This window comes from Ruditapes philippinarum, unplaced genomic scaffold, assembly GCF_026571515.1.
Source record: "Ruditapes philippinarum isolate M1 unplaced genomic scaffold, ASM2657151v2 ctg1092_1_1_1_1, whole genome shotgun sequence".
NCBI lineage: Eukaryota > Metazoa > Mollusca > Bivalvia > Venerida > Veneridae > Ruditapes > Ruditapes philippinarum.
Genome location: NW_026863199.1, coordinates 2,251 through 74,339, shown reverse-complemented (window position 1 = coordinate 74,339; position 72,089 = coordinate 2,251). Strand labels below are relative to the sequence as shown.

The 72,089-nt window shown below is 32.3% G+C and overlaps 1 protein-coding gene across 2 annotated transcripts; it reads right to left on the bottom strand.

The window, feature by feature from the left end:
* Nucleotides 1-30,276: 30,276 nt before the first annotated feature.
* Nucleotides 30,277-57,088, bottom strand: LOC132721450 (putative mediator of RNA polymerase II transcription subunit 26). Of its 2 annotated transcripts, XM_060705757.1 has the most exons (13): nucleotides 56,677-57,086; nucleotides 52,754-52,953; nucleotides 46,157-49,907; nucleotides 45,774-45,863; nucleotides 44,328-44,379; nucleotides 41,350-41,457; nucleotides 39,538-40,061; nucleotides 38,877-39,023; nucleotides 37,017-37,183; nucleotides 36,491-36,636; nucleotides 34,999-35,079; nucleotides 34,670-34,805; nucleotides 30,277-34,334 (listed from the first exon to the last, which is right to left on the bottom strand). In XM_060705757.1, exons 2-13 carry the CDS (start codon nucleotides 52,951-52,953, stop codon nucleotides 34,052-34,054), a joined length of 5,685 nt encoding a protein of 1,894 aa, XP_060561740.1. In that variant the 5' UTR covers nucleotides 56,677-57,086; the 3' UTR covers nucleotides 30,277-34,051. The 2 variants fall into 2 exon arrangements, with proteins under 2 accessions (XP_060561740.1, XP_060561741.1); XM_060705758.1 differs by lacking the exon at nucleotides 41,350-41,457 and having other exon boundaries at nucleotides 56,677-57,088.
* Between the last annotated feature and the right edge of the window lie 15,001 nt (nucleotides 57,089-72,089).

Genomic DNA, 72,089 nt, shown 5'->3' with positions numbered 1-72,089 from the left:
TGTTTCAATCGGCGTAGAAACAGACAATCGAACATCTATTACTGTTTCAATCGGCGTAGAATCAGACAATCAAATAAGTATTACTAAAGGGGAGCGGTGGCCTAGTGGTTAAGGTATCTGCCTCTCAACCTGGAGATCGTGGGTTCGAGCCCTACTTGGGTCACGACCATGTTCTACATATGACACCAGTACTGATTGGTTCAAGGAAGCGGATTCGAAAGTGATTAATTTAAGTTGCAAGAACTTGTTTCACAATCGAGCTTAAATAAATATGTTTAAAACAAGATTACTGTTTCAATCAGTGTAGAAACAGACGATCAAACAACTAAAACTTATTCAATTGGCGTAGAAACAGACAATCAAACAAGTTTTACTATTTCAATCAGCGTAGAAACGGACAATCAAACAAGTATAACGGTTTCATTCAGCGTAGAAACAGACAATCAAACAAGTATAACGGTTTCAATCAGCGTAGAAACGGACAATCAAACAAGTATAACTGTTTCACTCAGCCTAGAAACAGACAATCAAACAAGTATAACTGTTTCAATCAGCGAATAAACAGAAGTCAAACAAGTATAACTGAGACTCAGAGATACAATATTTGCTTCAACTGAATCAACTACTTTTTCTTTCCGAACGTTTTTTTTATATTTATTCTTTCATTATTGTCTCTACCTTAAATGCTTTAAGTGCATGCATTCAGTACCTCTTGTCTATTATTTTTTTGGAACAATGAAAAGTGAACACTATAATTCCACATTATGATCATTTAAAAAGATGAAGAAATGTTTTTCATTTCTTTAATATTTAGACAAACAAAAAATAACCGAGAATCAGAATAAATTTGAAATGTTATTGGTTATTATGCTCCTTTTTTAAAAAAGCATATAAAGCTAAATATTTTCACTATTTTCTTGCAAGTAACTGATGCTTTTTTGTATGTTGTTTTGTATTGTAAATGCACACTGTTTCCGTTCGTTTTGATTTACTCCTGTACGTGAGGCACTTAAATGAAATAGAACAAATAGGGCGGAAATGTTGTGGTTACCTATAAACATTGTTTTAAAACAACTTAACAATTACCGTGATTAAACTAAATGTTGAACGTCGAGTTGCTAGAAAAAACATTGCGGTTAATTGGTTCGTCCTATTTTAATTCCTTCGACACAAACCATAGTTGAATTGCCCCCGATGACGTTTGCTCTGTGCAAGTATTTGCTAAGACTGCACTTTTTAATTTTCTTTACTATTATATGTTAAGCCTTCTAACTTTTTAAGTATGCTCCATAGCATTTTCGTATAAATTTCTATATAGTCACAAAATAACAACACAAAGAAGTTCGTCAACATACATCACTGCTTTAATACTCCTACCACGGTATTTTTTTTTTAGGAAAAAAAAAACTACAATATGTATTAACCGAAAATCCTATCTTATTGACCTCACAATTATAAATGCATATACGTTTCAGTGTCAATATTGTCTGTCTTGTTAACGAAATCTTATTTGGATTGATTGTTTGAAATATCTTAATGGATATTACATTTGATTCGTAATTCAGAGGAAACAGTTTCAAGTCCAGTAGTAGTATATAAATATTTATGGCGTTTTCTCCTTTATGTAATTATATTACGTTAAATCATAATATTGTGTAATTAAAGATTCGCGTGAATCTCTATCAATCACACATCAACCACTATAGACTATCGCTTCTCAACCGTCATGATCATGTAGTGTTTTTTTCATCAACCTGACACACAAGAGATACACATTCCTAACTTTTAACAAGTATCAAACTTGTTTTCTTCTAAGATTTAACTAAATGGTTTAGAAAATTTGTGTTTTTGGGAATTACATGTAACTTTGCTCGCTTAATGCACGAGAAATGTTTATATTTCGCTGCTGTTGCATTTTGGGAATTAGAACAGTTATAGTGATTTAATATTTTGTATGGAAGTCGAAATTCTACTTTGCTTATATTTGGCTTTTACAATAAATCATTTAAAATTCAACACTTCTCCCTTGTTTGGCAATGAGCCTCAAACATGCTTAAAACAACATTGTTTAAGCATTTTGTTTACACATGTTTTGCGTTCCCAAAGAAGGAATCTGTTTTTATTCGTTTCTGAGGCATGATGTGCCTTTTAGATGAATCGTTTTAAAATTCAACACAATATCACGTTAATGTACCCAAAAAATCCCAAACAGAATATTAAACGTACATGTTTTGGACACTTCCGAATATCTATACAAAATATGTATTTTTTATCAGTACATATACACTTGACAAGCTAATGAAGTATGGACAATCTTTACGAGCAAGTATGATTTTCACTAGAAGTTGTTGGCAAATATTGAATCTATAAAAGTTTCAATGCAAATTCACATTTGATTTTTCATTTCCGATTGTGATACTGAGAATGCATTGCTTGTGGCGGGCAAATAGAAAAATAACCACAATATACATGTGAAATCTATTTTGGGGCAACCACGTGGTAGATATTTTGTTTGTCGCATCCATGTTATACATGTATGAAGTGTCATAATTTATTTTGTTAAGAAGGTAAAAACGATATGTTTTGTCTCCCTACCACTTAAATTTACCTCTGACCATGATTCTTTTGAATGATTTATTGCTTGTCACAAAAGAGCAGCTATTCTTTGTAGTTTTGAGGGGATCCTGCCTGATTCTTGACGATTGACCTGTGAGCGCCGCCGTTCCTTGTAAATCTTGTTTTTCGTATTTAAAATTGTTGATTTTATCTAACCGATGAACAATATTCTAAGGTCTAAAAATTGATTTAAGCTGCTTATTTTATTTCGTGTCAGAAAAAAACCAAACTATATGCCAAACTGCAGGCCGTAGCTTTTAAGCCAGGACGTTTTGGCTTCAGTACATTTCTGGATGTAGTTTTGATATTTATCGTACTCCTTGCCAATATACAATCTTTGTTTAACTGGCGAAAGCAGGGTAAAATAAGCTTAAACTTAGCTTACTGCGTTTCAATAATTTAGCAAGATTCATACACCGCTAGACAAATATATTCTACGCATTATCAATATTTAAGTATTAAGTATTTACACTGTCTTATCTTAAAGACATGAACCAGTTTTGTCGTTTATGTAGCAAGAATGCCACATAACAATGGCAAAAACACATTAGTCTCAAAAGAACATAGTCAATATAAGCTGAACTTCCATCGACTGTTATATCCATGAATGACGCCGAGATTGGTATCCATAAAAGTCTTGGTATTATCATAATGATCGTTAACAATGCCTTAATGTCAACAATCATTCATTATTTGTAAAAGTATCTTTGTTGGAAAAGTCAAATGAAAAGAGTAAAAAACATTATTTGTTTCGAATGTTTAGCTGACCTCAACACCGACGAGTATATAGAAGTTATTTAAGCGGGTGCTTCAATCGAGACGCGATGCTAAGTTGGGCTTTTTACACAAAAATAGTGATATTAAGTAAAGTCCGCTTTTCTATTTGTTTCGGCTAACAAATCGTTATTTTTACATTTATCTAAAAGAGATAAAGAATAAGTTACAAACATAATTACTTACTTACTAACATTTTAGTAAAATTCAAAACGATTCAGATAATTAAGATTTGTAAAAAAGCGTGTCGGTTATCAAGAAAAAACTTACTGTCATTAATATCCTAATAAAATAAACAAATAAATCTTTCAGTAGTAAGAAAAGCTTTCAGAGCCAAAGAAATCTAATATAATATATTATTAGACCCATCAGTCTGGGGAATATCTAAACATCTCTAAATACTGACCTAATTTCTGTTTCTCCAACGTCATATAAGTTCATTGTACTTGAACAATTATTGTTTTCCAGGAGTCCAAATAAAACATGCTCTAAAAGCAGCGGAAAGTTCTCCTGCGAATGTTGGAATTGTTCGTGACAGGAAATACAAAAATCAATATGCGTCCTTATAACGTAATTGGAAGAAAACCTTATTCAAATCAGACAACATTTTGAATGTACCATATCTGATTTCATTACTGATAAAAGTTAAGTAAAGACATTTGATCAAAACTTTAAATTGGTCACATCTGCTTTACGATTACCAAAAAGCGCTTTCATTAAATGAAGAGTTTTCAGAGGATAATGTACATTTTTTTCTTTCATAGGAATTGAAATTTAATATGTATTTCCAATTGCTAGTATTTTACACTCACTGCATATTAAAATACTCTTGTTATGCTTGATAGTTTTGCTGTCACGATTTGCAGTTTTTCTGCAAAGAAATGGATTTTTTTCTAAATAGTTTATTTAAAATAGATAAAAAGAATTGCCGTTTTTCTGAAATATGATATTTGTCAGTTAAACAATTCTGGTTTCAGTGAGAGAAAAAAAAAACGACGAATAACATTTCGTCAAATGGAATACAAATGTTTCCGTACAAAATGTTTCGACTCATGGATCATAAGTGGCTTTAACGGCAAGATTAATTCGGTAAAAGATCTTGTTATAGAAACATTTAAATGACTGAGGCTTATCGTTTAACCTTTCTTTTATTTTTCGATCAAGCGCATTACCAAAGAATTAATTTGTTACGGGAATCAAAGATGTAAGATTTAAAGCGTGTTTCATTTGGCTTTTGAATGCTTCTTTCATTTGGATTGTGTATATTTCCATTTTATTGTCTAAGAGCGGTTATTGATTAAGAGTATTGCCTGGCACAAAAAACATCTGGTAGAGAATCAAAGTGCTACTCTGCCTTAAGGGCATGCGTGAAACGAATGCTGAAATTGAACAAAACATATTTTCATTACGAGCTCGTAAAAGTACATTGAACTTGCGTTCTATAGATAATGTAAGTTAGTATTTAATTTGTTGGATGTTTGACTTCTGGCTTTTACCATTTATTTATTTTGTTTCAGTATTGACTGGTTGACACTGAAACGTTTCGTTTTGAAAACACAATACGTTTTTTTTTAACATTTATATTAATACGTTGTTAAGTATAACAGTCGCCGGATAGATATATAATGTCATTATTATGTTATATCTGAAAGGTTTTAATAGTGAAAAAGAAAATAACAGTTGACTTACTTGTATTCAATTTTGGTAGTAATATAAAAAGAGCAGTTAGTGGTGACATACGCCCAACTAATATAATACTTGACCTTTTAAATAAAGACAAAAGAATATTGATAAAAGCTAGAGTTATGAACCTTGCCGTACATGACATACCCAATAAATAAAGGAACAACTTCTTTCTGACGTAGATATCTTTAGTTACAAAGAAGATATTGGGTAGGAAATAACAGTGTCAAAGTGAAGTTATCTCTCAAAATGTAGGTGCAGGAGTTATGACTTTTGTCGAGGATGGCTTGTTAAATACATGTTACGTGGGGAAAAACTAAGTTGAATATGAAACAATTTGTCAAATAATTTATCACTCCTTACTCGTTGCTTGAAACAAAATACATGAAATATGATACAGCTAAATGGCAATGAGTATAGTATATTGTAACAAAACACTGAACTTAAAATAGAAATAAAAGTTATAACATTTTGGGAGCTTAAATTAAATGTACCTTTACGTTCTTCAAAGTATAGATAATTTATAAAAAAATATAGATATTATAGATGTAAATCATTAAGAAAAATTCTCTACTCTAATATATCATTAAAAACGTATGTTTTTAAATGAAAGGGAAAACAGCACGCCAGTTTAATTAACCTTATCAGACACAATGTGTGTAATGATAAGGAGTGTATATTCGGCAATTGGAATTTAATCCCTTAGGACATAAAAAAAAAAAATAGAAAAGAATATCTGACTGCACAAAAACTTTAATTTAGAAATTTGAACGGTAATGCGGGATGGATAGGACAGTTATCCATAAACTTCGTAAGGAAATTTACAACTAAGATACAATCAAAATGCCATCGGGATATACTTGCATTACAAAGACGTCATAGGGTTGAATACGTAGACAACAAAACGGACGTAATTAATTATCTTTGTCTCGCAACGATATGCGGACTTTTAATGACGTAAATCGATTGTAAACTTATTATACAGGGTCAAATAAAAAACAATCTATATGTTAACTGTTTTTTATTTAAGGCAACCGCTGAATTTTGAATGACTGCATTAAACAAAAGTTTTGTATAGTGATTGAGACAACATAAAATGTTTAAAAATACAGAATGACATGCATTTACATTTGAATTATGAAAACAAGAAAAAAGTTTAACTTACTTCAAACAATTGCTCAAGAAATACATATTATTGTTATCATGTTTCATTTTCTTTAATTATTTTATCTTATTTATATTTTTGTTTTTTCTAGATGATAATTTTGAAAAGACACGAAATGAGGATTCTTGACATAAAGGGCAGGATTTTTAATTTTTCAAGACTAGTTGATCATTGGTTGTAGGTTTTGAGCAATAACTTGCATGCAAAATTTTTAATTCAAGACTAGTTGATCATTGGTTTGTAGGTCTTGAGCAATAATTTGCATGCAATCAATTAAATTATTCTCCATTTCTGAAGAATTGTTTTCTATTGACCAATATATTAAAAAAGCGTGCACCAGTCAGTCTAAGAGTCGCACAAAAAAATATTTTTTAGTTTTCTTTTGAGTGTATTTTTTCGGTTGATTCTTTTGTCAACATTTCGCATATTGTTTTAGGCTTTTAGACATAAGAGGTTTCTAAGCGCTAGAGCATAAAAACTCAAACCTGGCAATCACTTGCTTTATCGAAAAGGTCGATATTGTTTCTCATTAATCATTAAATTATATTTTAGATAGTCTATTGTAGACATGATGTCGACTGTGGGTAAACATTTTTTTAATGATTCTTTTGTCTTTTTTTCATAACACGGGGAAAATGAAATTAAATAAATTTTTTTGATGAAATACATTACCTGAAGGCTACTTAACCGAAAACTAATATAACTATATATAATGCTTCCCAATGTCCTCAAGACAGGTTATTTATCTTCTAGGTATTTAAATTTGAATGGTTGGCTAAGTTCTCTGAAAATAGCTTTTCCTTGTAAATACGGTTTTCCGGAACTCGCCTTTTGCATTTATATTGATCGAGGGTATTAAGATTCCAGTTTGTTATGAATGTCATTGCCATAGATCTTTGCTCTTACTCAACAACCTCGAAATTTTTATAAAATTCTTTTAAGTATCATGGGTTTATTAAGAAATTCCTATCAAACAAACTTTAGTGAGAATTAAAAAAATGCTTTATTGTGCTTAACGCTTTGACATTTCGAGGCCTAAAAGGGTTTAACGATTCTTAATGTACGTGTTAAACAAAATGTCCTTTTCAGTTGCACTAGTATCTACAATTTCCTATGTGAAAATTGGGATGTATTGCGAAACTAAATTTCAAAAAAGTAACGCAATGTAAATCTGCACAGATTCGCTGAAATTCGCCGGATGTGCTTCAGCCAATTCTGTTGCCATTGAAGAGAAAATATTTTTGGGAAAATCACCGGCGTGAAGTTGAGCATAGACTTTATCATATCTGGACGTTTCAATGTTCAGAATGTAAATATTTTCTTTTAATTATCTTTTTTGATGTTTGGGCCTTTCCCAAAAGAAGGAAATGCTTTTTTATTAGTTCCCTGAGGCATGATTGTGCCTAAGATGAATTCGTTTTAAAATTCAGCACAATATAAACAATATCTCGTTAATGTACCAAAAAATCCCAAACAGAATATTTAACGTATATGTTTTGGACACTGCCGAATACCTATAAAACTGGTTTTAACATACCTATACAAATGATCTATTTTTATCTGAATGTATATATATAATCAGTACATATACACTTGACGGGCAAATGCGTTTTGGACAATATTTACGAGCAAGTTTGGTTTTACTACTGTTTTACTAGTATCTTTTCATTAAAAGTTTCAGTGCAAATTCACATTTGATCTTTAATTTGCGGTTGTGATACTTAGAATGTATTGCTTAAGGCAGTCAAATAGAAAAATAAGCACAATATACACTTAAAATAAAATCTATTTTGAGGCAACCACATGATACGTTGATATTTTGTTGGTCGCATCCGTGTTATATGTAGTGCCATAATGTATTTTGTTAAGAGGGTAAAGAAGATTTATTTTGTCGTCTTCCCATGGCATTAATTTATCACGAACCATGAATTCTTCTGAATGCAGTGAGCAGCTATTCTTTGTACATTTTGATTTTTTTTTTTTTTTTTTTTTTTTAGGGTTGGGGGTCTTGCTGGGCTTCTTGTCGGTAGTCCTGTGTTGCTGGGTCGTTTGCGTGTTGCGTTCATTGAGCGCCGCCCTTCCTAGTTAATATTGTCTTTTCATATTTAAAATTTTCGATGTTATTAAATAGATCCTTAACCTATTAACAATATTCGAAGGTTTAGCAATTGATTAAAGCTGTTTATTTTGTTTCGTGTGTGAAAAAAAAACACAAGAATATGCCAAACTACAGGCTAAGACGTTTGAACTTGAAGCTTCAGTTCAATTTTGGATATATTGATATTTATCTTATTCCTTACCAATATGCATGAACAATCTTTCTTACGACGATAGCTGTGTAAAACAAGATTATGTTACTGCGTGTATTACTTTTACGTCAGCAATTTAGCAAAATTCCTACACCGCTAGACAAATTAATTCTAACTCATTATCAATAGTTCAGTATTAAATATTTTTACTTTCTTTTCTTAAAGACATTAAATTATATATTCGTTACAGTTTTGTCGTTTATTTAGCAAGACTGCCACATAACAATGGCAAACACGTAAGTTTTAAAAGAACATTGTCAATATCAGCCGAACTTTCACCGTCTGTGATATCCACATATAGGGCCGAGCTTATAATTATGCATAAAGGTCTTAGTATGTTAAGAATGTCCTTATGTAAAAAGCCATTCATAAAAAATATCTGTGTTTGAAAGTCAAATGAAAAGTTTGAAAGCATTTTAATGAATGTTTTGTTGACGTCGCTCCAAGGGGGCGCGGAGCGAGATTTAAGGAATAAAATTAATGGGCGCGCGGAGAGAAAACACGCTTATTAGCTGGGGCGCGGGGCGAAGTTTAATAAATATTACTTCTCCCTGCTGCCCCTCTAATTAACGTTTTTATGCTCCCCGAAAAATTTCGGGGGAGCATATAGTCGTCGGGTTGTCCGTCCGTCCGTCAGTCCGTCCGTCCGTCCTTCCGTCCGTCCGTACGTCCCAACTCGTGTCCGGCCCATAACTTAGTTATTTGAAGTCGGATTTTAAAACTATTTCACAGAAATGATCACCATATTGAGACGACGTGTCGCGCGCAACATTTGGGTCGCTACCTTGAAGGTCAAGGTCACAGCATGACCTTGCATCAAAATCGTGTCCGGTCCATAACTTAGTTATTTGAAGTCGGATTTTAAAACTATTTCACAGAAATGATCACCATATTGAGACGACGTGTCGCGCGCAACATTTGGGTCGCTACCTTGAAGGTCAAGGTCACAGCATGACCTTGCATCAAAATCGTGTCCGGTCCATAACTTAGTTATTTGAAGTCGGATTTTAATACTATTTCACAGAAATGATCACCATATTGAGACGACGTGTCACGCGCAACATTTGGGTCGCTACCTTGAAGGTCAAGGTCACAGCATGACCTTGCATCAAAATTGTGTCCGGTCCATAACTTCTTTATTTGAAGTCGGATTTTAATACTATTTCACAGAAATGATCACCATATTGAGACGACGTGTCGCGCACAACATTTGGGTCGCTACCTTGAAGGTCAAGGTCACAGCATGACCTTGCATCAAAATCGTGTCCGGTCCATAACTTCTTTATTTGAAGTCGGATTTTAAAACTATTTCTCACAGAAATGATCACCATATTGAGACGACGTGTTGCGCGCAACATTTGGGTCACTACCTTAAAGGTCAAGGTCACAGCATGACCTTGCATCAAAATCGTGTCCGGTCCATAACTTAGTTATTTGAAGTCGGATTTTAAAACTATTTCACAGAAATAATCACCATATTGAGACGACGTGTCCCGCGCAACATTTGGGTCGCTACCTTGAAGGTCAAGGTCACAGCATGACCTTGCAGCAAAATCCTGTCCAGCCCATAACTTCGTTATTTGAAGTCAGATTTTAAAACTATTTCACAGGGATGATCACCATATTAAGACTTCGTGTCGCGCCCAACATTTGGGTCGCTACTTTGAAGGTCAAGGTCACAGCATGACCTTGCAGCAAAATCCTGTCCAGCCCATAACTTCCTTATTTGAAGTCAAATTTTAAAACTATTTCACAGAAATGATCACCATATTAAGACAACGTGTCACGCCCAACATTTGGGTCGCTACTTTGAAGGTCAAAGTCACAGCATGACCTTGCATCAAAATCTTGTCCGGCCCATAACTTCGTTACTTGAATTTAGATTTTAAAAATATTTTACAGAAATGATCACAATATTAAGATGACGTGTCGCGCGCAACATTTGGGTCACTATCTTGTAGGTCAAGGTCACAGCATGACCTTGCAGCAAAATTGCGTTCGGCCAGTAACTTCGTTCCTTGAAGTCGGATTTAACAACTATTTCACAGGGATGATCACCATATTGAATCGACGTGTAACATGCAACATTTGGGTCGCTACCTTGAAGGTCAAGGTCACAGCATGACCTTGCAGCAAAATCATGTCTAGCCCATAACTTCCTTATTTGAAGTCTGATTTTACAACTATTTCACAGAAATGATCACCATATTGAGACAATGTGTTGTGCACAACATTTGTGTTGTTTTTACACTTTGAACTTTGCCTGTGACATAACTCTGACACTACAAGAGGTATACCTTCCTGTGTCCAAAACCTATTCGGGGAGCATCACCCGGTTCAACCGGCTCTTGTTTTACCCCGCGACCCCGCACATCGAAAAAGGTAAAATGGCGGGGGCGCGGGGCGCAAACGCTCTAATTAGCGGGTGCGAATTATTAAATACTGTTAATCCGGTATTTTTCGAAATGTTTTAATTTTTTTCTTAATCGCGAATCGTCTGCTTCACGAATTCATGATGCCGCGTAAATTTTATAACATAACATACATTGTAAAAAATGATGATTAAGTTTGATAATGAATAAAATAACTCAATACAAAATAATTAATATGTGCAATGTTTTATTTACATCATTATAAATGCATATAAACACAAAAAACTAACATTATCTTCCGACAATATCCACACATTTTGCACTTTACAGACAATTGTGAACACATATTGTTTAGATAACAATAGATTCACGATAAAACAGTGATAAATGGACAATTTTCATACAGTATATTAAGTATCATAAACAAGTATATAACACCTTCATACACACATTAAACGTTTTATCGAATTATTTGCAAACAAAAATCAAATTTGACAAATGATTGGAACATTCATAATAAGTCAATTATATGTATGTAGGTGCATTTTCTGTTTAGAATAAATAAAAACTGTCTCTTATTAACACCATTAACATTTACCGTGAATAAGTGCAGCACAGAATGGAACTTAACTTAAACCTACCCTGTTATATTGCGGAAATAAAATTCAAACAATCGCGAATATAAATTTCTGACTCTGCAATCGCGAATTCATGAATACGCGAAATAATCCAGGGGTGGGGTTTTCACGAAATAAAGATCACGCGAATATAAGTGATTTACGGTAAAATGTCGCCGTAAAATGCGGGGCGCGGAGGCACTTGTTATACATTTGTATTAAGATTTTTAAAACAGCGTAACGGTCACCAAGGATAAACTTACTGTAACATAATTTATATCCTAACAAATAAGTCTTTCAGTAGCAAGAAAAGCTTTCAGAGCCAAGGAAATCTCATGTAATATATTATTAGACCCATCAGTCTGGGGAATAAACATCCATAAATACTGACCTAATTTCTGTTTATCCTACGTCATATAAGTTCTTTGTACTTAAACAATAATTGCTTTCCAGGAGTCCAAAGAAAAATGCTCTAAAAGCAGCGATAAGTTCTCCTTTGAATGTTGGAATTGTTCGTGACAGGAAATACAAAAATCAATATGCGTTCTTACAACGTAATTGGAAAAAAAAACCTTTCTCAAATCAGACAAGATTTTGAATGTACTATATCTGATTTCATTACTGATAAAAGCTAAGCAAAGCTATTTGATCAAAACTGTAAATTGGTCACATCTGTTTTACGATTACCAATCAGGGCTTTCATTAAATGAGGTATTTTTAGAGGATAATGTACTTTTTTCTTTCAAATGATATGCAATTTAATATGTATTTCCAATTGCTAGTATTTTACACTCACTGCATATTAAAATACTCTTGTTATGCTTGATAGTTTTGCTGTCACGATTTGCAGTTTTTCTGTAAAGATATAAAAAAATTCTAAATAGTATAAAAAAGTATTTAAAAATGATAAAAAAAAGATTGCCGTTTTCCTGAAATATGATATAATATTTGCCGTTTTAACAATTCTGGTTTGAGTGAGAGAAAAAAAACGACGAATAACATTTCGTCAAATGGAATACAAATGTTTCCGTACAAAATGTTTCGACTCATGGATCATTAGTGGCTTTAACGGCAAGATTAATTCGTAAAAGATCTTGTTATAGAAACATTTAAATGACTGACGGCATTATCGTTAACCTTTCTTTTATTTTCGATCAATGCGCATTACCAGAGAATTAATTTGTTACGGAATCAAAGATGTAAGATTTAAAGCGTGTTTCATTTGGCTTTTAATGCTTCTTTCATTTGGATTGTGTATATTTTCATTTTATTGTCTAAGAGCGGTTATTGATTAAGATTATTGCCTGTCACGAAAACATCCGGTAGAGAATAAAAGTGCTGCTCTGCCTTAAGGGCATGCGTGAAACGAATGCTGAAATTGAACAAAACATATTTTCATTACGAGCTCGTAAAAGTACATTGAACTTGCGTTATATAGATAATTATTAAGTATTTAATTTGTTGCATGTTTGACTTCTGGCTTTTACCATTTATTTATTTTGTTTCAGTATTGACTGGCAGTATTACGTTTATGATCTGGTACACACTGAAACGTTTCGTATTGGAAACACAATACGTTTTTTTTTAACATTTATATTAATACATTGTTGAGTATAACAGTCGCCGGATAGAAAATAATGTCGTTATAATGTTAAATCTGAAAGGTTTTAACAGTGAAAAGGATAATAACAGTTGACTTACTTGTATTCAATTTTGGTAGTAATATAAAAAGAGCAGTTAGTGGAGACATACGCCCAACTAATATAATACTTGACCTATTAAATAAAGACAAAAGAATATTGATAAAAGCTAGAGTAATGAACCTTGTCGTACATGATATACCCAATGATAAAGGAACAACTTTTTTCTGACGTAGATATCTTTAGTAACTAAGAATATATTGGGTAAGAAATAACAGTGATAAAGTGAAGTTATCTCTCAAAATGTAGGTGCAGGAGTTCTGACTTTTGCCGTGGGTGGCATGTTAAATACCTGTTACGTGAAAACATACTCAGTTGAATATGAAACAATTTGTCAAATAACTAATAAAACTAATTTAATCACTCCTTACTTGTTCATTAAAACAGAATATGACATGTGTATAGTATATTGTAACAAAACACTGAACTTAAAATAGAAATAAAAGTTATAACATTTTTTTAGCTTAAATTAAATGTACCTTTACGTTATTCAAAGGATAGATAATTATAAAAAATATAGATATTATAGATATGAATCATTAAGAAAAATTCTCTACTCTAATATATCATTAAACACGTATGTTTTTAAATGAAAGGGAAAACAGCTGGCCAGTTAAATTAACCTTTTCAGACACAATGTGGGTAATGATAAGGAGTGTATATTCGGAATTGGAATTAATCCCTTAGGACATAAAAAAAGAAATAGAAAAGAATATCTGACTGCACAAAAACTTTAATTAGAAATTTGAACGGTAATGCCGGGATGGATAGGACAGTTATCCATAAACTTCGTAATGAAATTTACAACTAAGATACAATCAAAATGCCATCGGGACACACTTGCATTACAAAGACGTCATAGAGTTGAATACGTAGACAACAAAACGGACGTAATTAATTATCTTTTTCTCGCAACGATATGCGGACTTTCAATTACATAAATCGATTGTACAAATGACTACACTCATTATACAGGGTCAAATAAAACAATCTATATGTCAACTGTTTTTTGTTTAAGGCAACCGCTGAATTTTGAATGGTTGCATTAAACAAAATTATTTTATATAGTGATTGAGACAACATAAAATGTTTAAAAATACAGAATGACATGCATTTACATTTGAATTATGAAAACAAGAAAAAAGTTTAACTTTCTTCAAACAATTGCTCAAGAAATACATATTTTTGTTATCATGTTTCATTTTTCATTTATTTGTTTATTTATATTTATATTTTTGTTTTTCTAGATGATATTTTGAAAAGACACGAATGAGGATTCTTGACATAACAGGGCAGGATTTTAATTCAAGACTAGTTGATCATTGGTTGTAGGTCTTGAGCAATAACTTGCATGCAAAATTTTAATTCAAGACTAGTTGATCATTGGTTGTAGGTCTTGAGCAATAATTTGCATGCACAATTTCAAATTATTCTCCATTTCTGAAGAATTGTTTTCTATTGACCAATATATTAAAAAAGCGTTCACCAGTCAGTCTAAGAGTCGCACATAAAAAATATTTTAGTTTTCTTTTTGAGTGTATTTTTTCGATTGATTCTTTGTCAACATTTCGCATTTTGTTTTAGGCTTTTAGACATAAGAGGTTTCTACGCTAGAGCATAAAAACTCAAACCTGGCAATCACTTGCTTTATCGAAAAGGTCGATATTGTTTCTCATTAATCATTAAATATATTTTAGATAGTCTATTGTAGACATGATGTCGACTGTGGTAAACATTTTTTAATGATTCTTGTCTTTTTCATAACACGGGGAAATGAAATTAAATAAATTTTTTGATGAAATACATTACCTGAAGGCTACTTAACCGAAAACTAATATAACTATATATAATGCTTCCCAATGTCCTCAAGACAGGTTATTTATCTAGGTATTTAAATTTGATGGTTGGCTAAGTTCTCTGAAAATAGCTTTTCCTTGTAAATACGGTTTTCCGGAACTCGCCTTTTACATTTATATTGATCGAGGGTATTAAGATTCCAGTTTGTTATGAAATGTCATTGCCATAGATCTTTGCTCTTACTCACAACCTCGAAATTTTTATAAATTACTTTTAGTATCATGCTTTATTAAGAAATTCCTATCAAACAAACTTTAGTGAAATTAAAAAAATGCTTAATTGTGCTTACGCTTTGACATTTCCGAGGGCTAAAAGGTTAACGATTCTTAATGTACGTGTTAAACCGAATGTCTTTTTTGTTGCAACTAGTATCTACAATTTCCTAAGTGAAAATTGGATGTATTCGAAGCTAAATGTCAAAAAGTAACGCAATGTAAATCTGCACAGATTCGCTGAAATTCGCCGGATGTGCTTCCGGCACATTCTGTTCCATTGACAGAAAAATATTTTGGAAACACCCGCGTGAAGTGGGCATAGACTTGTCATATCTGGACGTTTCAATGTTCAGTATGTAAATATTTCTTTTAATATCTTTTTTATGTTTGGCCTTTCCAAAGAAGGAATCTTTTTATTCGTTTCTGAGGCATGATGTGCCTAAGATGAATCGTTTTAGAATTCAGCACAATATAAACAATATCACGTTAATGTACCAAAAAATCCAAAACAAAATATTTAACGTACATGTTTTGGACACCGCCGAATACCTATTCAAAATATCTTATTTTTTTATCTGACTGTATATATTATAAGCAGAACATATACACTTGAAAGGCTAATGTATTTTGGACAATATATACGAGCAAGTATGGTTTTCACTAGTATCTTTAGGCAAACATTGAATCTTTAAAATTTTCAGTGCAAATTCACATTTGATTTTTAATTTGCGGTTGTGATACTTAGAATGTATTGCTTAAGGCAGCCAAATAGAAAAATAACCACAATATACACTGAAATCTATTTTGAGGCAACCACATGATACGTTGATATTTTGTTGGTCGCATCCGTGTAATATGTAGTGTCATAATGTATTTTGTTAAGAGGGTAAAGACGATTTATTTTGTCTTCCCATCACATATATTCACTAACCATGATTTTTATGAATGCAATGAGCAGCTACTCTTTGTACATTTTGAAGGGGGTTTTTTGGCGTTTTTTAATTTGTTTGTTGTTGTTGTTGCTTTTGGTGTCTTGCTGGGCTCCTTGCCGGTGGTCCAGTGTTACTGGGTCGTTTTAGTGTTGCGTTCATCGAGCGCCACCCTTCCTTGTTAATATTGTTTGTTTGTTTGTTGTTGTTTTTTGTTGTTGTTGTTGCTTCCATATATACAATTTTCGATGGTATTAAATGGATCCTTAACCGATTTACACTATTCGAGGGTTTAGCAATTGATTAAGGGCTGCCTATTTTGTTTCGTGTATAAAAAAAACACGAATATGCTAAGACGTTTAAACTTGAAGCTGGATGTAGGTTTGATATTTATCGTTTTCCTTACCAATATACATGTACAATCTTTCTTCAGACGATAGCAGTGTAAAACAAGCTTAAAACTTACTGCGTGAAAACCTTTCACGTCAGCAATTTAGCAAGATTCCTACAGCGCTAGACAAATTAATTCTAACTCATTATCAATATTTCAGTTTTAAATATTTTTACTGTCTTAAAGACATTAAATTATATATTCGTTACCAGTTTTGTCGTTTATTTAGCTAGACTGTCACATAACAATGGCAACCACATAAGTTTCAAAAGAACATTGTCAATATAAGCTGAACTTTCACTGACTGTTATATCCAATTAAGTGCCGAGACTGTTATGCATAAAAGTCTTGGTAATATCATGTTAATTGTTAAGAATGCCCTTATGTACAAATCATTCATAATTTGTGAAAATATATGTGTTTAAAAGTCGAAAGAATAAAGTGTAAACAGTTGTTAAGAATGTTTAGTTGACGTTAACACCGAGTTTTTCAAGCCGTGACTTCAAGATGCGATGCTAAGTTTGGCTTTTCTTTACAAAAAATTGTGATATTAAGTAACGTCTGTTCTTTCATTTGTCCCAGCTATCAAATCATAATCTTCACTTTTATCTAAAAAAAGATAAGAAATGAGATATTTATTCAAAATAAAAAATTCTGGAAACAAAGTGATCCCTCGGAAGTTACAGTTACAATTGTAATGGTTTATATTATTTGTATTATATTATTATATTAATTTTCACCGATTGTTATATCCACATTTAGTGCCGATACTGTTATGCACAAAAGTCTTGGTATTATCATGTTGATTGTTAAGAATGCCCTTATGTACAAATCTTTCATAATTTGTTAAAATATCTGTGTTTGAAATTCGAAAGGAGAAAGCGTAAATATTAGATGTTAAGAATATTTAGTTGACATTTACACAGCAGTTTTTTCAAACCGTGACTTTAAGATGCGATGCTAAGTTTGGCTTTTTTACAAAAATGGTGATATTAAGTAAAGTCTGTTCTTTCATTTGTCCCAGATATCAAATCATAATGTTTACTTTTATCTAAAAAAAGATAAGAAATGAGATATTTATTCAAAAATAGTTACAATTGTAATTGTTTATATTATTTGTCACATTACATGTCCCTCTCCTTTCGCCGCCCTTATGTCAACTTTTGTATGGTGTCTTCTGGGTGCCCTACTTGGGTGTGTCGGGGGGGGGTCGGGAGGCTGCGTCCTATGAACGTTGCCTTTACCTTCTTGATCTTTATTCTTGTTTTTTTACTTTGTGGCATTTGAGTAAAATGGAAAGTAATCTTATCATCATTCTATGCAACAGCACCGGACTATGGTGGCTGATATGTGTCAATCTTGTATTCACCCCAAGACCCAGTAAAACGAAAAGTCGAGAATTAACAAGTTAGAATGGCGGGGCCCGGAGCGAAAACCCACTAATAAAGGGGGCGCGAAGGAAGATTTAAGAAATAAACGTCGGTATTGCCGAGCGAAAAGACGCTAATGAACGCTTGGTCCGCGACCTCGCCAACCGAAAAGTCGAGAATTTACAAGTTTAAATGGCGGGGGTGCGGAGCAAAATCAGGCAAATTAACGGGGTGCAGGGTGATGTTTAATAAATGAAACGTCGCTCCAGGGGGACGCGGAGCGAGATTAACGAAATAAAAGCAGCTGGGCGCGAAGCGAAAACACGCTTATAAGCTGGGCGCGGGGCGAAGTTTTATTGCACGGGGCGAAGTTTTATAAATATTACTTCGCCTCGCAGCCCCGCTAATAAGCGTATTTTTCACCCCGCAACCCCGCCAAGCGAAAAGTTGAGAATTAACAAGTTGAAATGGCAGGGGCGCAGGGCACTCTAATAAGCAGGGCACGATTTAATAAATAAAATGTCGCGGATCGAGATTTCAAAAATAAAACGGCATGGGCGCGGAGTGAAAAAACACAAATCGCACAATTCGGCCACTATATCGACCACTTATTATATCAAGATTTATTTAGAACAGCGTATCGGTCACCAAGGTTGAACTTACACTACAGTAACATAATTAATATCCTAATAATCCTTCAGTAGTAATAAAAGCTTTCAGAGCCAAAGAAATCTCATGTAATATATTATTAGACCCATCAGTCTGGGGAATAAACATCCATAAATACTGACCTAATTTCTGTTTATCCTACGTCATATAAGTTCATTGTACTTGAACAATAATTATTTTCTAGGAGTCCAAATAAAACATGCTCTAAAAGAGCGGAAAGTTCTCCTGTGAATGTTGGAATTGTTCGTGACAGGAAATACAAAAATCAATATGCGTTCTTATAACGTAATTGGAAGAAAACCTTTCTCAAATCAGACAAGATTTTGAATGTACTATATCTGATTTCATTTCAGATAAAAAGCTAAACGAAGAAATTTGATCAAAACTGTAAATTGGTCACATCTGTTTTACAATAACCAATCAGGGCTTTTATTTTATGATGAGTTTTGAGAGAATAATGTACTTTTTTCTTTGATCGGATATATAATTTAATATATATTTCCAATTGCTAGTATTTTACACTCATTGCATGTTTTAATACTCTTGTTATGCTTGATGGTATTGCTGCCACGATTTGCTGTATTTTTGCCCAAAGAAATGGTATTGTTTTCTTTATAGTATATTCAAAATTGATGAAGAAAAGATTATCAGTTTTCTGAAATAATATATATATTAGCTGTTTTAACAACTCTGATTCAGTGTGAGAAAAAAACGATAAATAACATTTCGTCAAATGTTCAATTGTTTCAGTACATGTACAAGTGTTTCAGTACAAACTGTTTTGGTTCATATTTACAGCAAGATTAATTCGAAAAATATCTTGTTATAGAAAGATTTCAATGACTGGCGGCTTTATCGTAAAACTTACTTTTATTTTCGATCAATGCGCATTACCAGATAATTAATTTGTTGCGGAATCAGAAATGTAAAATGTAAAACGTGTTTCATTTGGTTTTTAATGCTTCTTTCATTTGGATTGTGTCTATTTCCAGTTTTATTTTCTAAGAGCGGTTATTGATTCAGAGTATTCTCTGTCACAAAAACATCCGGTAGAGAATAAAAATGCTGCACTGCGTTAAAGGCATGCGTGAATCGAGTGTTTAAATGAAACAGAACGTAATATTCATTACGAGCTCATTGAACTTGCGAAATATTGTATGATTATTTAATGTTTGGGTGTTTGAGCACCTGTTGGCTTCTGACTTTTACAAGTTATTATGCTCCCCGAAGGGTGAGCATATAGTCGCCGCTTTGTCCGTCCGTCCGTCCGCTTTTCTTGTCCGGCACATAACTTTGAAACAACAAAAGGTACCAACATGAAACTTTTTAGGTAGATAGATCTCATTGAGTAGATGTGCAGTGCATAAGAACGTAACTCTGCCTTGCCTAATTTTTGAATTATTACCCTTTGTTTATTTTTACACTTTGAACTTTGTCCGGGACATAACTCTTAAAGTATAAGAGGTATCAACATGAAACTTTTTAGGTAGATAGATCTCATTAAGTAGGTGTGCATTGCTTAAGAACCGTAACTCTGCCGTGCCTTATTTTCGAATTATTCATTTTGATTTTTGTCCGGGACATTACTCTAAAATTGTAAGAGATATCAACATGAAACTTTGTAGGTTGATTGGTCTTATATGGTAGAAGTACAGTGCTAAAGAATCATAACTAGCCTTATTTTGAAGTTATTGCCCTTTGTTTATTTTTACTCTATGACTTTTATCCGAGACATAACTCTAAATCTTCTTAGAGATATCAACATGAAACTTTTTAGGTAGATAGATCTCATTGGATAGAACTGCAATGCTAAAGAACCTCAACACAGCCTTGTTTAATTTTTAAGTTATTGTCCTTTGTTCATTTTTACACTTTGAATTTTACCCGGGACATTACCCTGAAACTATAAGAGATATTATCACGAAACTTTATAGATAGATAGATCTCATTGAATAGAAGTGCAGTACAAAAAAACCTTAACTCTGCCTTGCCTTATTTTGGAGTTTTTGCCTTTTGTTCATTTTTTATACTTTCCTGTTTCAAAAACCTTCTCGGGGAGCACCTTACGGTTCAACCGGTTCTTGTTCATTTTGTTTCAGTACTTACTGACACAGTATTATTTTTGAAATCAGGTATGTTAATTTTTCACAATGAAACGTTTATTGAAAACACAATACGATTTTTTAACATTTATATTAATACATTGTTGAGTATAACAGTCGCCGGATGGATATAAATGTCATAAACTGTTTTATCTCAAAGTTTTAATAGTGAACAAAGAAAATTACAGCTGCCAGTGGAGGCAGAAAGCCGAATACTGGACATAGTAAAGAAAGACAAAGGAATAAGAATTAATACATTTCTTTATCAATATTGAAAAGTTAACTTAAATGTCCAACTTTTGCACCGCATAACATACATAGCAATGAAAGTAAAACTGAAAATATAAACAGATTTCTTTTCTGTGTTGCAATGGAAATTAAGAATGAAGAAGAAAATCCGAAGCTTGAAATAAATCCTTAGAGTAGCAGCGAGAGTGGTGAGAGTGAAAATGATATATTTTAATCTAAATTCTAGGTTTTTAGGAGAGATTACTATTGAAATAAAGAAGCTAGAGTTCTGAACCTTGCCGTACATGATATACCCAATGTGAAATGAACAACTTTATTCTGACCTAGGTCCCTTTAGTAACTAAGAAGTATTGAGTAAGAAAGAACAGTTTCTGTTCAAAGTAAAGTTATCTATAAATATGTAGATGCAAGAGTTATGACTTTTGTCGTGGATGGTATAAATGCATGCTAGATACGTGTTACGTGAAAAAACTTTAGTTGCATATGAAATTATTTGTGAAATAAGTAGTAAAATTTATTTGATCACACTCTCTTTACTCATTGCGTTTAACAAAAGATGGTACAGCTCAATGGGCATTAGTATAGTGTATCAGAACAATTTAATAAAAATAGAAATAAAAGTTATTGCATTTTGGAAAATTAATTAAATGTACCTTTACGTTCAAAGTACACATAACTATAAAAAAAATATGAGCACTATAGATATGTAACTGGCCGTATATGATGTAGGTTTAGGAGATTAAATTAAATGCCTTTAGGTTCAAAGGGTAGATAATTATAAAATATATACATATATAGATATTATAGATATGAATCATTAAGAAAAATTCTCTGCTCTAATATATCATTAAAAACGTACTTTTTAATTGAAAGGGAAGATAGCACGCTAGTTTATTTAACCTTATCAGACACGATGTGGGTAATGATATTAAGGAATATATATTCGATATTGGAAGTAAATCCATCAAGAAATAAAAAGGAAGTAGAAAAGAATATTTAACTGCACAAAAACTTTAATTAGAAATTTGGACCCCAATACCGGGATGGATAGGACAGTTATCCATAAACTTCGTACTGTCAAGCTTAAAAAAGAAATTTACAACTTAGATAAAATCAAAATGCCACAGGGACATACTTGCATTACAAAGACGTCATATAGTTGAATACGTAGACAACAATCGGGCGTAATTATCTCTGTCTCGCAACGATTTGCGGACTTTCAATTACGTAAATCGATTGTACAAATGACTACAATCATTTTAAAGGGTCAAATAAAGCATATATATAAGCATTTTAAATGACTGCATTTAACAAAATTATTCTATATTGAGCTTGGGACAACATAAAAATGTGTAAAAAATACAGAATAGCATGCATAAAAAAATTGAATTATGAGTACAAGTAAAAAAGTTTAGCTTCTTTATAACAAACAAATATATATAAAAAAAATGGTCCAGAAATCCATATATTTATTATAATGTTTTTTAAGGGGTTTTTTTTTTGTATTTCTAGGTTCTCAAGAATCGTTTTTATTGACCAAGACATTTAAAAAGCGTTTCCAAGTCAGTCTTAGAGTCACATATAAAACATTTTGTTTTACTTTTGAGTGTACCCAGTTGATTCTATGACAACATTTCGCATTTTGTTTTAGGCTTTAAAACATAAGAGCTTTCTACGCGCGAGCATAAAATCTAAACCCTGACAATCTGTAAATTTATAGAAAATGTCCATATTTTATCTCATTAATCATTTGATATACTTTTAGATAGTTACATTAAAGACATGATGTCGACAGTGGTAAACATTTTTTATTGATTCTTGTCTTTTCATATCACGGAGAAATAAAATTACATAGATGTTTAATGAAATGCATTACCTGAAGGCAAAGACTATTATAACCATATATAATGATTTCCAATGTCCTAAAGGCATTTTAAGATTCATTTTTTACCTTTGAATTTTTTTATTTATGAGGTGAGAACGTTGTATAAATGACGTATCCCATGACATTACTTTCGAATGTATGCGCAAGTATTAATAGATTTAACATATACGTATGCCATGTATGCTGTTTACAAATAAGAATTTTTGATAAAACAGGACAAAAACATTTTTATCCACTTTTTTTATAGAAAAAAGGACATTTCATCAGAAGAAAAAAAAAGCTAATTTCGTAATCAAGACAGAAATATACCAATGACGGTAAGGGGAAGTGTGTAATCTTGAAATGGCATTTAGTAACCAATGACCGAGATCGTATCTAGATATATTTCGTTGCGCCGAGATCGGAATATCTACAAATTAGTGATAAGTGTCAGTACAAATATATGACTACATCATCAATTACTAAAGACTATCAGTGCAAACAATAATTATCTTGTAAACTTTTAAACCATTCACTTAACCATTGCAATTTTCGCTGACTAAACGCAGATGCATATTTGCTTAACTTCTGTCATCTTTCTGATCAAACAAAGTATGGTCTTTATATTTGATCAGGACGAATCGTAAGGAAGGACAAATATTTAAAAAGCTTTTTGTAACCACTTCCCTGCTATATTTTCCTGACACACATATACATGTACCAAAGAATGTTATTTACAGATTGAGAATGACAAGTGAGAAAATAAATGGTAACTCGGCCACTTAAAAGTTCTCCAGTTTATTGCTCCGCGCCCTCAGGCGCGAAGCTATTTGTGTCCATGGACCCGATGTTTATCAATTAATCCCTTCGATTTACAGCTAATAATAAATTCGGATGCAAGAATCCTTCCGATTTTTGTATTTTCTGATCGTAAGATCAGTAAATACATAGCTAACATCCACGGTCTAACACAAAATTTCCTAACAGTCCTAACAACGCAAAGTAGTTCTCACTCAAAACTGCTTAAAAACCAGCAATTTAAAAGAAAGAATAATTTTTAATGTAGGCATTTAACGAATTACAGTGCATTAAAAGTTTAGATTAGTCAATAGAAATATGAGGTTACAATCACAAATTTCGCGGATGAATATCTTTTTTACCCAATGAAAAATGTTCGGCTATTTCCGTAAAGCTTCGGATTATCATGAATATCATTTTAATCAATGAAAATGCTATTTTTAGCTATGCCGATTACCGAATACTCCAGAGCGTAGTACACAAATAAATCTGACTGTCGAGTAGTGGAATATATACATGTCGGACTGTTTTGGCGAGAAGATTTTCGATAAATTATTTTCATCAGTGTTAAACAACACGTTTATCGTGAACAAAATACCTCGAAATTAATAAGGATTACAAACACGAAATGGAAATTCTCAATTTAGAATTACATAATGTATTCGTTTTTATTCAAGGTTCATATGTATAACTTCGCCGTGGTGCAGAGGTAAGCGGTCTCGTTGAGGGTGTGAGAGGCCTATGGTTCAAATCCTAGTCGAGGCAATTCTATTTTTTTCATGCAAAATTCCATATGTAAATCTCAAACTGTTATAGAAGAAAATCAAAACGCTGTCGCTGCGTAAGATGAATTTTAGTATATAAAAAAACTTATACAGGAAAGTACATACAGATAGTCAGTATGATTTAGATTGCAAAGATCAGAAAATACCATAGAGCTGCAGCCCTTTGATTGTTATGTAAAGTCAGATTTTTGTTTCCCATTCGGTGATTCGCAGTATGTCATATTAATGGATGAGAACGGAAACAAGTTTCACGTATAGACAAGATAAAAAATAAAACTTAAATTTGGTAATTTATATCTTACATTTGTATCTTCTACAGGAAATTACTAATTATTTGTGGTACACAGCGGGTTATGTATATATTCTTTGTTGTACATGAATTCAAAAGCTATAAATAGATATGACCTTCACATTGTGAAAGTCCGAAAATCTATTTAAGGTCATTTGTTTCGCACTATGGTAATGAATAACGAACTGGAGAGTTTTGCAGGGAATGAAATGCAAACAAATTCAACTGTAAATTGCACTCTTCATAAATTTATCGAAAAAAATTAAGTAGGCCATTTTTACATGTTTCCGTAGGGTTTTTTTTTCGTAAATTAATAGCTCCTTTCTTTTTTACGACCTTGATTGCACTTCTGACATTATTTTTACCATCGACCCTGATTTCCTGAATTCTTGATGTAAGAAGTTGATTCTATTTTGATTGAAGGCAATCGGTTTTATTGTGGTTTGAGTCACAGTGGAATGTTGGTTTGCCGAATACTGTGACATTTTAACAGCAGAAACTTTCGTCTGCAGCATTTACATGAGGTGTTAAAACTGGACGAGGATTTTGAAGCAATTCAACAAAATAGTAGATTGATCTCCCAATAAATGAATTAACAATAGCTCTTTATTTATAATCAATGTCAAGTAGCTTTTATATCTTTGATTCGCATGAACATGATGTTAGTGAATTTCCTCATATTTGTCTAAAATTCAGGTAGCAGTCTTCCATTGATAAATAATGTGTCATTATATCTACATGCCATGCAAATTTATTGTACCATTACTTTTTGTTAACGCGTATAACAAAAAAATCCTGAATTTGATATTTTTGAAATTCATCCCATTTTATTTTTGTTGTATATTTGTTACAATTATAATAATAAAAAGACAGACTTTGTTCATTTTGACTACTGTTTTGTATGTTCCAAAGAAAATACATTTAATATTCTTATCTCTAGCAAGCCTACCAAAGTTCATGATGAACAATGTCTTTCGTATGCCCATTCATCTATGATATACATGTACAATATTCTGGTAAAATCCAATTAACCATTGAAAAGTTTATAAGAATATCTGGACATCAGAATATCTACAAGGTCATCGTCATTTGCTGCATTTCTTGCTTGGATGCCCTTTAATAATGTACACCAGTAGGCCTACTTAATCTTAATAGGAAATGACCTGTGCCCAGGAATGATTTGTTAAGGTATCTGCAATGAGCGCATTTTTTTTTGCGCGGAGCTTCTCAATTGCTGCATTGCAGCATTTTTGTACTTGTATGTTAAGAGATGTCATAATTTCATATAAAAATAAAAAGTGAAAACACGCCTACTAAAGATATGTAGTTAAAACTCGCCCACTTAATATCTCTCCCAATACTATGATAAATTTGAAATTCTTTCAAATTAAAGCTGCATGCCTCCAGATGAGCAAAAATATTTTAATAAAATTAAACCTGAGAAAAGTGTACTAAGACTTAGAAAAGTAAAACGATTCAAGACTTTTGTAAGAATTTACATATTTAATGCGATTAATGATAAATATTTCAGTATGTATAAGCATTTTTCTACTGCGTTACTAACGCAGAATGGGCTATTTCCGAAAAGGTTGATCTCATTTTGGTAGTTTACATGGGTTGTGAGTGCTGTTTGTTATATATAAATTGCTTCCTTTTGGTTACTTCACAATATTTAACTTATAAAAACATTTTCAAAATTTTCATGAAAATTGGCATAACTCTGGAGGCATGCTGCTTTAAGATAATTTGAATTCTTTCAAATTCAGATAATAATTGAAATTCATCTACCAATACAATCGTAAATCGGTAATGGGCAATTTACATAGACGGTTGGCCCCCAATTAAAGTTACTCACTGTTTTGACCGGTTGCCATGCGTAAATTTACCAGTACCTGCATTTTGTTGTTGTTGTTGTTGTTGTTGTTGTTGTTATTGTTATTGCTATATGTATCATTGAGTTAATGGAGTGAAGTTTAAACAGGTATCAACTTAAAATATCAGTGAACTATGAACGTATACGATCGTAGTTAATGGAGTGAAGTATAACTACATTGTATCGTAGAGAATTTAATGAAGTAAAGGATAATAAGATATCATTTTCTTCCCTTCTTTCTGTCATCCAGCAGTCGTCATACATAATAATCCTTTAATGAATTGTCAGTTGTAAGTTTTAAGATTAAATAATTATTGTAAAATGAATGGAAGCAAAAACAAACCAAAATGAGCATTTTAGACACCGTCCAAGTTGTCAACTTTCTCTATTTTTCTTAGTTTAATTATGAGCAATTTTTTGTTTTACGCTTTGGGAATTAGGAAACGAAACTATACACGCTTGCATTAGTGTATTATACATGTGATTTACTCAATTAATGAGTCCGTTCATGCATATGCCATGTAAGTAGAAATCAATATCAAGGTATTTAAATTTAATGGTTGGCTAGGTTCTCTGCAAATTGCTTTTTCTTGTAAATACGGTTTTCCGGAACGCGCCTTTTGCATTTATATTGATCGAGGGTAATTAGATGAAGCTCAAAATTTCAGTTTGTTATGACATCTGCCATTCTATAATTGATGTTTGCTCTTACAAACAACCTCGCAATAGTTATAAATGGCCTATTTGTATCACCCTTAATCAAGAAATTCCGATCAAACACACTTTAGTGATACATGTATTAAACAAATACTTAATTGTGCTAGCATTACATATTACCGAGGGCTAAAAGGTTAACGATTCTTGATGTACGTATTAAAACCATCATCTTCTTTGTTGCAACTAGTATCTTTTTATTCAAAACTAGATGTCAAAAAGCAACAAATAGCAATGTAAATTTGTATAAGATTCGCTGAAATTCGCCGAACGTACTTGACAAATTCTGTACTATTCACCTAAAAATATTTTGGAAGCACCCGCGTGAAGTGGGTGTAGATATGTCATATCTGGACTGAGCAATGTTCAGTATGTTAACATTTCATTTAATATCATTTTTGTCTGCCTTAAGTATGTGTAGATATTTCATATGTTCCTCGTCAGTGAATATTACGTATCGAACATCTACCGCCAATATTGCATGCTTTGAAATACCGCCAAACGTCCGCAAAACGTTCAGATACGGCGTTTTGTGTTGTACATTGCCCATTTTTTGACAAACTCTTTGCGGCAATAGGAATGACTTCGCCACATAAAGTGCATTCATTAAAGGCAATATTTATATGTGTATTTCCGTATATAGGGACAAAAATTTCGTAGCTTTTGGTTGGGTGCATCAGTTTATTCCGTATGTAAGCTTACAAGTGAGCTATATACATTTGTTTGGAAGCGTATATAATATTATGTACAGCTTTGGTAAGCTTTGGATATGTACATTTATGAACGCATCCGGACCCATTGCTTTTACATGTGTTATTTCGTGTTTGTGGCCGAATGGTTACGGTCGTTGACTTCAAACCACATGTCCTTGCTGTAGGTTCTAATCCCGCCAAGGACTTTGGATTCTTTTATGTAAGGAAGCTATCCAGCTAGCTTACAGAACTTCAATGGTCCTACTCAGGTGGTTCCAGCTCGTGTCTGAAATAATGCATGGAGGGACGCTTGAGGTTTATCTCCACTAGTAAAGCTGGAAACTTGCCGTATGACCTCTACTGTGTTGGTGCAACGTAAAACCAAACCAAAAACAACGAATGTTTCATTATAAATATTTATCGCGTCCATTGCTTGTAGATACCTAACCATAATTGCGTTCCTTGCTTGTATATGTTTCGTACCTTATCTTTACCATATATATTTCATGTATATTGTAGATTAGGTTTTTTGTCTTACCTTTACCGCTTCCTTTGCAGATGATTCATATCTAACCATTACTGTCTTTTTTGTCTTGTATATGTTTCAGAACTAATTGTTAACGCGTTCAATGCTTGAAGTGACTTCATATCTAATCATAACTGTTTTCATTGCTGTTAGATGTTCTATATCCTCCCTCAATCTCGTACAAGAGTGACATCACAATAATGCAAATTAGTTCAACTCTTAAAATACTGATGGGGCATTGTCTTTTACTTCGCAGCCAAGATGATATCCAAATTGTAAAGGTGCTAGTGGTTCTTTTCAAAATTTCACCATTTCATGTTTAAATCTTAAATTCTGTTTAAGCTGGTGCTAGGAGGGGGAGTGGACGGTAACTTGCGCTTTCTAGTACGGTCCACGAACAAGCTCAATCAGACCGAGCCTGCAACATTTTCAATTTTGTCGTTTTGGGTGTTCTTTGGAGATTCCTTTTTTCTCTATTTTAAATCTTATAGCATTTGACTTGGAGTTTCATCAAGTGCTCAGTTTTTACAAAAGCCGTTTCTTTCCTGAAGATGTTATGACTTAATAATAAAAACAATCGCATTCCCGAAACATAGCTCGTTTTCCTTTGTCATAACTTAATGTTCCATTGATAATTATTTAGAATACTCGCTTATATTCCACAGTGGAAGCTTTCAGTTTTTAGGGATTGTTTTTATGTAGCACAGGTTCTTAAATAAATCTCATAGAATTTGATTGGCTATATACGCAGACGTCATTATGTATTTATCTATTTGCATTCTGTTTGTTTTGTTATATTTGGCAAATGTACATGTTTTCTAAGTCATTGTAACGCAAATTATATAAAAATCAGTTAACATCGTTAAATACTATTCAAGCTAGAGAACATGTACACCCAATCATTTTATTGTTCTTTCTTACCTAAAATCATTTTTTAAAGCCAAGTACTATATATGTGTGAGTTTTGTTACTTCTATTTAACTGATAGTCATTCTTGTAAAATATGTTATTGTAATTTATTGCATCAGGGAAGACCCATTGCTAATGTTGATAGAACTTGTGGGTCAACCCTTTTGCCAATTATGTCATGTCATTGTATTGTAACTGTCTACATATATGTTTATGTCTTATTTATGGCAATAAAATATGTTAAAATCACGTCATTATGTTATGGTGCAGAATTTCTTTAAGAATAATCTAAAGGAAAAGGAAGTCTGAATTAATAAAAAACTTTTAGGTTTCATTATTGCAATAAAGAGCTAAAACAGCCAAAGTGGCATTGACAGAATTCAATGAAATAAGTAGACATATGTTTCTTCAGTGATATGCTTTTTATTTTTATTGGTATTCTTTAAATCAGTGTGTTTGCGCCGAGCATTGGTCTTCGTCGATACGTCAATTTCTGTTTTTTATTTAGTTTTGCGTTGCACCAACGCAATTTACATCATATGGCGCCGAAACAGCAAATATGAGTTTGGCTCACCTCGGGTGTTACAAACTTAAAGCAACATCAGGGTCAGAACCAGTTCACCTGCTGGAGCTAAGAGATGCATTGAATCCAGTAATTCGGACCCATTTAGTCGCCTCTAACGATATCGCAGAAATAAACGGCGGCTGCATGCAATTCTGATACCTCAACCCTTACAGGCATCACCCGGTCACAATGTGGGAAGACATGTGTTTATAAAATGAATCGATGAAATAACAACACAACTGGTACAAGATCAATGTTTATTTGCGATGTTACACATCACTCATGATAACGACAGGATGAAACAACTCATTACTGACAAAACTAGTAAATGAAATATTCTATAGATACAAAAAGCACACTTTCTCATTTATAATGAAATAATATATGAATCATGTTTTATCTAAAATGCGGAAAGAAAAATAAGTGTTACGCATGCGCATGAAGTTATTTCCGCAAATGCGTATTTTTGCGCTTTCAGCCTATTAAGGATCACATTTTCAGTGTATAAGTTTTCAGTAAAATCAATTTACCTTTATTCTCCTGACGACGATTTAATATACATATGAGACCAGTACTGACCATTATTAGCCGGCACATCGGCGCCTTCTGATAATGGCCTGCACTTTTCGCTAGTCTGTCAGTATTCAAGGTTTTGCCCAGATTGAAAGATAGGCATGACCATTTAAGATATTTAGAGAGGTTAGGGGTATATATTTTTCTTTAAAATTCGCCAACATTAAATGCCGTTAATTTCCTCATACTCCATATCAATGTTCATGTATCTCAACACCTCTTAAAGAATGATGCATGCCTCCAGATGAGCAAAAGTATTTCAAGAGAATCAAACTTGAGAAAAGTGTTCAAAAGTTTTAAGAAAAGTAACAAGATTCAAGTGTGATTAACATGTTATGTATGATTTTTGACAGATTTTTGCATTTTCTAATAAACTTACACATTAAGGGCTATTTTTGCTTTTTTTTTGACCTCTTTTTTGTAATTTACGTGGATTGTAAGTGCGGTTTGTACCGTGTAAATTTCTTTCTTTGTTCACTTAACAATATTTTACGAAAGTTTGAATGAATCTGGAGACATGCTGCTTTCATTACACCCTCTTGTGCCACTCACTTTCCGTATATCCCTCTCGAATATCCCTCTTGTCGTTTTTATATCCCTCTCTATACACATTTAATATATAAAATACAGCATAAACACCTTTAAGATCCATATTCTTATACATGTATAATTTCCCATGTACAAGCCTGTTATTAAACCTTTCATCATTCATTTTTAATAAAATCTGTTTCCATCTTAATGATAAGGAATATGTTTCCATTCATAAAACAAACAAACATCTTTGAAATACTAAAATTAAACAAGAGGGCCATGATGGCCCTGAAGTCGCTCACCTGTATATTGGCCCCCGGAGCGGGGCCAGTTTAAACCCAAGGGATTTTATTTGAACAAACTTGGAAGACACTTATTAGAAGATGTGTCATGCTAAACATCTAAGGTCTAGCTCGTTGGGTATTTTAAAAGAAGATTTTTTAAGTTTTTTCTTTACACATATATCTAAAAACAATGACACCCCTCGGGCAGGGCTAGTTTTGACCCCAGGGCTTTTATTTGAACAATATTTGTAGACACTCGCTAGATTATGTTTCATGCTAAATCTCTACACTCTAGCTATTCGGGTTTTTTCCATGAAGATTTTTAAGTTTTTGCTATACACATAAAAGGAAAATCAATATCCCCCGGGGCGGGGCCAATTTTGACCCCAGGGCTCTTATTTGAACAAACTTGGTAGACATCCATTAGAACATGTTTCATGCTAAATATCTTAGCTCTAGCTCTTTGGGCTCTTTAAAAGAAGATTTTTAAGTTTTTACTATATTCATATAGGGAAAATCAATGACCCCCCGAGGCGGGGCCAATTTTGACCCCAGGGCTCTTATTTGAACAAACTTGGTAGACATCCATTAGAACATGTTTCATGCTAAATATCTTAGCTCTAGCTCTTTGGGTTCTTTAAAAGAAGATTTTTAAGTTTTTACTATATTCATATAGGGAAAATCAATGACCGCCTGGGGTGGGGCCAATTTTGACCCCAGGGCTCTTATTTGAACAAACTTGGCAGACATCCATTAGAACATGTTTCATGCTACATATCTTAGCTCTAGCTCTTTGGGTTCTTTAAAAGAAGATTTTAAAGTTTTTACTATATGCATATAGGAAAAATCAACGACCCCCTGGGGCGGAGCCAATTTTGACCCCAGGGCTTTTATTTGAACAAACTTGGTAGACACTCACTAGAAGATGTGTCATGCCAAATATCTAAGCTCTAGCTCTTTGGGTTTTTTAGAAGAAGACATTTAAAGTTTTTTTCTTTTGGTTGCCATGGCAACTAGAGTTCTGCATGGAACTTAATTCTTTGAACAATTTTCAAAGGTGACCACCAAAGAAACATTCCTGTGAAGTTTGGATGAAATTGGCTTAGTGGTTTATGAGGAGATGTCATTTAAAGTAAAAGTTTACGGACGACGGACGGACGGACGGACGACGGACGAAAAGTGATCACAAAAGCTCACCCTGTCGCAAAGTGACAGGTGAGCTAAAAATATATACTTATATTCAGATTTTTTTTTCGCTTTATAAGCACGCAGTTTTATTTCAAATAAAAAATATTGAAATACTAAAACAGTTTTTGTCATTTAACTTTTAAACAAAATAAGCACTTTCTATAAAATTTGTTTTTAAAACGATTTTACTTAAACAAAATTGAGTATGATAGAGTACAATTTAAAAAAGAAAAACTAAAAGCATTAAATTCTATTAGAAAAATTAGTATATCTGTTACCCAATTGAATGCTCTTGCCGTCCCCGGTATCGTTTAAAAAAACTAAAATACGGGCCATGTATATAAGACACAGGAGGAAAATCTATTTTTAGCCTCCGTGACCTTGGCCTGAAACACCAAGCGCTTCAGACTATCAAAGACATTATTCACTTAGCAAATGTGCTATGTCCAGAAAGTGCGACAAATGGAAGGACAAATTCGTCAAAACTTTCTCCTCCTCCAAAACGTTTCGAGGATGATAATAAACATACATTTTCTATTGATGTTTCGTATTTAAAATCCAACACAATCTTTATATTTTTGCGTACTTTGCCTTCAATAATCTATCAATAACACACGGAAATAGAGATCATGTACATTTACATTTCGGTGAAATCCGGTGATATCCGCTGATACTATAGAAATCACCTTATCTTTAAAAGATATTTAAAACATAACAAAATATTTACAAAAAAAAAATGAAACCTCATGGATGCAGAACAATGGACATTCATATCACAAAATTGAAACAACAATTCAAACATTAGGCCCACTATAAAACTAAAAAACAAATATCATTATTTATATAAACGAAAAGGGTGTTACAAAAATAGAAATGAAGATTTTTTTCTCAAAGTAAAATATTGTACAAAATGTGTATCAGTAATAAAGAAAAATTAAAAATATTCCTTTTTAGAATCTAATAAAGGAAAATGATAACTGAAAACTAAAAAAAATTCTAGAGGTGAAAGTTTAATAATTTTAGTGTTTTATCTACAACTCTTCATGTGACTATTTTTGAAACACCCCTTTTCGGAAACACAGTCTTTAACCAGCAAAGACTTTGGAATACTGTATATTACAATGATGGATAGATGAATACAATATACGTCAATGAACACATTTTACCTCCTCTATTTAATATAATAAGCAGCCTACAAGCAACAACGTCATGTGACTAAGAACCACTTTGATAACTGTCTGTTAACGCCACTCCATATCGTTTATAAAATAATTCAAAACTTAACATAAAATATAATCATAACGTCATAATCATCTAATTCATGACATCTTTCAAGCATATTTAAGACTTTTTTAATATTATGACGTCATTTTCATTTTTATGACGTCATTTAACAAATTCTTGCACTCTGTTATAAAGATCATCATATCATCCCACTGAGTCTACTGAACCTTAGCACGTTTGGATGCTGGAGAACTATCTTTATCTAACTTAGCTATAAGCTGGGTAGAGTCTACTTTTCTTATGACTTCGATGGTGTCGTTCTCGTCTTTAGAAGCAAAATTTTCATAATAAATGCTGTCCAGGTGAGCGTCAAATAGTGTTTGAATGGGGAATTGCTTGATTAGATGTCGAACACCAGAACTAGTTCCTTGTGACATGAATTCTGATCGGGTCACATTAAAACTGTCTAAAACATCATCAAATAAATGATAATCTTCAACCCTGGAATCAAACAAAATGAAAACTTGAAATAGGAAAACATGCATTTTTATATTTTTTTTAGATTCTTGACTTCTCATAGATTCACTCGATAATCATTTTGTTTGCAAAATTAATTAAAATGACCTCAAAACATTGTCAACTTTTCGCCGACGTTGATCGGCCTAGATTTATAATATTATATCGAGTTATACACACATTTCTTAACAGTTAAACCCCCATTGACTGAGTAGTCTATAGATGGATAATCAAATAATTCAAATAAAATGTTATGACGTCATGTATGACGCAATCTAATCAGATTTTCTGGTTATTTCACAATAGAAATGTATTCTTACCGTTTAGTGGGTTCTAGAGTTAGACGTTTTGTTATAAAGAGTGGCTTAGAACTGAATGTACAGAGATCTTGAGACTCGTCTTCAGGGTCAGACGGGAGATTGTCAAATATTGCACATCCGCTTCCGCTTTCACTTTCTACAATGTAAAGGTAAATTCTATTGAGAAAATGATTCATTGAATGTATTAAGTGCAATAAAATATATTCTAAGACAATAGACGATTTCTTAGTAGATCTATAGAAAAAAACATGTTGCGAAATAAAATAATTTATAAAAACTAAATGACGTCATTTGTATCAAGGACGTCAGAATAAAACTAAGATTCTCACCTAATACTGTACTGGATCTTTTAAACTGCCATGGTTTTCCCTCATTGTCTGTTGGGTATCCATTGATGTCGCAGTTGTATCCTGTAAACAAAAGACTTAAGTTATCAATAAGATTACTTACTGGCCAATTTCTTTTGTGTCCATTGAAATCGTTTGATTTTCCTAATTCTTTGATGCAGTTCTGAATTAGCGACATTAAAATTGACTCCTACATATAAATGTTACAGACTCAACAAAGTTCGGCGTTTTCCTCCACTTTCCGTATTTGAGCGTATAAATATTTTGATCAGTCAATGTTTTTTATTATTATTATTTGTTTTTTCCTTTTTTCACAATTTAATTGTTATTCAGTTAATTCAGTTAAATGCCACAGCAAATATATTTCATCTCTCCTCCTTTTTTCATAATATTATTGACAAAACTACTCCCAAGGAAAAATATTTGATTCAAGAGAGAAATTTTCCAGGAAATATGGACAAAATATCAAATACGTAGGCATAAAGAGATACAATGTGTTACAGATATTTTGCTTTCATGGATAAATGTTGTTGACAAACACAGTGGTCAGAAATTTCTTTTAATAAACAATCAAAAGACAAATTTTCAGAAAACTACACTATTTCTTTTGTAACGTCAGTAAATCTTATAAGATCAATAACTTTTATAAAAAGACCGCAAAGATTTTGCTTTATTTAGAATCTACATCATAAATGTAAATTGGTTTGGTCTTGTAATACAGGAGTAAAAAAAATGAGCCGCGTCACGACAAAACCAACATTGTGCGTTTGCGACCTGCATGGATCCAGACCAGCCTGCGCATCCGCGCAGTCTGATCAGAATCCATGCTGTTCACTTACCAACCCTATTACAAGTAGAGAAACTGATAGCGAACAGCATGGATCCTAATCAGACTGCTCGGATGCGCAGGCTGGTCTGGATCCATGCTGGTTGCATACGCATTATGTTGGTTTTGTCGTGACTCAGCTCAAATGTGTCAACGATTTCTGGAATTTAACATTAAAGAAATATACACTTAAAGCATATTTAATTCGTCCAATTACTTTGTTCCTAGGCATACATGTAACATCATTCCTTTCTAATTTTATTGTCGACTATCTTTTTTATTGACAAATGAATTGATCGAGTAATTGATTTATCAACTTTCTTTGTTCTTTGATAACTAAACCTTTAAATTGATTGATTTATTATAAATCGATTGACTGAATGTTTCATTTTTATAAATTGATTGATAGATTAGATTGATTGATTGATTGATCGATCCATTCGTTCTGTCCGTCCTTCCTTCCTTCCATCATACATTAATACATTCATTCATTTATTCATTCATACGTTGATTGATTGATTGATCGATTGATCGATCGATCGATCGATCCATTCATTCTGTCCGTCCTTCCCTCCTTTCATCATTCATTAATTCATTCATTCACACATTGATTGATTGATTGATTGATTGATTGATTGATTGACTTACGTTTGATAAATTTGAGCATACGTTCTGAGCGTGCAATTTTTATCAGTGACCTTCCAGCGTATGTGGCAAGAGTTGGGTCAGCACCGTATGATAGAAGAAGTCGCAACATCTCTAGATGGTCGTTCTCCACGGCATCATGGATAGGTCTGTAAAGTAACCACCATTTCATTAAGTTGTTTATTTAATAATCAAAATTGTAGTTTTGCTATTTTCATTCGTTACACTGATAAAAGAAATACTCTGGTCCTTGGCATAATAATTATGAAAGTGCATCATTTCCGCAAACAATGTAATAGTAATACAAAATAGTAATGCATAAAATATTATATATTCTCACTGCCAAAATGCTTGCATTTGGCAAATTAATATACGTTTAAGTTTTTAAATTTATAAACTCTTAAAATATGAACACGCACAGTGTGTGGTTGAACTAATACTGGCGTAAAAGTTGTTATCAATATTCAGATCATTACGGCAATGATAAAGATAAAATTAAATAACCCAGTAATAAAGTGTTAATATTTACCTGATTCCGTCAGTAGAACAACAATTGACGTCAGCGCCATACGTCAGAAGGTGCTTGCCAATTTGAACCCGGCCTCGCAATGCGCACTCATGTAAAGCCGTGTATCCAGCATTGTCACGCGCATTCACATCAACGGAACCCGTTGCTAAGCAGTATAAAACCACTTCCTGTAATGCAAAACAAAAACAATTTGATAACAGTAAGAATATGCGATGAAAAAAAATTAGATTTTCATTTCTTCTAAAAAGAACTAATGTATGACATTTCATCAAATCCAGTAAAATAGTAATATGACTCCATTTTATACGTCAAACATCATTCAAGTAAAACAATTTTCTTGCGCTGTTTTATACAAATTGCTTTGGTGCAATTTAATTTAATTTAGTCTAACTTAAAGCACTGCGAGCCAAATAAAAGAACAAAGTTATTAAGTTGCTATTATTGTACGCGCATTTATCTATACCATCTCTTAAAAAACTTTAAAAAATGTTTTATATTAATTCATAACTATTTACATTTATGTAATAAGTGTATTTTTGCTTTATTTTTATTACGACTAATTCAAAATCATCAAAAATAGATCAAACAAGCCTTCTTCCACCCAAAAGTACGCAAAAGTTATTTTATATGCTTGTATTTATTTGTAAAACATAGGTATTCATCTCATGATAAAATGTTATAATAAGTGCACTTAAACCAGATACATATCTCAAGACAAAAAAAACAACATCAGATTATTTGTTGGCGCGTGTCTTCATGTGAAATATTCCCATCAATTGTTTGGAATGCTTCCTAGACTAATCGACTTCCCACAGATAACCTTTTCAAATGATGAGTAGTGGATACAAACTGTTTTGAGGTTAACCTCTCATAGTTCAATCGATGATTTAGTACTTTAGGGCCTTTTTATATAAGATATTTTCTAGAACGGTGTCGGCGTAAGAAACAATTCATATCTTCGTCGCTAAATTTTATCAATAAATGGTTTGATGTACTTTATTCAAACCAAAGAGACAAAATCATCCCGAATTTGATTAAGGTTTTGATACTCACGCTTCGTATCCTAATATGACAAATTGTGATTCAATCAAAATTATTTGCAATGCAGATTTTATACACCATTAAGGCAGAATAAATACTGAGAAAGTCTGATCTTGAAATGATGTAAATTGGATGGGGGCAAAATTATTCATGAACGAGATCATTAATCAAGACAGAAAATACAAATTTTACACGAGTTTAACAAGTTTACAAAAACTGTGCAATTTAAAATTATTTTAATAAATTGTTCAACTTAATCTTAAAAACTAGCGGAACCAGTTTATACCAGATGGTTATAAACAAGACTCTCATAAAGGTTCCAAAGGTCTCACAAGCTTTGTAGTTTTGTTTTATAGACGAACGTAAGTGTCTACTCTAAGATATGCATATTGTTATGAAATAAATATTAAATGAAAAACTAATGGACAAACAAAGATACAAAGTTGTTACAAGTTAACATTCAAAAGTCAAAGCTAAACGCATACCTATTAAAACGTCGCAAAGCTATGATCTAATATTTATAAGAAGTCAGTCAAATGACTTCCTTTTCATATTTTCAACATTTTCTTTTCAGAACCAAAAAAAATTGACAAGTCAACGAATTTTGATCGTCATCCTTTATAGAAACGAAAGCAATTATGATGAAACGGTACATTAAATGCATGGTTTATGACGAAGACTTTCATTTAATCAATTTGAATAAACAGATGCAACATATACCATCAAATAATATGCTGTGGTTACAAACTACATTTTAAGAAAATATTTTAGGTTTCATTCCATGGCTGATATTTCTATATAAGATAAAACATATTATACCTCCAGGCCCATTCTCGTCGCTCTATGTAGAACTGTTTGTCCGGAATCTTTACCGACAGTGACGCGTTTTAGATCTGCAGGAGGAGGAATGTTGCAATGTGGGTACAAGTCTCCTGAAGGATCCTGGAATTGTCCCAGATCTTGACTCTGTTAAAGTAAATGTCAAATGTTTAGGTATAAATCTTTAAAAGCAAATATATCTGACGTATAAATTCTACAAAACGTATAAAGTGTGGTTACTACAAAAATATAAAGACGATTAACGAAATAACGATAGAAGTAAGATAGTTTAAAAACTGAACTACACATAATGTTTTTAAATGTATAAAATACCTGGGTTCGAGGTTATAAAATTTTTCAAGGCTCAAACACTCAGATCTCAGGAATTTAATTGGTCAGGACCTGCCACAGAATGTACACTGACCAATGAAAATCCTGAGATCTTAAACAGAATTCAAAACTCAAATTTCGACACCTGTTGCGGTTGTTAAATTAACAAATTTCATGTAAAAACATAACAAACATTACTCATATATTTCTCATAATTATTCTTGATACTACTCATCAAAGATAAAAACCCTAAATGAAACGTGTTTAATAAGGCTATTTGAAAAACGTGTCTAGGAAGTGAATATAATATATGCCAAGTATAATACTTTACCTCTTCATGAAAACTGTAGATAGCATCTAAACGGGCACCAAATCTAGAATTTGTATCGAACCCCCTTCCTCTGCCTTTGTTATTTCTTCGTTTCCTTTGAAAGATGTATTTTTGTTTAAAATGAAATCCTTTCTTCTTTTTCGCTGCCGGCGCTTTTTTAAATCTAAGACTATCATCACCTTTACGTATAAACTGTTTAAATTCATCTTCATAATTTTGAAAATAGTCTTCGTCCGTGCTTTCATCCTCATTGTGCCAAGTGGCATCAGAATCTACTGGGGTGTCATGTAAACTAGAACCACGCTTGAATGTTTTATCCGATTCCAGTTCGTTATCCGAAAAGCATGTTTGTTTTGTTTTCAATTTAGAGAGTTTTGATTTTGTTTCCCGGTCGAGTGAGCTAGCCCGTCGTTGTCTTGTCTTTTGAGGGGCACCAGCGCGATTCGTGTCTTGGCTTGAAGAACGCCGGCTGTGTCTGCGAGTTGGACTGCTAGTTTTTGCTTTCCGTCTATGTGATGTAGACGCTTAAAAAATAACAATGATTTTATAAATACATTGTCCAAATACTGGTTAACCTAACATTTAGAGGGGAAAGACAATTTTCAATGCATTGAAATATTTCGATTTCTTTAAGCATATAAGGAGGAATAAAAACGGATAAAAACCAGTTTTATTGTTATAACCGAAAGAAAAGGTAAGAAAAGTTATTTTGCCTTTTTCCCCTACAATAATGTGAGAGGACATTTTTGATTCTTTTATTACAGACCTTGTTTTAAATTCAGACCTTGTATATTTTATTATGTGAATATGTATCTGTACATAATTCTGTGTGTACGTGTCTTTACTACAAATCATGAAATGTTGTTTTTTTACAATCAACATAAACTTATGACAGAAAATGTGTAATCTAGCAATTTATAAAAAAGACGAAGTTGACAGTAAGAACTTATGGACCACCGAGCAATCAAATTTTGTAATTTTGTTTGTCTGATGTTAATGGCGATTACAACAAGTCGGCGGTCTGTCCACATAACAGGTTTTCCTGGATAACTAACCAGTAACTACCCATGTCTATACTACTGTAGTGAACGACTACCTATCCGGCATTTTTTTTAGAATCAGCGGTAAAAGACAAATGCCCGAGATGAAATGTCAAGGAGAAATTTTGCATTATAAATCCGATGCTTTTCCCATAAATTGTAAAATCAAATTTATATAATTGAAACCACCTTCAAGAATCTTCCATTTACATTCATTTTGAATTACATAATCTAGCCGTCGTCTTTTAAATTACATTTAATTTATCAGATTGGATTCATGTGTCTAATTATAGATTCCGTTTAACTATCCAATATCAAATTGCAAAATTTTCTTTCATGTGAACTTCCATTAAGGAAATGAATTTTTTATAAGAATAAGCGTAATGTTCCTTTGCGTTTTAAACCCGACGATATGATAAGAATTTTCATGGTATTATAACTGTCTTTTTATAATATTATATCTATTCTTATGATATTGAAACTATTTTGACGGGTTTTTTTTGGTTTTTTTTTTTTTTGGGGGGGGGGGGTCACCATTTGTTTAAAAATTCTTTTAATAGAAACAAATTCACGCTGATTCTGATTAATGCCTCGAATAAAGAAGAGCAGATTCAGAATACTTTGTAAGAGTACATATCCAAATACCATTCTAGGGTTTTTTTATGTTTATTTTCGTATGAGAAACAACACCATCCAGAGGTTTATCTACTTGTTTAATTCGTTTGACACAATGACGTCAATAGCAATCACGTCATTTTATCCTTTTTCTTACCTGAAGACTTTGATCGAGTTCTCCGAGACAAAACCTGTGGCATAAAATCCACAAAACCCCTGTGTGACTTCCGCTTCACGTGTAAGGCATGCCGGGAACGAAGGTCGCCTAGTAACAACAGATAACATGCATAAAACTAAAAGATACCCAAGTACAATTAAAAACACTGAAAAAATGAAATGAAAGCACTCGAAAATATTATGAAATCCTTCTACGCAAAAGTTGTTTAAGGAAAAGTTTGATCAGTAAACTAAAGAAAATATGTGTCAATGAATGGGGTGTAAACTGTTTCCTTACAACATCAGTTTATATAAAAAATGTTGTTCTCAAATGCTGTTTTAAGCATTTTCAAGTTGCGAGTTTGATAGTAAAAAAATTACGTACAGCAGCCCATTTCCTTTCCCTTAAATGTGCTCTATCAAATAAAAGGTGAAAAAATTATATCCTTATCAAAAAGGTGAAACTAATGAAACAAAATATCCTGTTTTGGGAACAAGCCTTTTATTTGCGTTCCTTTCTATTGTTCAATATTCCAACATAAACAATTATCACCTTTTCCAACTAAGTTCGTTGAATGTGAAAGAATCTCAGCTAGGTAGGAACGGTTTGTCGGATATATTTTCGGGTGTTGTGATACGTTATAAAATATTTGTAGGAAAGATATCCCATTGAAGTCAATAACTTTTAGCCGAACCAAGAGGGGGAAGCTTATATATAGAACAAAATATAGCCAAACAAAATCATTGGAATATCTTACAAAGATAACATATATGGTTTAGATATCTTATAAAGAAGCGAATCACTAATAAAGGAAAATATCTTATAAAGAACAAAATATACCCAAAACAAACCAATCGTAAGGGAAAAAATGTAAAAAGAACAAAATATAAGTATAAATATAATAGTAAGGGGAAATATATTATGACGAAAAATATTAACCAACTATGGTGGAGTATGTCGTAAAGAACAAATATACGAATTTCCAAAAAAAACTAAAGTCCCTATGAAGAATATTCGGTGTAAGACAATATAATCAGTTATACAAATACAGTTGCCTTTCTAACTTTATGATCTCACGAAAAACCTTGTATTTTTTAATTTATATTAAGGAAGTAGTTTGTAAGTGTATTTTTGTGTTTTTTCTTCAAAGTTGTAAAAACCCTTAAGTACAAGTACAAGTCTCTTAAAAAGAACGCCATGGTGGCCCTGATATTGCTCACCTGATTATTAAGGCTATTAATACTGTCAGCAATGAATGGAAAGACATAAAAAGTTTATGAAACTTAAACTGGTATCATAACTTTAATAGTTTTTGACCCCAGGTGACCTATTCTCGAACTTTAGTTGTAAATAATATAAATACAACCTTTCTCACTAATTACTTAGATATTTGGACCGAAACAGTATGCACTAGAGTGTTAACAAAATTTTTCTGTTTTTGGCTCCTGTGACCTAGTTTTTCATCTAAGATGACGAATGTTTGAACTCGTCGGAGTAACAACTAGGAAAATCATCAATTGGGGCAAAAATGTGACGACTAGGGTGTTAACGAGCTAAAAATGGACGGACGACGGACATTCAACGATTTTGATCCAGCTGTATTATTAAATATACAATGTTTTATTTTGTAAACAATCACGAAACAATGATTGGAGATGTTACCACCAGTTATTTAATTATTGGAGAGCCTGTAACAGATGCGGCTGACAGGTTGTTTACTAGAGAACAGTGATACTTGATGGCCTTGTTAAATATCATATTATTTTTCATGAAATAAATCAAAAGGTTTCTGGAAAACGTGACAGTCGTATGATTAATACTATTGTTCATAAGATATCTTCAATTGACATTATGCTCATTTTTTTCCGTTTAACTAGATATATAGTTCAAAAGATTGACATTGAGAATGATGATTGACCAATAATAGATCTTTATAAATGTCTAAACTGTCTTAAATGTAAATGAATATTCAATATATTACGTTAACGTATAAACCTGCTGAACCAGGGGATTTGCATGTGCCAACAGTATATCTGACCAGCCTGAAACGTTGCATTGCTCGACACAATATATAAGTATATACCATTTTCACATTTGTTATATATCATTTGTTTTTGCGCTCATATTAATTGAATAAATGTAACACAAAACATAACCTAATATGCTGCAGTGAAATCACAGATAATTAACATTATTTTATTTCTTTAATCATCAAACCACGAGTTACCATATTGCCAAGTAAATATGATATTTGATAGTATATATATTTCTCTTTTTAAAATGGCTACTTTCATTAACGACCGCCAATTATCAAAATATAGAAATCCTTCCTAGAAATTAACAACCACACACTCGGGTTCGGTTTCTTCTATTAACAACGGCCACCTTAAAGCTACTAGCGAAATATTTATACACTGCATTGATCATTTTGTCATGGCAAACAATATGTCTGATTATACACGTTGTATTGAAATCTACAAAATGGATTGACAAGGCATACAGCGTAAATTTCTGTTGCTGGGCTTAATTTTGACCAAGTTACTGACTATAGGCTATAGAAGTATAAAGGTCACCAAAAAAGTGACAACAGAAAAGCACTTCAAAATTACACCAATCAATCACTCGATAATAAGGCAATGGATAAGCCACAAATGGGTAAGCCGATTGACAAAGGTAAAAAAGAAAGCATGGATACCATCTGACAAGCAAAAACATGCAAATCTATATAAGCCGCGTCACGACAAAACCAACATAGTGCGTTTGTGACAGCATGGATCCAGACCAGCATGCGCATCCGCGCCGTCTGATCAGGATCCATGATGTTCGCTATCAGTTTCTGTACTTGTAATAGGGTTGGTAAGCGAACAGCATGGATCCTGATCAGACTACGCGGATGCGCAGGCTGGTCTGTATACATGCTGGTCGCAAACACATTATGATGGTTTTGTCATGGCGCGGCTCGTATTATAAATATCTACCTTCTTGTTTACTGTTCCTGCGATGCCTTGCCTTCTTAATCAAACGATCAGCCTAAATAAAACACAAATATACTCATAGCATTTACGAAAATTCTTAAGTAAATAAAAAGTTGATAGTATTTGTTTGGATATGTTTTCTTCACACTGACGCTCATTGTCAAATTTGCTACGTCATGATGTATCACTTATATATAAATAGTTCAAATTCTTCTTTCTTTCATCTATTCAACCAATCAAATTACTTGTTTTTAATGTAAACGATTCACAAACATTATTTTATTAAATCGTTCATGACGTAATCAACGCCATTATTACTTAAAAGTTGACGTCATATTAAAAATGTTGCGCCGTTGTTGGAGTTTTCTTGCGAAATGTTTTATGTATTTAATCAATGACTGAATTCAGTTGAGAAAGGTTATAAATGTAACGCTTTACTACATTCACTAGTTCAATAAAAGACTTTGTAATTTGATTACTTAGCAGTGATTATATCACAATTTTCAGAGGAAATCATTTAATTATGTTGTGCCTTTAGGATACATTTGAGACAGACAAAGACAAGAATCACACCTTCCTACCATCGCAAACAAAAGATGGAAGCTGATTGTTTAAGCTTGCAATACATGGTACAGTGATGCTGTACTGTGTACTGTAATTTCACACATGGGCAATTCGGAGAAATAACAATAACACATACACAATCAATTGAATAGGCAGTTTGCAGTTTATGATAAAGTGAGTCTGCTTCTCCATTGCTATCTTATAAACAAATTTTATGCTGTAATAGATTCTGGTCGTATCAATGAGCACACATTAGGAAATGTCTTTCTCGTAAAATTATTGTCATATTAATTCATGAACATCGGTCACGATCAACATATCTATATATAAAATATTCAACTCATGGCTAGAACGAAGCATCAGTAATTGAATAATAAAATCAACAGAATTATTCAGTCGTGTTTCGTGTTTTGCTAATTGAGTTATTTTTCCAACCGTTTTTCTGTATCATTAAATGGGGAATTTAACTATCGATTCTTGAATTGTTGAAACTAGAAATTAGGTTCAATGCTTTCCAGGATATTTCAGATGCATGTCTGCGTGCATGTTAGTCATTTGAAGTCAATTTTCACCAGAATTTGAATTATTCATACAACGTGCGTTATATCTCGGGACACGCTTGTTGAACATCAGAATTATGCAAAGTGAAACAATATCATCTTACCACTATCTCTCCGTAAAGATGGAAATAATTTTACCGGTATATCTAATAATTTCCACTTATTTGAAAAAACAAAATTAAACTATGAAATTGTTATACACAATAACATAGTTTTCACGAATCTAACAATGATTTGTATAGTTTCTATCTATTAACATCAACCAGAACAAACATTTAATTTGCAATAAAGAAAATTTCAAAACCAAAGTATTTTCAGAACATACCTGCTGTTTTGTGTTCGAATGTTTGTTCTTTCTTTGCAATAAACTGTCCCGGACCTGTTCGTCGTCACCGTCATAATCAGTATTAGACACCTAAAGTTGAAAAGATACATAAATATTAATTAAGAAAAAAATAAAATTGATAAACAATCTGAAAAAAATCACTGGTAACTATGAACCAGTCATCATGATCATCACTTGCGGCTACAGTCATCATAATTTTACAAAAAATAGGCAGAAAATATCAAAAGAATTAAGTAAACACATATAAACAATATTTTACCAGCTCATCTGCATTAATTCGGAATCCACGCAAGACGCCGTATTCTAAAGTTCTACAAAGGTAATTCAAGAAAAAATTTTGACAAACATTTCAAGTGTCTTACCATAATAATATCTCGACGGTCTGATTCGTCTTGGTAAAACTTTGTCCACTGCATTGCTTTTTCCGTGGTACCTTGGATATCCGTAGCATTATCATTTGCAGATTCGCTAGGGTTCAGTTCAGAATTAGACTGTTGCCCTACTATTTCACTAAATGCGCCAAATACGTTTCGTCCTTTACCTTTCTGATGTTTAACTTGTTTCTCGCAATGAAGCGAAGATTCATTCTTAACCATAGCTGGCCAACTTTTACTCTTTATGTTTATATTTGAAATTGTTTCGCTGTTTTTCTCACTGCTGCTATTAGTTGTATCTCTGTGTCTATATAACATAAGCTTCTTCAGACCAGGCGACATACGTTTGGAATTACTATTTTCATCATACAACGTTTCTGCATTGAACGACGGTAAACTTATATTGGAATCAGATCTTTCTGCTTCATTGTCCTGTTGCGTTGATATAGACTCGTCATTTTCACGTTTTAATTCTTTACTAAAAATTCCTTGGTCCCCAAATAGAGATCTCGTTACTATATCTGCCATTTTATCATCTTCTTCATCAAAGTCATCATCGAATTTACCTGTTAAAGTTTTATCACGTCCTTCGAGAGCATCTGATATCGCTTTACCGTGAACTATTGGGGCAACATTTGCAACAGGAATGTTTTTTGTTTGCGATAATTGCCTTGATAAGAATACTTTACTTTGCGGCTGGGAGCTAAGTTCCCTACGTACAGATTCATAAACGGACTCTTTGTCTTTGTTAACCGAGCCCTTTACAGCGTCTGATATTAGTCTATGTAAATGTTCTTCCAAACTATTTATTTCCTTTTTTGAAGAATCGTTCCCTTGATTTGTTTTCGATGAATCTTCCAAATTTGGAGGTTCACCTACCGCAGGACTTACAAGTGGTGTCGTTCTATTACGCTCTTGTGGACTAAGAATAGGCATTTTAGGAGAAGAAGGGTACCCATGCTGATTTGATTCTTTGTCCGATTTTCTTGCTGCGTATTTAGCACTTTCCATTGGAACTTTTTCATTCTGATCAATATTTACAGTGTTATTTGTGTTTTTTAGATCCTCTTCTTCTTGGCGGAAAGCACTTAATATCATATGTTTTCGCGACATAAGTTTTGGATTCTTAGAAACATTTGTATCAGATTTTGAACTCGCTATTACACTCGATCGTGCTGTTGCTATTGATGATGATGTTGTAACTGATGATGTTAAACATGACGATGCTACTGTTGCCGATGAAGAAGTTTCTGCTTTATGTCCTGGTATGGCTATTTGTAATGGTAAAGTATATGATGTGTCTTCCTTATCACTTATATTAGTGTCAACTTTCGACATTTCCTTAATGCTACTTGCTTTAGACCTTTCGACAAGGTCTAACTTTTCAAACTGGTCTACTTGAGCACTTTTAGTTTTATCAACAGGAGAGGAATTTGCTGATCTATCAAATTCGTCTAAAAGAGATCTATTTGCGAATGGATTTACAGATTTGTCATCGTCTGTCTTTTTAAGTTCCCGCATTAAGTACTGACTAAAAGGGTCCATATTGGATGAACCTTTGGTAAGTCCACTTGTTCCTTTAGTTATAGACCTCTCACTAGGACAAGTCTTTAATGAGATCATTTGACGTTCATTTACACTAGCATCATTCTTTTGAGTGTTAGCCCCTAAATTAGGACTAAAGCTTCCAGCATTTTTTGAAATGCTATGACTTCTTTCGCGGCCATCACAGGACACACCCCGAGAAAAATCAGATGGAATATTTTCGCGGCTCTGCTGATCTTGTAAAGACCTTCGTCTGCCTGAACTTTTATTTGATGGCCCAGTTAATGCATTTTGTGCATGGTCATTTGTGTCCCTGTGCTGGACTGTTTTTGGAAAAATTTTATTATGCCCACAATTGCCACCTAAACCAACGTCTCCTCTTTGTTCTGCGACTCTTTGTTGTATTTTCATGACTTCTTTTCCAGAAAGCATGTCATGTTTCTGAGCATATGGCCTTTCCCTAGTACCAACTATTTCTTGCCGAGTTCTGTATGTTTGGTCACTGTTATAATCATAGCGAGGAATCTGTTGCTGTGACTCGTTTGTTACTCTTTGAGTAGTTGGCTCTTGTGCCCGAGCACCGCCTCGAAATATTCTTGGCGGAATAAAGCCTTGTGGTCTCTGTATAACACTTGGATGATGCATTGCTATTGATGCTTTGTTCTGATCATTTCTTACGATATAATTGGCCGAGCTTTCATTGGCATCTTTAGGAATGCCATACCTCATACCAGTAGGCTCATAGCGGATTGTATGTTGCATCCTTGCTGCGTTTAACATAGCTTGTTGATTTGTGTAAGATATTTCTGCAGTACTTCTGCGGAGTTTACTTGCCTCTGCCACAAGCTGTTGTTGGGCAATTATTTCTGGACGATTTTGCACGGCATGTACCTGTTCGAGAGCATGCGAGTGCTCTTGGTGAATGTCTGACAACGGTACAGGTTGGCCCACCCGAATACAACGTGGCGAAGAAGAAAAATCGCTTCTGTCTTTCCTCAAACTGTCCTGATAAGACGCCGTTGCAGAGGCCGGCTGTCTAGATTGGGCATACGGTGAGTGTTGCGCTCGACTTCCGTACATTGCTTGCGCTGCTGACTGAGATTGAGAAACGCGGCTTTCATTCTGTTTTTGCATGTCCATTAAGTATGCCATTTTCTGATGCTGATGATCTTGAGGCGTTAGCATCATCTTTTGTGACAACATGGCAATCTGGTCCCGAGACTTTTGCACTTGCAGTTGCCTCTGATATTGTATCGTTTTTTGTTGAATCAATTCTCTTTCACTCGCTGTACTTGACTGACCGCTGAAATTTCTGTTTATTTCTGAACCTTGTCTTTGATACATTGTTGTGTTCGGAAATGGCATTTGACGGCTACGTTCGTCGTATTCACCATGTTCGCTTGATTTCCCTGATAAATGTCTATTTGTTGGTCCAACAATTCGTTGCTCTGCTGGAGGTCTTTGATAAACCGATTGTTGTGGCAAGTGAGATGTTTGCTGAGTGCTTCCAGCGTTAACGGTGACTTTATGAGTCGGTTCGAAGAAACCCTTTAGAGCAACAGATTCTGTCATGCTTTGCTGGGTTCTCTTTACCGTTGATGCTACTGTTTCATATGGCACATGACTTTTCTGTTGTATTCCTGAATGCACTTGTTGCGATGGGGCTATATTTCCCATACTGTACTGAACAGTTCTAAGCTTCTGGCTTTGAGCCAAATTAAGTTTGGACTGTTGATTCATATGCTGTCGTTGAATGTCGACATATTGTTGTTGGGCAAGTGCTGACGGACTGACTTGAGAACTGCCTTTGTGCATTGTATTTGGAAATTTGCTCATAGCAAGTTGTTTCTGCTGTATCATTTTATTTCTTGATATAGAATCCCCTTGGAATGTCTTTTCGGGAAAGGTTTCCTTGTTGAAATTGGGATGTCCCTGAGGGTAAGCATAGTCTCGTGTCACGCAAAGACGTTTAGCCATATTAGCTTCGGAGAGTATATTGTGTCTTGAAATTTCGCCATATTCGGTAGTATCTGCGCATCGTTTCCTTGTTTTGACTGATAAATCAAGTGGACTCTCCACGTGTCGACGTCCCTCTGAGAGATCTAATGGGGGAGTTAAATGACTCTTATTTGAAGTTTTAAATACTGACATTTGATGCATTGTTTCGTCCTCGTTCGATGTATCTACCCAAATCCTGCAAAGGAAATTACATGAATTAATACTAAATAAATAGGTATAAAATATATAAATAGAAAATAAAACAATTTTACATCACAACTACTTAAGCGTATCTTCATACGATATATTTGATTTGTCCTCTTCTGTGCCTTCGTTTCCAATTTCAAAGAGGGAAAACATCAGACCTCAGGCATTACATGATACATCAACTATAGATCTCATCAAATAAAAAAAAAACTTAACCAAAAAATGAACTACATCCTTGAATACCAGTCGGTAAAATCAATACAAGGAAGTGGTTAGGTCTTTTATGATGATATGTCTGGTCAAGATTGATTTGTTTTTGTTTTTTTTTTATTAATTAACGTTGGGAAAAAACATATCTAATTTAAGAATAATTTCAATAACATATACTGTAAACCTTAACGTTGAAAATATCAACGTTTTATTTATTTTTTCATAATTCATTCTTTTCATTTATTCATTATTTATTCATTTATTTATTTATTTATTTATTTATTTATTCATTCATTCATTCATTCATTCATTCATTCATTCATTCTTTCTTTCTTTCTTTCTTTCATGCTTTTATTTATTTATTTATTTATTTATTTATTTATTTACATGTATCTATTTCTTTATTTATGTAACCAAATAAAGTTAAAACAATGAGAAAAGAAAATTGTATAAGAGGAATGTATATCGGCTATGCAATACGGGTTGTGTCGTTTTGATGCGAAAAAATTAACCACAAAGCAAAATAACAAAATATGAACAATACAAATTGCAGACTGCAACTAACGTTAGCGGACTTCAAAAGTTCAACAACAAATAGTATCTTATGAGGGGAAAAACTTAATAAGAATCAGAAATAAAATTTTCTAATTTGAATGTAATAAAAATGAGAATTTTTTTTTTTAATTAACAAAATTATCCCATATTACACGCTTTAATGTATTCAATTTGTTATGCAAATGGACAATTTATCCAAAATCCTTTTTTTAAGAATGCAAAAGGCAAACGTTTAAGGATGAAAATCGACAATGTATGCACTAATAAACGTTAAAATGTAAGTGAAATCTTAATTGTTAAATGCTACTGCCTGTAATTGAAATTAACAACCATTATGTTTGAAAAACAGAATGAATTTATTTTATACACAACTATAAGTAATAAGTTATCATTACTTTGTGTTAACACCCAACTTGTTTTGTCATAAGAATGATGCAACCGGTTGAGTTAAAAAAATACTTTCTCATGATTATATACTATAAATGCTCAGGGTTCGACTTCTTCACTTTTTGCCTCACGACGAATCGCAACGCGTCGAAAAGCAAAGATTAGTCAAAAGAAACAACATATGTATAATATCAGTGTTTTGAAAATATCAAATTGAACAAAAGGTTTATGTTTAGGCCAACTGATTAATCACAAATGTTAGTTATTGCCTAAAAAGTCGCACTTCAATGATTAATATATCAGTTTTAATAAATAAATAACTGGAATAAGATTAAGTAAAGTATTGAAATTATCTGTTATTACAATAAATAAGTCCGTATAAGTCATATGAAGTTAAAAACAGCTACCAAATGTCAGAAGAAAATACATCCCAGTTAACTTACGTGACACAAATCTATAAATTTAACTAGTTTTAATCAGCAAGTATCAATATTTCATGAGTTTTAGTCATCAGGGAAACTTTTCATGGAACGCTATTTCCTGTTACATGTTGTACTAACAAAGATTTCATTCGATTTTACATTAGTAACATGATGAGATCTTTAAAAAATAATACCACATACCCATGCTCGAATAAATTTAAGGATAATCACTTAGATTGGCCTACGGCATATTACAATCTTTAATTGTGAGGTCTTATTTCGAAGAAGCTGTGTACGATGTCATGCAAAAAGATATAAAACATAATCATTCAATAAAGCGTGTTTCACGCAAAAGTTCTACATCAATCGATTGGCTGTTCGTGCGTAATACACATACATATCCAGCGTTACTTCTCAGGAATTGAATTTTCATGTTCTTTGCATGAATTTTTACATTAACGTGCTAGATTGGCTGGCTATTTAAAATCTGTTCAGGCACGATTTTGATACTAGTTCTGAACTTGGCACCAAAATCACAATTATTTCCAAACATCCAATCCGTTTTACGTAATATCGTTAATTCGGTTTCTTTATCTTTGATTGCTACTAAACTGAAAGAGATGGTAAGTAGTCACTCCATCTATATTTACTTGTTTTCTGAATTGACAGGGATTATTACGAATAATCTACGAATTAGTTTGCTTGATTTATTTCTCAAATCCTTTTAATGACTTACCCTATATTTTTATTTTATTTATTTATTTTATATTTGTATTTGTATATTGTTTATATGATCTTAGGCAATAGATACGTCAAAACAAAATATCAGCGGCCAATGATCTATGAACCGTTACTTTCAATGTAAAAAAATACCCTTAAGACATACATGATGTCTGATCAGAAGATAAAACAATATCTGAACAAATAAAAAACACACTGAATATCTTAAATGAACTTGTCTATCTTCAATCTGGACAAAACCATTGAATATTTTCATAAAATGAACTATGTCTGATTGACTAGGAACAGTTCAATGTGTGCAGACAAGATTGGATGACATAGAAAAGTAACCAAAATTTCAACAGATAGGTGATTAAATTACACACTCCTTATCCGTCAATTTATTATTTTTTATGAAACACAATTTTTTAGAGAAATCATTAATATAAACAAAACAAACTTTTTAGAGATATCATTAATATAAACGTATGTGTGTATACTTACATATTTGATAAATTAATTAATTCTAATCGTAACTTACCGATCAGATGTTATAGACGAACTTTTTTGCTGTTGTAGTTGACGAGATATTGGTTGCTGTTGTGGATGTTGTTGTGGATGTTGTTGGAGATGTTGGGGAGCGACTGGTGGATGTTGTTGTTGCTGCTGCTGCTGTTGCTGCTGTTGTTGTGACGGCCATTGCTGGAATGTTCTGCCGTCGGCAAAGTTTGCATTGTACATCTGAAAATATACAAATTTACGTTTTGAAATATTCATATAGTTTTCTTATAAATTGATGTATTTGACTTATTGTTTTATGATTATACAAATGTCACGTTGTAAAGATGAGAATTATAACCACATATGTGTCCTTAATATTAATCAATTTATGAATAAAGTTTCTGTAATATATTCATTATAAAAAACGTGAGACCAGTAACAGCTTTTATCATTCATTGTGTATTAGTTTAATTTAATTTTTATCGTATTGATTGACGATATATAATTGAAAGTATCTTCGGTTCCCGTTCTTACTATTTTACGAAATGTATAAATTATTTCCAAAAACAAATTATGTCCGATATTTCAGTCCCCATGCAACTTATACCGATCTTATAGCTGTTAGAAATCAGTTAAAATAATTTTCACTTTTGTTTTGGAAATCACGTTTAAAATAATAAACAAGAGGGCCATGATGGCCCTGAGGTCGCTCACCTGTATATAGCCCCCCCCCCCGGGCCAATTTTACCCAAGGGCTTTTATTTGTTTATTTGAACAGACTTGGTAGACACCCATAAGAAGATGTTTCATGTTTCTTGCTCATTGGGTTTTTTAAAAGAAGATTTTTTAAGCTTTTACTATACACATATAGTTAAAAACAATGACACCCCTGGGGCAGGGCCAGTTTTGACCCCCGGACTTTTATTTGAACAACTTTTGTAGATATTTACTTAAAGATGTTTCATGCTTAATATCTAAACTCTAGCTATTTGGGTTTTTTTCAAAGAAGATTTTTAAGTTTTTCCTATACACATATAAGGAAAATCAATGACCCCCGGGGCGGGCCAGTTTTGACCCCGGGGCTTTTATTTGAACATACTTGGTAGACACCCATTAGAACATGTTTCATGCTAAATATCTTAGCTCTAGCTCTTTGGGTTCTTTAAAAGAAGATTTTTTAAGTTTTTACTATATGCATATAGGGAAAATCAATGACCCCCTGGGGCGGGGCCAATTTTGACCCCAGGGCTTTTATTTGAACAAACTTGGTAGACATTCATAAGAAGATGTTTCATGCTTAATATCTAAGCTCTAGCTCTAACGGTTCTTTAAAAGAAGATTTTTTTAAGTTTTTACTATATGCATATAGGGAAAATCAATGACCCCCGGGCAGGGCCAATTTTGACCCCAGGGCTTTTATTTGAACAAACTTGGTAGACAGTCACTAGAAGATGTTTCATGCCATATATCTAAGCTCTAGCTGTTACAGTTCTTTAAAAGAAGATTTTTTAAGTTTTTACTATATGCATATAGGGAAAATCAATGACCCCCTGGGGCGGGGCCAATTTTGACCCCAGGGCTTTTATTTGAACAAACTTGGTAGACACTCACTAGAAGATGTTTCATGCCAAATATCTTAGCTCTAGCTCTTTGGGTTCTTTAAAAGAAGATTTTTTAAGTTTTTACTATATGCATATAGGGAAAATCTATGACCCCCTGGGGCGGGGCCAATTTTGACCCCAGGGCTTTTATTTGAACAAACTTGGTAGACACTTACTAGAAGATGTTTCATGCCAAATATCTAAGCTCTAGCTCTTAGGGTTGTTTAAAAGAAGATATTTAAAGATTTTTCTTTTGGTTGCCATGGCAACCAGAGTTCTGCACAGAATTAAATTCTTTGAACAATTTTTAAAGGTGACCACCAAAGGAACATTCCTGTGAAGTTTGGATGAAATTGGCTCAGCGGTTTATGAGGAGATGTCATTTAAAGCAAAAGTTTACGGACGGACGACGGACGACAGACGGACGACGGACGGACGGACGGACGGACGCCGGACGAAAAGCGATCACAAAAGCTCACCCTGTCACTTTGTGACAGGTGAGCTAAAAATACAGCTAACAATTTTGTTATTTTTTTTCAAATGTAGTCCAAACGGCTAATGAAACTGTCAACAACAATAGACTTAACCACATTTTATTTTGCGAACAATGTGTTTTAATCATTTCTTTAACGAGACCTTAAACTGGTCTTGGAATTGCCATTTTAAGTTCTAAGCACTACATAAGTTTCTGTCATTGATGATTTGAAGTGACGACTAAGTTGGCGATTATATCGCTAATGTCATCTGGGCCCCGCCGCTTTTACCAATTGCTTCCTTTGGAGAGGATAGATGTAACTGATGGTACAGTTATAACCGTTACTAAATTCAAGAACACTGGTTACGTAATCCAAATAATACCGACAAATATGACTAAAATACAGTTCACCTGCCGCTCAATTCTCAACTGTAATTCATATAGAAAATGAAAAAATTGAAACCGAGGAAAAGGAAAACCTCAAAACCATTTTTAATAAAAAAATACAAGCCAAGAGTAATAAAATTTGAGACCACTTTATTAAATAAAATTTAATTACGTCCTTCTTCCTGTAGGGTGAACCGTTCAATTTAAAAGGGTGATATAACTGATAGTGTACTTTTATAAAACTCATTTTATTATTCGATTATTTCGGAGAAAGAGAGGAAATATTTCTTGAACAAACTATGATATGCAATCTTGAAAGGCCAGAACACACTTTTTACATTTAAATGTGCGTATTTACGATTATAATCTTTTGTATTTCGCAAGCCACACGCGTGAATAAATGCAAGCAACATGTATATCGTAACCTGTTGTCCGTAAAGCCCGTCTCACACAGAGCACACGGCTTATACCGTTGGCAACCAATGTAACTGCAATTAATATGCAACCATCTGCACTGTTGCTTATTCAGTCAGTATGTGTATATTATTGTTGTAATTTTTACCTATAATGATAACTGGTTATTAAAAACCTTCAAAGACGAATGATATTTTAAAATAAACAAATAAATAAATAGCCTTCCAATACAAATAGTTTTTGCTGCAACCCATTAAGTATACTTAACCGCTCAGAAGCATCACAATAAAGAAATGTTTATAGTCATTTCTAAGGCAAATGTAAAACTTATTTAACACTTGAATCTTTTTTAACCATATTACATAGCTCAGATATAATCAGCACATGCAATTTCATTGCGCATTTATTGCTTTTATAAAACATAATTCATATAGTAAACAAAATTGTTATCATGAAGAACACATCATTTGTTACATAACATTACCTATAATTTTCATTATACGAAAAACATTATCTATTATGACACACAAAAATCATCACTGCATTGAAATATATTTCATCATTATAAAAAAAAAATCATTTATAAACTCTTCACTCCAAACGATATTGCATGTTAATTTTCATCATATTATATATAATACAGTTACATTTAATCATAAAAATAACATCATATTTCCATTTTTATTGTATTTATTTGTTACATTATCATTCTTACATTATCTTTTTTCATATCATTCTTAATCTATGATATATGATATCATACAAAGTCACCAACATTGTCATCCCCCCTCATCATTAACGCATATTGTTTCCATCTGTCGTCAATCTAGTTCTTATTTCACGGCCAAGTTGTTCATACTACCTAATCAATTTTATACACAAACACACACAACAATGAATAACTAATGCTAGACAAGGTTTCTTTTTTATATAATTCCTCCGAGAATCTTACAATGTGAAAACAATCCATCACAAACAATCACATATAATCACATAACCGCGGAGAAATTGTTGTATCTATACACATCATAAAAAACTCACCAGTTTGGGTCTATCAATCTTATCATCAAAAAGCTTTCTTCTTACCTTTTGCCTATTCTCCGTTACATTTCTTAGCGTAAAATCTTCTTTTGTTTAAAGAAATATCCAACACATTTATTCACAGCTATTAATATTAGCTCTTCAAAATACACACTTTAATATGTAAACAGTATTCATGCTTTCAATTCCCCTAATGTATACAGCCGATACTCCGATATTCATTGAGGCAATACACAAAACCAATAAAATGTAAGTGTCATTTGTAAATAAACATTTTTTCATATAATATCTAGTTTATATTCACATTCGCTGAAGGCCACACGTTTTAATTCAAATTTCCCCCATCAAATAGTTAGAAAACTTGAATAATCCAAAATGTCATAAACGACAAATGCGGTTCTTTGAAACAAGGAGAATTTTCCAATATGATCTATCATTTGTAATGATATATACAAGCTCCGTCACATACAACCAAGGTTCTCCAAATGAAAGATGAGATGAAGACAAAAACGCGCGTGGCTTTAAAAATCAATATGTAGTACGTCGCTAAGTAATATTGTTTAGTGACATAAACCGCTTTGAAAAATACTTCATTGCCTCAAAGATGGTCGGATGTACTCTAATATACAAATTAAACATTCGTGGTAAAAAGACAAACTCATAAACATACACGTACATTTATTTCATGTCACATTAAATTACACATGTATCATTGAAAGGTCAGAAAAGAAAAATTATCAACATTTGAAATGTACTAAATACATTGATTATTTGACTTGCAATGAATTATCTATGAGGATTCTAGATATATGAAAAGAGGTATACGTGCTTTCGAACAACTGACCTTGGGATTTTTCTGAGACCAGTCTCGAATTTCGTGATTTTCATTGGTCAATATACATTCACAAATTCTTGAGATCTGAGTTAGAGCTTTAAAAGAGATCTATAAAACCTTGGACCAATGTCTTTAACCAATGCCTTTTAATACCTCAAAGTCACCTTGGTATGTGTTGTCAAAAACGGATATTATCTCATCCCATTTCATGTTGGGAATGGTCCATGCAATCCTTTCCATGATTTTATACCAAAACAGGATATGAAACATGATTAGCAAGTATTCAAATGAGGTAGTCAACCTTTAATAGCAATCGGACATGTTTTGTACAAAGTATTTAAAAGACACATACTCCAAACATTTGCTTGGTCAGTTTGTCAAAAGAACATTCATGTCCATCGCTTCATTGTCTGGTTTAAAAATGTTGTTGTTTGTAATTTCAACAGTTTGTTGGTGTGTTATATTTCGAAAGTTTGCGCATAAAAGATTCGAAATTTTAAGAAATGGCAACCTTTTCTGTTTGATGTCCATTATGAAAATTAAAATACATGCATATTACTTGCTAAATCATTTTTCCGTTATTAATTTTTGAAATAATTTAAACCCACTGAACGTCATTTTTAAAACTGTCATATTATGTTATATTCAATGATTATAAAATGCAGGAAAGTTTTTTATCATTACAAAAAAGTGTTGTCCTGACGTAGAACAAAGAACATTAACTTATAACGTACTCTGTTACGACAAAACAAACCCGAGTACGAACAGTTCACAACGTAATTTCAGAATAATGTCTACCGGTCGAATTAAATATCTTCCGTTTTCCTGGATATTTAAGTTCAATGTAAATAATCAAAACAGATTGTTCTGAGCAACAAATTGAAATTTCTACTGTTCCATTATTTTTAACGCTCAAACATCTTTTATATATGTATAATTTCTGCACCGACATCATGTTACAAGGAAAAGTTTTTAAAATATTGATTATTTTTTAAAACTGCTGTTTCTGTAGCCAGCATTATGTGTAGTGAACTAGATGATTCCTGGTCATAGTCGCACAAACTGTTTCAATGACATATGAAACCAATATTGTTCTTTCTTAGCTAGCTATCATATATAACAAAACAGAAATATATGAAATCTGACGTGCCTAATAAACCATTGACAGAAACAAGAAATATAATGAGCTTTTCGCCTATAAACAATGACTTTCGATCGAAATGACAAAATAATTTGTATTTATTTCATGCTTTCCAGTGTTTTATTGTAATATATCAGATGATTATATTCTGATAAACCACTAGTGAAATTTATAAAATATAATTTTCACTGTAGCCGGACTATATCTGAATGCGGATGAAAAGAAAATCATAACTAAATGGAATAACAGGCAGAAATAAATGCCGACATACGTAAATTTTGCTTCTTTAAGAAAAGAAAGTCGATGTCACCATAAATCATGGTTAAAATGTAACAAAATAAGAGAAATCTAACAGAACTATATTTCAAAATTGATGATGTGACGTCATGATGTGATGACGTCACAAAGGAGAATACGCGACGTTACGCGGCAAAATCAGTAAAAAATACTTAAAATCACTTAAAAAGCATGAAATAAAAAGAAAATTTATTTGTTTTACATATAAGATTGAAATATATTTCATTCGTGAACACCAGCTATTATATTTTCACTCGTGGCTACGCCACTCGTGAAAATATTGCATCTGGTGTTCACTCAGTGAAATTATATTTCAATCTTACATGCAAAACAAACAAATATCCTCTATACGCTTTTAGATGTTAATTTCACTGACATATACTGATGTGTGCAAAGGTGAAATAAATGTGTTATTCCATTTAATAAATGTACTTGAAAGCCAAGCTAGAGCATTAGAACTTTAAACAAATAGCTGAAAAATTCGGTTAAATTGAGCCAGTTCATGAGATATAATGGAGAAGTGCAAACATTTTTTACGCCAAATAGCACCGATTTCAAATGTATTCATTCCTTAACGGCCCTTACAATGACTGTTGTATTGTATTTCTATTCACTGCCATTATAAATACATCATCACGATAAAATCAAATAAAAGCACGATGGGGGGCAAGTAACAAACCTAAAAACCTTAATTAAGTATTTTTTTCAATTAATTTCATACAGAAAAAGAGAGCTTTCAGGAGCAGGAGTGGGAAAAACCCGAACTTAAGACAAATGCCTGAAATCTTGTATCCATGCAAAAGAAAGTAGTGTAACAAAATTGATGCATGAAAAAAGTACTGTTTGATTGGTAAGTTTTTACCTGAATGTAGAATTAAATATACACGAGATAATTAGATTACAGGAAATATTCGTGACAAGCATCTTTGCAAGCTAAATCAATAAATTCTACGAGACTGATTAAACTCGGTTGCTGGGGAGAGATGTTTGTCTGTAATAATGAGAAATAGTTTTCTGCCTTGTCAGTTATGAACAGAAACGATTTAAATCAATATGAGATACCGATAAAAAAAACTGCACTATACTCTTCTATAAACATACTTTAGACTGGATTTATAGTTTTCATTTTGTGTCTGTCTTATGATTAAGAAAGTATATGATACAAGTAAAAAAGAAAGGCAAATAACGCCGTGAATAATGAGGGCAACGTTTCTCTGAATCACGACGATGAGTATTTATATTTGATTAAATCACGACATCAGATAACAAACAAAATGTATAACAATGACAATTTCTTGTGTCATTTTTTATGCTGTATCAAATTTACAATAATTGTTCATTTATATTGCTAAATAATGACACATAAATTCTAGTTCTTTAGAGAAACTTAAATGAAATCAACTATCATTTTTGTAATTCGCATTCGTTTTAATATCCAAGTACATAGAATTGTTTACAAGAACTAATTTATTTTGTAATATCTTTCTGAAAAAGTTAATATTGTATTGAACAGAAATAGTTTATGATGTCAATTAAAGAAGTTATATATTAAAGAAACTTGAGGACATACAATAAATGCTCAACGCCACTAATATAAAATTGTAAACAAGGTTTATCTATCGACAACAGCTTAACAGTACATTTTTATAGAATGTCCATGACACATTCTATGGATTCGATATTACGGATTATTTCTAAATTGACAACAAAATGAATAAAGTTTACTATATATTTCGATTCCAAAACTTAATTGCCGGTTTAATACAATAAAAAACCCAACAATTTATTTTAAAATACACATAAAAATAATCAAGACAATCTGCTTTTAGGACTTCATTATCTAAATAAACATTATAAAGTGAACTATATATTTTGTTTTTAAAACTAAATACAAATTAGATATACAAAGTAAACTTGAAAAACAAAATATATTTGCCTTTGTCGGATTGTGATACATTTTGTATTTGATGATATTCAATAAACACACACAATTCTGTCATTTATTTTAAATACGCAAAAAGTACTTTTAAAGCCGGCCAAAATATTTTTTTAAATAATTCTTCACGATGTTCATGTGCATAAAGCAAAAATTAGATCCGATTCTTTCACTGCAAGTCTTTTTTGTTTTTGTTTATGGCATTCTCACAAATGATTTATGTTATGCATAAAATGTTATAATATTATACTTGATTCATATATAAATACTTTTGGTTAATGACAATAAGCTAGTGATATAAAGTCAGATGAAATACACGTTCTGTTCTATTTTATATTCCAAGTGATAAATCTCATTGGACTTTTACCTCATCGTAGACTTATTGTAGCAGGAAAGTGCGCCTGGACTCAGGTATCAGAGCCCGTGTGGCTGCAGTAAAAGTGTTGTTCCGTAATTTACTTCAGTGTTATTATATTTTTCTGATCCACCGGAATCATTGACTTTTGAGGACTGAATACCGCTAAAGCCACAGCTAGGGGCGTTAGAAATGTTGCACGTATCAGTATATCTCTCATGAACAGACTCCAAAAATCAGTTTGCAATTCGCAAAGTGATACATCTAAATATGTAAATGGTGTGATATAGAATCAAAAATCAACTGCAGAGGTGTCCATGTTGTTGTGTTCATTGCACCTACAATTGAACATTGTGAGATTATGATCAATACAGTGCGAAAAGAGCTGTTAAATTAATTATTACTATTTTAATTTTGCAATAGTTTGGTCGAGATAAAATAGAGCCTAAAGAAAGGCGGCGGAAATAAAACAGTGTTAGGTATAGTGTAAAATAATCATGATTTACTCTGAGTTTTAAAACTTCATCTAAATGGTTTCAAGTACAATGTACATAGGTGAATGAGTCTTGGGTAATTGATAGCGACATGAATGAATTTATCTGATGCATATACTCGGTGATCCCATTGGTCATTTTCTCAAGCCTTGGCTTATAATGGCGTCAACCAATATCGACAATATCCCTTACCCTACTGAATTTATGTAATGGATTTGCCCTTCTTTGAATTTTAACACTCCATTTACATTTATAAGATACAAATGTTGAGCTGTCAATAGTGGAGTGTCTTGTCAAAATAGAGAAATAAGACTCCCTAAAGAAGGCCCAAAAAGACAAAAAGGCTCGGTTTGATTGAGCCTGTTCATGGACGGTAATTGAAAGTGCAAGTTCACGTCCACGCCCTCTAGCACCGGCTTAAGCAGAATTCAACATTTAATCATGGTAATGGTGAAATTTTGAATTCTTCACCTTTCCTTACTTAATACAAATCACTTCCTGCTTAGCATGTTACGGGTTATGTTACATTAATTCTAATGGTAATAAGATTAGAGAACAAGCGTATTCGACAAAGTTACGTGATATTTTAGCACATTTAGATGGACATATTTACGTGTTATTTACGGAACTTCATCACGTAATACTGTGACTTAACATAATACAAAAATGTTATAATTTACAACATATTAATATAATAATTAATATTATTTATGGTGTTAAGGCAGAGTTAATGCCTAGATGTAATTATGTGCATCTGCTAATATAATACATCTAATAAATCCGAACTTTTTGACAATTATGAAATATATAAAATACTTTTTGTATATACACAAATCTACAGAATCATACAGATATAAAGAAATGGAATGTCGCTTAAGAACATAAATATGTTTCGTAAGATTTGTGCATAACGATTTTATAAAATGTGTCACTCATGATGCGAAACACCTTTTTTGTTTATTGTTTATCATATTCCTCCATATATAGACACTAGTTAATCATATTTTTACATCACTCTAGAAAAATAAAGATTCAAGATTTCAAGATTTTATTTTCAAAACACCAGAAGGTCATAGACCCATGTGGCCAACATTTACATACTATATATGGCTACAGCAATTTAACATTTAATAATAATAATTACATATTCAAACATGCATACATACACACATTACATACATATATATATATACATAAGTACGCTCATAAATTTGCATATATATACCATGCATCTACACATATGTATACACATATATTTTCGCATATGTATAAGCACTGCTACATGCAACCCGTTTTTTTAATAATATTGATATGCTCCAACATTTTTTTTTGTAACATAATAGACAGAATAAACATTTTTAATATTCAATACACTTGTATGTGCATATACAGCATAGTGCAGTAAAGTAAGTAGTAGTAAGAAAAATGATTCCATGTCTAGTCACAACTTGCTCGAAAACGAAAGTGGAAAGTTGGTGACCAATGGATTTTATTTCATAAAGTTATAAAATTTTAAAACACAAATGTAAAATATCAATCGGACATAAAATAAATACGAATTCTTATTCCATTTCCAGTCACAACTTGCACAAAAACGAAACTAGCAAGTTGATTGACATATGGATTTACTATAATTGTACATAATGAGATTACATTTTACAAAGCTAAGTGATAAACAATAAAGGCATATAAGAGTCATACTAACAAAATTCACATCATTACATCTTGAAAAATCAGTTTAAGAATAGTTATCTCTGTAAAGTTCGTTTGTTCTTAATGTAAATGCTTTTTCTACATATGTACTTAAATTTCTTATGACACGCTTACATTCTGTAGTAATTAATTCAACAAATTTTTGCATATTTGGTCGTCTGTAATAATAGACTGGTACAAATTGTCTTCTCAAATCATTATATAAAACACATTCTAAAACAAAATGATATTCGTCTTCTAATTTATCGCAAAAAGTACATTTCCGTTCATTTACTGGAGTGCTAACAGGTCTAGTCCATCGGCCACTTTCAATAAAAAGTCTATGTGATGATACGCGTAATCGTGATAAACAAACACGGAATTTTTTAACGTTTACCAAATCAAGATATGGTTGAAATCTGTGGTTTAAAATGTATTTATAGAACAAAGCTCTACTTGAGTTATTTAGTCTACCAGACCAGTTTTTGTGTTGTGCAGACGAAAAATGATAAAATTCATTTAAAAAAAAAAAAAAAAAAAAAAAAATAAAAATAAAAAAAATGAATAAATATCCATGATGATTTTCTTTTAAACGCAAATATTTATATATATATAATCATTTTCTAAAAGGTCATATTTTTAAAACAAAATTTGTGAAATTTCAAATATGTTAAGTTACAAATATTATATGTTTCAATAACAGATGTCAAATTTAAAATTATGTAACTGGAAGATTAAAATGCGACTTTACTTCTTTGTCCAATCAACTGTGCTAAAAGTTTTATAATATATAGGTGATAAGGTCAATTAAGCTGTCTGTACTTATCATGTTGTTAAACCTTATGACTGATAAAATATCCAGGTGATGATTGTGTTATAAATTCTATGTTGCTATGTTACATTATTTTGTATTGAAACCTGATTGGTCATTTTGTTATTTAAGCCACAAAAATGTTAAAATTCTATTGGTCAGTTTAAAACGAAATCAATTTTAGAAATATTGTAAAAAGATACATGTAGAAAATTTAGAGTCAGTTAGATTTTGGATTTCCAAGTGATAACATTGTGGCTTTCCACTAGAAATATTTGTTACTGTTTTTCAATATCTATTTGTTAACATAAGGATAACCTGTGTATATGTTATATATTATTTGTGGTATTCCACTAAGAAAGATTAACATTAAAATATAAAACGGAACATTGTGTTGTGATACAAAACCATCTTCAGAAGAACTACAAAATTAGCGCATAACACGTGGCGGGAATCAGTGTCTTTCCCAACCTCTCAATTTAGCAAGCGAGACTACGAATTCAAATTCCCCAAGAAGAACAACAATGAGTTTCACATATGGAATACCATTCAGAAGTGAAAAATCATGTGGACAATGTGGACTTTATCATAATAATAGACAGGAGAAGTGTTGTGCAAAAATGGCAAGATGCAACAAATGTTATAGAATTGGACATTTTGCACGAGTTTGTCTACGTCCAGCAGTAAGTCAAAAGTCAAGCGAATCAAAACAACGCGATCAACAACGTATGACAACTTTTATAAGACGCAAGACAGCCGAAAATACATTACCATTTTACAATGAAGATGATGCCTTCTTTAAGAAGAGCCAAACAAACAACTCCGTAAGTAATGTTTCAACAGTAGAATTTCAGAAGTTGAAATCATTGACCGATTCAATGACTAAAACTATTAACGGTTTAAAAGCAGAAAATATGGCCCTTGTTTTAAAAAATCAAAGACTTAAGGATTTTAATGAAACACTACAGGATGAGGTTTCCCTAAAGAAATTAGAAATAAGTCAACTTAAAGAAACATTTTTACATAAAAACAACTCGCTTAAGGAAACAATTAGGGCGGACTCTTCAAAATTAGAGATAATGGACAAACTTATATTAGAATTTAAGAAACTAAATGACGATTATGAACAACTGAGGCTGAGACACAACCAGAAAGCTTATGAAATAGAAATGATGGAATCAAGGAAAAACGACGAAATAGATGACCTAAAAAATGAAAACCACAACTTGAGAGACGAGATTGCTCAGTTGAAAGACAAAACTAAATATCTATGTCGAAAAAGAGGAAACAGAAATCAAGATCTTTCAAGTACATGCGAAACCGTGTTCCCACATGAATGGAGAGGTCAATATCATCATGGAAGACAACAAGGACAGAGGGGACAATACAACAGAAATAGACGTCATTAAGACTGTGTTGTTTACAATAAGACAGTGATTAGGATATTTATTATTAGTGAATGGTACTTACGCTTTTCAGCAAAATCGGTGCTTTATATTCAAGTATATATTTCTGTAACTGAATATCTTATGTAAACAGTATTCTGATTTAATGATATTTATTTTTGTTAAATAGTATTTATGCTTCATTTCACAGGAGTGAAATAGTCCTAAAGGAGGGAGAAGTGTTGTGCAGACGAAAAATGATAAATTCATTTATAAAACAAAGAAGAAAAAAAGATGATTTTCTTTTAAACACAAATATTTATAAATATAATCATTTTCTAAAAGGTCATATTTTCAAAACAAAATTTGTGAAATTTCAAATATGTTAAGTTACAAATATTATATGTTTCAATAACAGATGTCAAATTTAAAATTATGTAACTGGAACATTAAAATGCGACTTTACTTCTTTGTCCAATCAACTGTGCTAAAAGTTTTATAATATATAGGTGATAAGGTCAATTAAGCTGTCTGTACTTATCATGTTGTTAAACCTTATGACTGATAAAATATCCAGGTGATGATTGTGTTATAAATTCTATGTTGCTATGTTACATTATTTTGTATTGAAACCTGATTGGTCATTTTGTTATTTAAGCCACAAAAATGTTAAAATTCTATTGGTCAGTTTAAAACGAAATCAATTTTAGAAATATTGTAAAAAGATACATGTAGAAAATTTAGAGTCAGTTAGATTTTGGATTTCCAAGTGATAACATTGTGGCTTTCCACTAGAAATATTTGTTACTGTTTTTCAATATCTATTTGTTAACATAAGGATAACCTGTGTATATGTTATATATTATTTGTGGTATTCCACTAAGAAAGATTAACATTAAAATATAAAACGGAACATTGTGTTGTGATACAAAACCATCTTCAGAAGAACTACAAAATTAGCGCATAACATTTGTAAAAACTGATCCTTTAATCTTTGTTTCACATTATATAAAAACAGTTCAGAGTCTCCAACAGTCTGAAATAACCATACTTCACTAAAACCAAGAGTACATAATAAATCTTTCAATAATGAACACCAATTTATTCTGTTTGGGTTTTCAATAATATCTTGTTTCAACATTAAATACACCTTCTTAATATATTTGTTTTCATCTGTAGTCAACAATTTTATCCAAAATTTTATAATGTTATAATATCTCATATTTTGCAAAGGCATTCTTCCTAATTCACCATATATAAAGTCTTTTTGTGTGTTTTTCTTTACTCCTAATAGTCTTTTGCAAAATTGCATATGTAAACGTTCTACGGCCTTACCTTGATTAAAACCCCATACTTCACTTCCATAATTTAAAATAGGTAATATCATTTTATCGAAAAGATCCAATTTATGCCTTACAGATATATCTGTGAATTTATATAAATATTTATCCATTTTGAAAATACCCTTTAGTGCTTGCCCAGCAATTGTATTTTGTGCTTCAGAAAAAGAACCACCTGTTGTGAAAACAATACCAAGATAAACAAATTTACTAACAATTTCAACCATATTACCATTATAATAAAAAGTGACATTTGCGGGTAAACGTCCGCCTTTTCTAAACACCATTACTTTGGTTTTGGCAGTATTAACTATCATTTTCCATTTCTTACAGTAATCTAGTTAATATATCTAAACCATTTTGTAATTCTAAAACTATTATTTGCAAATATAACAATATCATCAGCATACAGTATCAAAAACATTTTTAAACATATTAACATCAATACCTTCTAGACCCTTTTTAATAAACATATCTTCTATATCATTTATAAACATGGAAAATAGAAAAGGTGAAAGACATTCACCCTGTCTAACGCCTAAAACACATTCAAAACTATTACTTAACTCATTAAAACACTTAACTCTTGATTTAACACTCGAGTACATCGATCTAATAATATTTAAAATATTTCCTCTTATTCCAAGTTGTATCAATTTTGCCCATAGATTATCTCGATTAACATAATCAAATGCTTTACTAAAATCTATAAAAGCACAATATAATTGCTTACCACTATTAATAATATGATTAATAAGACCATGTAAAACAAAAATATTATCAACCGTGCCTAATTTTGACCTAAAACCCGCTTGAGCCTCTATATATACACCGTAGTTTTCTGCCCAGTTTAATATGATCTCGATCATCATTATGGAATCATTTTCCATCTTTATGTTATGTTATTTGTGTTTTATTATTATTTATGTTATAAATTATTTGACTTGACTTGACTTGTTATTATCAAGATTCTTGACAGAATATCTTGCTTCTTGCTCATTAAATGCGAAATGTGTTTGCCTATCAACAATGCACTCTCTACATAACAATTAACAATACTTGTTCGTCACATTCTCCTGTCGATTTTGCCACTATGTAAAAATCTACTGCACTGCCGTGTACATATTTTGACGTGGCGTCTTTTGCGTAATACAACATAACGCAAAAACTAGCTAAATAATTATGAGTCTCCTACTCAAAGGGCGTCAATGAAAAATGATTATTTTTCAATGTAAACAGTATTTAGAATATGTGAAAAATAGAATTATATTCGTGTAGGTTCATTACCTAATTCATTGAACTCGTTGAATAAACTTATATATTGTAGCCGCCGGAAGCTCGCATAATGTAATTTTATTCAACTTGTTCAATAAACTAGGTTATGAACCTATATTCATTCAATACCCTCTCTTAACTATAACATGGCATCCCAGTAAAATATTAAATTATTGCATTTCTAACAAGATGAGTCATAGTTTGGAAGATAGTTTTATCATGTAATCTGGAAGTTTGCCCATGAAACAGATGATGCTTCATGAGCAATGAAATGCAATTTACATAAAACATTGACACGGCATGTTATATAACTGGGAATGAAAATATTCCGCTCGTCATTCACTACTAAGATACGACTAAGCAAACAACACTTTTTTTTCTGACAATAATCGAACCAGAAAACATATAAAACAATCACCAACACAAAAGTTTTCGTCATTTTGTTTATTGTTACCTTTTTTTTACATTTATCACACGTAATTCTACATTTAAATATTCTTTACTTTGCTATAAATAAAACAGCTGACAGCGTAAAACTATAAATTAAACAAATTCAAGCAATTTAAATTGAATGATGATAAATTTACATCTGTAAGTAAGTATAATTACCACTGCATGTCTAGGTAAGTGTTGGTAGATACAGTTTAGTACTACAAGGTTATTGTGTATTGGAATGTTGTTCAGAAAATATTCTGTCATAACCATAATGCCATTACGAAAATTGGAATCTGCAGACGATTGATATACTTGAGACAAATTGAAGACAATCAATCTTGTGGGAACATTATGAAACTAGGTCAATAGCTCAAAGCCATAGCTCATAGCAATTGCTCAAAGAAGAAACAGGAATAAAGGAAATGCCACAAGAAAAAACATCGAGAAGCATCAATAAAGTAAATGTCACCCTGTCAAGAAACATTGTTTTAGTTAATGTCACTCTGTCAAGAAAAATTGATTTAGTCAATGTCACTCTGTCAAGAAACATTGATTTAGTCCATGTCACTCTGTCAAGAAACATTGATTTAGTCAATGTCACTCTGTCAACAAACATTGAATTAGTCAATGTCATTCTGTCAAGAAAGATCCATTAAGTCAATGTCACACAGACAAGAAGCATAATTGAAGTAAATGACAAACAAGAAACATAGATAAAGTAAATATCAAACAAAATAAGAAAATAAGAGAAAATGTCAAATTACCTTTCAGTGTTTGATTTTTCTCGTTATTGTGGATTTGATAATGGTGCGTCTACTGTTTTGACATAATACAACTTCAAGCAATTGGAATAAAAAGTTTTCTTTCACTATCAAAAAGTGGTTTTATTTACTTATTACCGTTGAAAAATTATATTATACACCTCTCCTATCATTTTTTCGATTACAAAATTGCTATTGTTATATGTTTGTTGCTTAACCACTCATTATAATTTCTGCACGATGTGCGTACGTTTACACTGTCAAAATCTCATAACGCAGGAATGTGAAAATAACGCAAGAACTGTGCAAAAGTAACGCCGAGTCTGCGCAAATATATAATCGAAATAAGAAGACGGTCAATATATCTAGAGTATTTTTTTATGCGTTTATTTAAGGTCGCCGCCGGAAAGCCCATATGTGCCACCGTACACTCAAGTCGGGTCATCCTAGAGCGTCCCGCCGAGATTTTGCGTCGATTTTTTCCAGCTTTATTGGTGGAGGAAGACCCCAGGTGCCCCTCCGGGCATTATTTCAGGCACGAGCGGGCACCTGGGTAGAACCACCGACCTTCCGTAAGCCAGCTGGATGGCTTCCTCACATGAAAGATTTCTAGAGTAAATATGCGCTTATTCACTTATTTCCAATTTTAGTTGATCATAAAATATAGGTGCTCGTTTGGGCAAATCAGCGTTACATTTGCACAATTCCTACGTTCTTTTCACATTTTCAGTCTTACAGAATATACATGTCTATATGATTCATCAAAACTTGAGATACTAGGGACATTTACAGTTATTGACATTCAATCAGTTTAAGTTATATAGTGATAAATGATAACAAGGTCAAAACGCTAATAGCACAGAATAAACAAAAATCAATTCCTTATTGCTATCGTGTGTGTCCTTCATTTACATTTTATTAGAATTTTATTTAGAAGCACAAATCACACATTGACCTCATGACATTTAAAAAAAAATTATTTCTTAACAAATAAAATTCTTAGTCAGCCAAGACAAGAAAGGAATTTTCCACTAAAAGTACGATGCAGGCTGCGAAAATATTATTTACAATGTAAATATGTTTTCTCTTTTGCACCAGACTTGAAAATATGATGAAAAGAAATGACCTTGACATTTCAAATGTTTCCAGCTAGATGATTTACGACTGCTTATTTAATTGCCATACTGTTGATTGTAGATTAAAGACAGACTGTTCTTATGGCATCATCAATTGCTTTTCATCGCTCAAGTATATCTGCTTTCTGTTTTTTCATGCAAACAAATAAATCATGATTTCTTCCAGAGCAGGATATTGTACTTTACTCTCCAAATTACATCTTGCAGTGCATGTAATTGTCGATTTGTAATGAGCATATTATAATGATTAATTTATAATTAAACGTTAAATAAACCTAGGTCCGATTGTTCTTACTATGAATTCATGTCTATACTTATGACAGAAAACAAATGCAAGCAGAGTGAAAATGTACGATAAAAGTTCATTGAAGATATCAGTGAGTACGTGAAAGTGAAAGAACATTGTGATAGCTTTGATTAAGGGCACATTATGCCTAAGAAACAAATAAATGTTTACTTCTTAAAGGCATAAATTCTAAAGAATAGGCAAATATGAATATTATAACTTTAAAAAAATATGGTTTAGGGCATCTAAGATGCTTTTTACCTGTAGAAAGGAGCGCTTAATGTAAAATAAATTGTCATAGAACTAAAAGAAGTATTATGACTAATAAAGGTACACATAAAGTAGAAATTAAACTATAAACATTTATGGGGCATAATGGGCCTTCGTCCTCGGAGTGCTGGTAAATGACTGTCAGGAAAACATAAATTTATGAGTGATGTCTCAAAAACAGTACAATGTCACAAAATAAAGTGCAATAGAAATTTGATTGTGATTCTTAATGCAAAATAGTGGTTTACACACAGTATACCTTGTCCGGTGTAAATATAGTTTGTTTTTTTTCTTTTGAAGAACAATACATTTTAAAATAAGTTTAAAGGACAAACTAAAAGGAAGAACACTTCGTTTGTTAATAACATCCATGTAGGATTGAGCACCTCTTTCAGACTTATACATTATAAAGTAAAAAGATGCATTTGCATTTTAACTGAAATATCACGTGTGTCAATATTGGCGCATGCGTGTAAGCTTTGACGTCATGTTAAAAACGGAACTGTATCTGTTAATAAAACAAGCCTTATTCCCCTTCCTAAAACAGCATTCCTGTGCGCAATTAATACAGTACCATACTGCTGAGAAGTGAGTTCATTGAAAAATTAAACAACATTTTACATTTCATTTCAGGAAAGAATTATCGAGGGGTTATTGCCAACTGCCATGCAAGTCCAGACAATATATTAATTGGTCTAAAATTGTTATTATACAATTCTCTGCAGGAAACAAATTTGTCCAGGCTCAAAGTGTTCATCTTCGTTTAAAACTACAAAAAAAAAAAAACAGAAAGGTATCATGCGCAAGAAGTTGACTTAATTAAGCCTTTTTTAATTTGGGTTTGCTTCATTTTTAAATCGCTTGTACTAGTTTATCATACTTTCAAAAATATATATCATATTTCACAAAAATATACATCAGTATATCAAAGTACCCCATACCATGTATTGAATCATCCGACATCCGTAATATCTAAAAAGTGATGAGCTTATATATTATATTGTGGTTT

What these genes read in the sequence shown, in the direction of transcription:
- LOC132721450 (XM_060705757.1), bottom strand. Translation starts at nt 52,953, where the DNA reads ATGTACAATGCAAACTTTGCCGACGGCAGAACATTCCAGCAATGGCCG. An exon ending in ATTCGAACACAAAACAGCAG is followed by an intron (nt 44,380 to 45,773) that starts GTATGTTCTGAA and finishes TGTTTTATTTAG; the next exon opens with GCTGATCGTTTGATTAAGAA. An exon ending in TATGCTCAAATTTATCAAAC is followed by an intron (nt 35,080 to 36,490) that starts GTAAGTCAATCA and finishes TTTTGTTTACAG; the next exon opens with GATACAACTGCGACATCAAT.